At 46.2% G+C, this 60948-nt stretch overlaps 1 protein-coding gene and 1 long non-coding RNA gene across 3 annotated transcripts; one reads left to right on the plus strand and one right to left on the minus strand.

Annotated features, from left to right (window-relative positions):
• Positions 1-9697: 9697 nt before the first annotated feature.
• SPINK2 (serine peptidase inhibitor Kazal type 2) lies at positions 9698-15020 on the minus strand. The gene is made up of 4 exons (XM_075090904.1): positions 14902-15020; positions 14464-14501; positions 13807-13916; positions 9698-9877 (listed from the first exon to the last, which is right to left on the minus strand). Exons 1-4 carry the CDS (start codon positions 14948-14950, stop codon positions 9832-9834), a joined length of 243 nt encoding a protein of 80 aa, XP_074947005.1. The 5' UTR covers positions 14951-15020; the 3' UTR covers positions 9698-9831.
• Positions 15021-15076: 56 nt separating this feature from the next.
• Positions 15077-58837, plus strand: LOC142056317 (uncharacterized). 2 transcript variants are annotated; one of them, XR_012660289.1, is made up of 4 exons: positions 15077-15230; positions 55842-55934; positions 57262-57338; positions 58361-58837. It is a non-coding gene; the product is annotated as an uncharacterized LOC142056317 (long non-coding RNA). The 2 variants fall into 2 exon arrangements; XR_012660288.1 differs by having other exon boundaries at positions 57262-58837.
• Positions 58838-60948: the final 2111 nt, after the last annotated feature.

A 60948-nucleotide genomic window follows, 5' to 3' on the forward strand; every position in this document is an offset into this window, starting at 1 on the left:
GCAGCTGCCAGCAAGGCACTCCAGCATCCATGTGGCGCTGGAGTGCATCTGCTCGAGGGAGCAGCTGCTGGGGGATCCTTTGTGCTTTCTCCACCACGCTGATGACACGCTGCAGAGGGACCAGATCTCGTGCCTCCTACGCACCCTCTGCACGCGCTCCTGCTTAGATGTGGAGAAAATCGCCTGCTGGGTCCAAGCGTTGGTGAGATCAGCCTGGCTGCTTTTGCCTCAGTCGCACCACTGCCAGCTGATGGTGCTGCCCTCCTCCCAGTCCTGCAAGTTCCAGCTGACAAGCGCCTCCAAGATAAACATCTTCGCTGAGATGACTTTTGCAGTGCAGCAAGGCACCTCAGGCGCCTACCTGAGACTTAAGTAGGCGGAGGCCAGCTTGACCAGCAGCACACCGCGGCCCGTGAGCTGCGCTGTTGTCGAGATGCAGCTTTTCAGGCTCACGGTGAGGCACGCCCAGCAGGACAATTTCCACCTCAGTGGACTGCAGCTCGGCACCCATATCCTCGTGGTCACACACAGGCTTTTCCACCCATGCCTGTGACCCTGCGGACCTCTCCCTCTGGTGGGGCCCAGGTGACGATTTTGGACACTGAGACAGAGAATCTGCTCATCCCAGAGACTGCCTGGGGAGTTCTGTGCCGCAGAGCTGAGCAAACTAGGCACGGAGATGGCACCGCTCAAGAGGAGCGCAGCATAACCAGGGCCTGGGGAATCTCCCGCGGTCCAGCTGAAGATGGCATTGCAACTGGGGCTCCTGTTACCACCTGTAACAGCACGGGGCCGCCCATCCTGTTGGAAAGAGCCGATCCCCTCTGGGACCCTTACGTGACGCAAAGATGACAATAAATCAGCTTGTTTTAACCAACCCTCTGCCTGTGAGTATCTGTGCAACACTTTGGTGGGGAACGTGGGCAGGTAGCAGGTTGCTACCTGCTCGGCTGCGGAAGAAGCGGGGTGGCACTTTGAGTTAAGTAGTACCAAAACAGAATATTTCCCCTAATCCCTTTTTCCTTTTTTATAACAAACCTATAACAGTGATGAATATATAGCGATGTCTATTCAGGTGTCCATATACAGGTATCTGCAGCTTGCTGGCTATCCATAATATTTGAAGGGGACCGGCAGATTGGAAAAAGATTTTCCAGGAAACTCAGGCCTTTCCAGTCTAGCAGTTTCAAGTTTGCTGCAATATCCAATAGAACCTACATGAACACCAGACTATTATTACAGAAGTTCAGCATCTCAATTCCAGCCTTATTTTCTGCTCTAGGGAGCCTCACAGTAGCATTTTTCAGCCACTTTGCCACTATCACTGGGTAAGCTGGAACAGACTGTCTTACGTAGAATCAGTTCTGGGTCAATTCTAAATGCTTTTGCATCTAATGTCAGGAAGAAGGATTCAGATCTACTCAGAGTGTCAAATAAAACATATGTATCACAATCTTATATAATTTATCACCAGTTGACAAAAAAGGACTTGCAAAGGATTAATTTTTCCTCAGTGTAAAGATGAGACCCAATCACGAAGGAAAATTACTTTTTTTCTGAGCTTATCTAGCTAAGAATGCTCTGTCCAGAAACCTATGCTGCTTCTATAAATGTTTAGGGTTTAGAAAAATGAAGGAACTGCTATGTGACCAGCTAGAAAATTGTAAAGCTAAGACAGAACCAATGCAATCCCACACATGCAATGCATACCACAGGCTCATCTGTGAGGCACCTGCCCACAGAATAGATTTTCTACAAAATGGTGTTCCATAGTCTCTTTCAGCAAACATACTTGGACTCAGTGATCAGGAAGAAAGCAAGTTATCTTTGCTGAGTAAATGAGATTGACTGTGTATCAATGACACTAGTAATACAGCTTAAAAGAAACAGCTCCTAACAGAATGTTTATGCATACAAATGATAATTATTAATAAAAATTCTTTCCTACACCCCCACTGCGAACACAAAATAAAATGAGATTTAAAAGAAAACAAATGCTGCCGCCTAGGGAGCAAGATGGAAATCCACAAGTTCAAGCCCTTCATTCTGACTTGTCTCCCACAGAATTCAGACCATGGTTCCCCCACTTAGACCTCTCCCTTCTGCTTTTGCTCACGTTTCTGTGCCACCCAGGACACATGGAGCTGCTATATAATAATACAGGATAACGCTACGCTGGTACCTAAGGAAGAGAGAAGTCTCTCCTGGGTGACTGTTTATGGCCAGCACCTTTGGGTAGATGTTCTCCAACAGGCAAGGTTTTTTCCACAGCTGGCAATATTTTTTGAACCTTAAATGTTTCAGTGGAAGCATGGTGGGTTTGATACGTTTCTGTCAACCCACAAGAACTTCAGGATTCCCAGTCCTAAAAGACTGCCAGCACTTCAAGGAGAGATGCTTTCCTCCTTGCGCAAACAAAAGTGTGTTACTGCCTTTGGTCAAGAAAACCTGCAAACCCTCAAAAAAGTGCCTGAAGCAAAGGGGCTGAGCACTTCCAAACTACTCACGACTAAACTGGGAGCTGGAGCCCAGTTGTCCCAGAAAACACACCTGCAGTGTCTGCTGAGCAACAGTGCATGGAATCCAGGGAACATTTTGGTTATGTATGTTTCCTGGACAAAGGTGTTTTTTAATATTTCCACAGGAGGAAGAGTCAGGAATTTAATCAATTTAAAAAAGCTCTTCTTGTAGCTCAAGGAGGAACAAACCCGTTCAAATATACCTTTCATTAGCAAAAGCCAGTAAGATAGCTTTTGACCTTCATTTGGTCTAGATGGATGGTTGCACATTCTCCTCCCAGTCAGATCAAAGCTGTGCTGACCCTGGGAAGCTAGAAAATATAATAAAATCCTAATCAAAGAAAATATTATCCAACCATCTGAGCTCAGACAGAAAAGAGATCTTTTAGTGTCTTGTTTCACAATCATGCCATTCAGCTAGTATAATCCCTTGTTAGCCTCATGCAGACGTAATAAGCTCACAAGAATGGTTAGCACAAGGTTTGTTGATGTATAGAGGTTACAGTAACATCCTCTGTGTTACTGATATTAACTAGTTCATAAATGCCATGAGTAGATGCCAGTCAACACCCTGAGCAATCGAAGTGACATATAGATTTTAGTGCAGCTGGTAAATCAAACGTGGTGGTCACCAAACACACTGGTGAGTTGTCCTGTACTAGTCAATTTTTAATTTCAAGGAGGCTGTGATTTTATCAATTCCTGCCAGAGCCAGGCATGGCATGGCTCATTGCTATACACCAGTCTCTGTTAAAGAGAAATAGAACCTCTTTGCTCCAGCTGGAAATGTACATTTAAACAGTTTGAAGAACAGCAAGAAATATAAAGCACAATTTAAAACACAAGAGAGAGCTAAAGGAAAGTTGTGCAACGTAGCTACAGCAGTTCCAACAAACATTCAGAACTGTTCCATCCAAAAACCAGTTTGCCTGGAGGGTGAGTAACAGTAAGATACATGAAAAGAAATGTAAAATTAAAAGAACTTTACAAAAATAAGGAGATTTTGGGAAGCTCCTGCTTTCAATGGTTCTGTTTATTTATTACAATAAGAAGAGAAATGTAAAAAGTTTAAAAGAAAAATAATCTCAAGAGAAAAGAAATACTTCTGCCTTGGTTTAGTGGAAAAGTTAATGCCACCTGCTCCAAGGAGCTCTGGGTACCAAGAATGAGAGGGTTGCTAGACCCAGTGCAATGTGGCTATGGTCTCAGCACCTGGGTACTTCATCACTGACCAGTAAATGTTCATCAGGCATGAAGTATTCCATACATCTCTGCCTGCACTGCTGTTGCCCAGCAAAGCCTGATGAAGCCATTGTCTGGGGCCAGGGCAAGAGCAGGTGCCACTTGGCTTGGATCAAAAGGTAGAAGCCGCCCGTTTATTACCAATGCACCATAAGACAACCCAATTACAATTCAAGCAACATGCAGAAAACAGAGGTATTTAGCAGAACAGAAAGGAACAAACATAAGAAAGGCTATGTGCCCATGCGCATGATAAGTGGTTGAAGGAAAGGACCAAACCCCAGTGCTCACACACCCTCCCTGCAGGAAGGTCCGCCAGACCCACTCCAGAGTGCACCCTTTTATACGAGTCTTGAGTTTTCTGACTTTGCTTTGATGTTTGCCATGGGAAGCGGCTCTCGGGTGCCAGCTCAGGGCAGTGACACCAGTGCCCCAGGGAGCAGAGCCCAGAGGGCCAGGTGCCCAGGAGGCAGTGCATACCCCCTGCCCACACCTCCAGTGCTCTGAAACAGCCATTACTTGCGGCAGGAGCAGAGGATGCCCAGGTTGCCGCCCTCCACCTGCAGAACCTGCAGGTAGGGAGCCTGGGGCAGAGGCTTGGTACATGTCAGGCCACCACCACCAGTTTGGCAGCCGCCACATGAAACCCCTCTGGTGGCTCCCTGGGGGACGTTGGCACCTGCCAGATCCTCCCAGAAACAATGAGCAGCTGCCACTGCCAGCACTGCCACAGTAGAGGTGCCGGGGCCTCCTTGTTCCCCGGTGCTGCTGTGGAAATGGCATTGGGTACCTATTCATTTCCTTCTCCAAACAACTGACTTACTGGTATAGAGTCAGGACATCTCTTTCTTACCCTATGATCTGTCTTGCATGAGAAAATAAAGCAGAGTTCAGGTTATAAGTGTACTATGGCTATGCTTATGAACACTGGTTTTAAAACACGGGAAGCCACTGAGGCAAAGGGTTCTGGAGGGGTGGGTCATGTCGGAGGATCCTTCCCAAAGCAGCAAAACCGCAGCAAAAAAGCATGAAGGCAAAAGCAAAAGCGCAGGGAGAGCGAGGGTAGCTCAGCCCTCACCCCAGAGCGGGAAGGAGTGAGCTCGTGACGGAGGCAGCTCTGACTCAGCGTGTGCAGGGACAAGAGCGAAGGCAGCAAAACGCCCACACGTACAAAAGCTGCCCTCAGGGAGCGCGAGCAACCAGGAGCGCAGTGCGGTGGTTCGAGAGGGTAGGGCACAGTCCCCTGCCTGGCTCTAAAGGCTCTAATGAGTAACTCAGTGGTCATCGCTCCCCACAGGAGAGGCCCTAGCCATGGTCTCCACTCGCCTGAGAACCACTGCCGGAAGGGATGTGGCAACTCAGGCAGAGACCCCACACAAACACAAGCTGTCCAGGTCTCTGGCTGCAGGGAGTGCCTGAGCCTGGCACTTGCATCGGAGGGCAGCAGAGACAACAGCTGCTTGCAGTGTGACCAGGTAGATGATCTACTCTTCCTGGTGACAGAGCTGAAGGAGGAAGTGGAAAGGTTAAGGAGCATCAGGGAGTGTGAGAGGGAGATGGAGTGGTGGAGCTGCACCCTATCACCCCAGGGTCAAGTCAGCAGATGGAGGCTCCACAAGAAGCTCCACAAGGAGCAGAGGATCCCCTACCCTCTTGCCACCAAGCAGAAGGAGGGAACATAAGAGATGGGGGGAATGGAAACAGGTCCCCACTCAGGGTGGCAGGCAAATGCCCTCCCGGCCTCCCTCACCTTCCCAGCTGCCCTTACACAACAGATACAGGGGCTCTGGAACTTGAGGACCAGGCAGATGAGGATGTAGGCGAAGGTCTGTCCTGGGGGTTGCCAAGGGAGAGTTGGTCAGCCCCATGAATTATGACTGCCTCTGTTAAGAAGAAAAGGAAGGTAATTGTTGTAGGTGATTCCCTTCTGAGGGGGACAGAGACCCCAATATGCCGACCAGACCCATCTCACAGGGAAGTCTGCTGCCTCCCTGGGGCTTGGGTCAGAGATGTTACTAGGGAATTCCCTAGTCTGGTACCGCCCTCTGATTGCTACCCACTCTTGGGTGCGCAGGTGGGCAGTGATGAGGCTGTGGAGAGAAGCCCAAGAGCAATCAAAAGGGGCTTCGGGGCACTGGGGCGACTGGTTGAAGGATTGGGAGCACAGGTAGTGTTTTCCTCAGTCCCATCAGTGGCAGGGAAGAACAATGCTGAAAGGAACAGGAAACTAATCTGATGAACATGTGGCTCAGAGGCTAGTGCCATCAGTGGAATTTTGCTTTTTTTGATCATGGGGAAGTTTACATGGCACTGGGCCTGCTGGCGGCAGATGGAGTTCACCTGTCTCAAAAGGGGAAAAGCATTCTTGCAAATGAGTTGACAGAGCTTATCGAGAGGGCTTTAAACTAGGTTCAAAGGGGGAAGGGGGTGTAGCCAGGCCCACCAGAGAGGAGCCTAGGGGTGGCATGCATCACCATTGGGGGTGAAACCAATTGCCCAGCTCAAGTGCATCTACACCAATGCACGCAGCATGGGCAACAAACAGGAGGAGCTGGAAGCCATTGTGCAGTGGGATAGCTATGACTTAGTTGCCATCACAGAGACATGGTGGGACGACTCTTACGACTCTTATGACTGGAGTGCTGCAATGGATGGCTATAAGCTCTTTAGGAGGGTTAGGCAAGGAAGGAGAGGTGATGGGGTGGCTCTGTATGTTAGGGAGTGCTTTGATTGCATAGAGCTTAGCAACTTTGATGATAAGGTCAAGTGCTTATGGGTAAGGTTGAGGGGGAAGGCCAACAAGGCAGATATCCTGCTAAGAGTCTATTATAGACCACACAACCAGAATGAAGACGTAGATGAAGTGTTCTACAAGCAGCTGGAGGAAGTATCACAATCGGTTGCCCTTGTTCTATTTACCATATGTCTGCTGGAAATACAGCACAGCAGAGAAGAAACATTCTAGGAGGTTCCTGGAGTGTGTGGAAGATAACTTCCTGACACGGCTGGTGAGGGAGCTGACTAGGGGAGGTGCCTCGCTTGACCTCCTGTTCACAAACAGAGAAGGACTGGTGGGAGATGTGGTGGTTGGAGACCTGTCGTGGTTTAGCCCCAGTCAGCAACCAAGCACCATGCAGTCACTCGCTCACTCCCCCCTGGTGGGATGGGGGAGAGAATCGGAAGAGTAAAAGTGAGGAAACTCATGGGCTGAGATAAAGACAGTTTAATAGGTAAAGCAAAAGCTGCATGCGGAAGCAAAACAAAGCAAGGAATTCATTCACTGCTTCCCATGGGCAGGCAGGTGCTCAGCCATCTCCAGGGAAGCAGGGCTCCATCAAGCATAACGGTTACTTGGGAAGACAAACGCCATCACTCTGAATGTCCCCCCCCTTCCTCCTTCTTCCCCCAGCTTGATATACTGAGCATGACGTCATATGGTATGGAACATCCCGTTGGCCAGTTTGGGTCAGTTGTCCCGGCTGTGTCCCCTCCCAGCTTCTTGTACACCTGGCAGAGCATGGGGAGCTGAAAAAGTCCTTGACCAGTGTAAGCGCTGCTTAGCAACAACTAAAACATCTCCACATTATCACCACTGTTCCCAGCAAAAATCCAAAACACAGCCCCACACTAGCTACTATGAAGAAATTTAACTCTATCCCAGCCGAAACTGGGACAAGGCCGTCTTGGGCTTAGTGACCATGATATGATTGAGTTCTCGATTCTTGGCGAAGTAAGGTGGGGGTCAGCAGAACCACTACCATGGACTTCTGGAAGGCAGACTTTGGCCCATTCAGGGCACTGGTTGGGAGAGTCCCTTGGGAGGCAGTCTTGAAGGGCAAAGGAGTCCAGGAAAGCTGGTCTTTCTTCAAGAAGGAAGTCTTGCAGGTGCAGGAGCAGGATGTCCCCAAGTGCCACAAGAGGAACAGGCAGGGAACATGATCAGCCTGGCTAAACAGGGAGCTTCTGCTGACACTCAGGGAAAAAAAGGAGAGTCTACCACTTTTGGAAGAAGGGGCAGGTAACATAAGATGAATAAAGAGACCTCATTAGGTCTTGCAGGGAGAAAAACAGTCAAGCAAAAGCCCAGCTAGAACTCAACCCGGCCCCTGCTGTAAGGGATAACAAAAAATGTTTTTACAAATACATTAACAAAAAAAAGAGATCCAAAGAGAATTTCCATCCTCTATTGGATGTGGAGGGGAACATTGCAACTGAGGATGAGGAAATGTTGAGGCACAAAATGCCTTCTTTGCCTCAACCTTTAGCAGTCAGACCAGTTACCCCAGGGTATTCAGCCCCTGGAGCTGGAAGGCAGGGACGGGGAGCAGAAGGAAGCCCCCATAATCCAGGAGGAAGAAGTTTACGACCTGCTGCTCCACTTGGACACTCACAAGCCTATGGGGCTGGATGGGATCCACCCAAGGGGACCGAGGGAGCTGGTGGACGAGCTCACGAAGCCACTTTCCATCATTTACTAGCAGTCCTGGTTAACAGGGGAGGTCCCAGATGACTGGAGGCTTCCTGGTGTGACACCCATCTACAAGAAGGGTGGAGGGAGGATTGGAGGAACTACAGGCCTGTCAGCCCGACCTCACTGCCAGGGAAGGTTATGGAGCAGTTAATCCTGAGTGAGGTCACCAGGCATGTGCAGGACAGCCAGGGGATCAGGCCCAGTCAGCAAGGGGCCATGAACGGCAGGTCCTGCTTGACTAACGTGGCCTCCTTCTATGACAAGGTGACCCACTTAGGAGATGAGGGAAAGGCTGTGGATGTTGTCTAACTAGACTTTAGTAAAGCCTTTGATACTGTCTCCCACAGTATCCTCCTAGAGAAGCTCATGGCTCATGGCTTAGACGGGCGCACTCTTCACTGGGTAAAAAAATGGCTGGATGGCTGGGCCCAGAGATTTATGGTGAACGGAGCTAAATCCAGTTGGCGGCCGATCATAAGTGCTGCTCCCCAGGCTCAGTAGCGGGGCCAGTTCTGTTTAGTATCTTTATCAATGATCTGGGCGGTAGGATCGAGTGCACCCTCAGTAAGTTTGCAGGTGACACCAAGTTGGGTGGGAGTGTTGATCTGCTTGAGGGTAGGAAGGCTGTGCAGAGGGACCTGGACAGGCTGGATCGATGGGCTGAGCCCAGTTGTATGAGGTTCAACAAGGCTCAGTGTCGGGTCCCGCGCTTGGGTCGCAACAACGCCATGCAACGCTCCAGGCTTGGGGAAGGGTGGCTGGAAAGCTGCCTGGCGGAAAAGGGCCTGGGGGTGCCGGTTGACAGCCAGCTGAATATGAGCCAGCAGTGTGCCCAGGTGGCCAAGAAGGCCACCAGCGTCCTGGCTTGTATCAGAACGAGCGTGGCCAGCAGGAGTAGAGAAGTGATCGAGCCCCTGTACTCGGCACTGGTGAGGCCGCACCTGGAATACCGCAATGAGTTTTGGGCCCTCTACACTACAAGAAAGACATTGAGGTGCTGGAGTGTGTCCAGAGAAGGGCAATGAAGCCGGTGAAGGGTCTAGAGGACAAGTCTTCTGTGGGGCGGCTGAGGGAACTGGGGCTGTTTAACCTGGAGGAGTCTGAGGGGAGACCTTCTCGCTCTCTACAGCTACCTGAAAGGAGGTTGTAGTGAGGTGGGTGTTGGTCTCTTGTCACAGGTTATTGGACAAGAGGAGATGGCCTCAAGTTACATCGGGGGAGGTTTAGGTTGGATATGAGGAAAAAACCTAATTAGGAAAAATTTCTTTACTGAAAGAGTGGTCAGGCATTGGAGCAGGCTGCCCAGAGGGGTGGTAGAGTCACTATCTCTGGAGGTGTTCAAAAAACATATAGACATGGCATTTCAGGGCATGGTTTAGGAGGCATGGTAGTGTTGGGTTGATGGTTGGACTTGATCCTAGAGGTCTTTTCCAACCTTAATGATTCTATAATACAGTAACAGTACTTTTTTTCAACAGACAAGCTTATTTATTAAGACAGGCTACACAGAAGGTACATTCAAGGCATTGTTTCCATTTGGACTGTGGGACAGAGGGCCTGTGCCCCTCTCATTTTCTTGAAAAGTGGCCATCTGCCATATCAGCAGCTTCCCATCTTGAAAATTTGGACATCCTTTTTATTTTCTCTGCAAGCAGAAGAAAAATATTTTAGAAGAGAAGCACTACACTTGAATTTAGCAGAGACATTTTATAAAGTGGACTCTTCCGTGGCTTTCTGTGTTCAGTTATACGCATCACTATATTTAATTGCATTACTTATGGCAAACATTACTGAAAACTGTGATGCAAAGATTTAGGAATCGCACAGAGTGAGTAACTTACCAGAGACAGCCTCACTTCAGGCTTTGTTACCCATAAAAACCTGATAAAGCCATGTGTAAATCTGAGAAGTATCAAACCACATGAGAAATCCTGCCATGAGGACTAACGTGTCCATTACAAAGCACTAATGCAAGTCAGACTTCATGGTCCCTGAAACGGGAAACAGTTCTACTGCCTACAAAATTTCCTACTTTCATGTGGGAATTCAGTGGGAAGGGCGTGAATCCTGATGCATCTCTGTATCCGAGGCTTCACTAAAAGTTAAATGTGTGGTTCTCTGAACATTGGAATCTTCTTTAAGGAAATTTTAGCCAAGTTTACGTTAGTTTGGGAACATTAGATTTTTTTTATTTTTGCAAGTCCCATACATGGTACTTTGGGGTGCTCCATTTACAAATCTCAGTTTACCAAGCAAGTGCAGGTACAAAAAGAAAGTGGTAGAACGCAAACTGCCCTAGATCTTTGGTTTGCTTCCCTATCTTAATAGAATCAAGCTGGTTATCTCCTCATGAAATTCAAGACGCTTATGGTTACCCAAAACCAGGGATAATCTCTACTAATAGTTTTATCAGGGATCTTTTAACCAGAAGGTACTGGAGCAGATTAGGAATATGAAAGGAAAAATCAAGCCCAGAGGATGTAAAACACATGTAAAGATGTAAGGCAAAGTTCTGGCTGAAGGACAGCCCTTAGGCTAAACCTTGCAGACGCAGCTCAAGCTGCTGTGTCTGTTTCCAAAGTGTTTGTGGTGCTGCCAGACTAGGTTTAAATTAAGATCAGCTGTTGTCACTGCTACTGGACACTAAGTGTGGAAAAGACCTGAGATTTGCATTTGAAGACCCACTTAAAAATGGATTCAATCTAAGCTTTTTTTTTAAAAAAAAAAAAGTCAGGAGGAAGACAAGCTTTGGTCTTACAGTTAGCGGGCTGCGCTGCAGAACCAGGACGGGCAGGGTTAGTGCTGCACCTTTGCTCCAACTGGCTCATGTTATCATGAATCAGCCACGGCAACCTCTCCTGCAGTACTCTACATGCACATGGGGCTCTCCAGGTGACCACACAGTCTTGCATGGCTGAAATACCCCGTGGATGGTACTACCTTGGCCATCATGGAAGTAAAACTCTTCTTTTCTTTTTAAAAAGTCCTTAAGCACAGGCTGGAAGTGGCCTGCAAGTTGGCTGTTGAGAATCACCCAGTTAATTCAGTTAATTCAGAACTGACTGTTTTGTGATTCACTATGGGATATGCCCATATATCTGTTTCTACATCACCACGTTTATCTCAGCAGCTACTGGTCATGCAGCTTGTTAAGAAGGGCAGAAAGATCTCTTTGTTCTCCCCTCCTAAGGAGTGCGATGGACTGTGTGTGCCTTAGGCTCCTTGAAGTGAAATGACCTTTGCTTATAACAATGAACCATTTTTCAAAGGTGAAATTCTTCCAATAAGACAAAATTGTTTATCCTCGTTACATTCATACCTAGTCAAACACTTCAGAACAACTCCAGACTGAACTAGAAAGCCACAGAGTATGCCAACTACTGAATTATTAAAGAAAAAAAATCAGGATAGTATCTGATCACCCTGTGCCCCTTCAGACCAAAATGTGTGTTTCTGAGCATGTAAGATGCCAGCAAAAAAAAGGTGGTTAAGATAAAAATCTCTCTTGTGTGTCTAACTGGATTAAATCCCATGTTTCACACAAAACGTGCACATTATGTCTCATACTAATAAGACGTAAGCCCCATCATGAACTACTTAAGGAACTGAGTGAAAATAAACAGCAGGTTTGCCTGGAGCACTCTTTGTGCTATGTGCAATGATATATTCAGGAAGCTACCATGCACCCATCTCGAACTGAGGGATCATGCCTAAAAAATGAAACATCCTGGAAACGTAAGGCTGGATCTCAAAGCCCATCATTCTGCTCTGAGAAAGGATCAAATACACTCTTTAGGTGTTAGACACTCTCCTGTCTGTATCTCCACAACATGGACTTGCAGCCTCTATGTGTGATACCTAGCATGTCTCTTTCACTTTTATTGTACTGATTTCAGTCCATTTCTCCAGATTCCTGGGAATTTTGATATTGTCCTGCACAGATCATTGTATCTCACACCATTTTGCAAATTTTTATTGTCTTGTTTCTGATATCTAATTCATTACAAAAATAGTGAATTATATATTACACCTAAAGGAAATCCCAGTTTGACTGTAAAATGCTGTCTGTAAAATGCTTTTAAACCACAGCACTTCAAACTGATGTGAGTTCATCCTTTAACAATTTCAGCTGAATAACTATTAATCTGCTTATGTCAATGTCAAGTAGAGGTGTGTAAAATGCCTTACTAATGCCATGGAGCAACGCTTGTGTTTCTTGCTACTCTGCTAGGCCAGTTATCTTGCCAAAAACCTAAATCTCATGGATTTGATCGGATTACTTCTGACAAACCTGTATCTGCTTTGCTTACTCTCTTTCCTACATTTGGCTGTCTACAAGTCAATCACTTAATAACGTACTCCAACATCGTTCTAGGCAGCAAAGACGGGTAGGCTCCTAATATGTAACATGCCAGCACCTGTTTTCTCCTCTTTCACATATTGTACTGTATGTGCCCTTTGATTCCCTGGTTGGGTTTTTTCCAGATTGTAGGTTTACCAATTCTTTTTACAATTTGTTATTTGCTTGGGTGGTTTGTGATGTACTGTGGTGAAAATGTCACCAAATTCTGCAAATCTGCTTACCTTTAAACATACTTCAACACACTTTGGCACTTTCTTTAAAATATTATTTCCTTAAGTCTCCTTTGACACTTTTTTTATTCTGGCCTATGTTCCCTCTATCTTGGTCATTTGAACTTTATAAATTATCTGGTAACAAGTAATCTTCCCCCACCCCAAAGTCAAAAATATATTTCAGCCTTCCCTTTAGTGAGATCTATCTAATTGTAATTTTGTAAGTGCCCATCACTGCTGTTGTGCTCCTCTCACTTCTTCCCTCTGATGGAAACAGAAATTTTGTTATTTCATTTATATAAATTCCTTTCACCACCAAATTCAATTCATGAGGAGTTCCTCTCAGTTTGTACTGGGAGATGTTCTACAGAGGTTTCCAGTCAATCATAATGGGGAGGGGCGGAGAACAACAATCCTCATTAAGTACTGATTTTCCATGTTTTCAGTTTGTTGTTTAGTTTGGTTTTTTAAAAAATATTATTAAAGAATAAAGTGCCCTCTCTCAAATATTAGGAGAACTTTTTCTGAATTTTTATACAATCTCAATGGCAAAATAGTATTTTCACCTAACATTTGGCATTCTTACTCTTCTCTGTGAAAGGAAGTACAGGAGACTGGATCTTGAATGTAACATTCTGTAGTAAAAGCTATATTTCATGTTTTCTGATGGAGAGTTTGGAAGAGTCCAGCATTACATTTAATGTCAATGTGGCCCTGTATGAATGTGACAGGCAGCTGCACTCTGAGATGCTCCTCTTTAAGAATTACAAAAGCAAATATTCAGTAATCCCAGCTAACTGAATCCAATCTAAGCCGTTTACAGGTATCATGACAAAAGCCGTTGCAAGGGATTGACAGTTGAGCAGACACTGCTAGAACTGCAGTTTAACAGAGTGAACGATCCAAAGCCCATAGTCGATCAGTTAATTGGGATGTGAGGGTGACTATTTTGCTTGCATATAGGGAAAGGGACGATTAGGATATCAATTAAGTGAGTACCTGTTTGAAAGGCAGAGCACACACTCATTTGAGTAGGTCTCTCCGTCGGTCCCACACACTGGATCGTAGTTCCTTGGACATCCAGGCATACCGTACTTGTCGCAAGCAGGCTAGGGAAGGCAGGTATTTAAGAAGTCTAAGATAGACCATTTGAAACAGGTCTCTGCTTAGCTTCTGATCTGAGAGCTTCTGAAGAACATTGGCACGCTCATGCACTAAGGGAGTGCTCCGGAGGAGCTGGCACAGCGTTATAAAGCACCACGTTATCTTTCATGCTTCTATGGGAATTTATTGCTTGAGGCTGGGCTTCTATGGCCTGCCATGGCCGGAGCTGCGGTGTCAGGACAATATGTATGCTGCTAAACACTGCTCCTTCAGATGTCTTAGCTCAGCGGGACACACGGACGGCCGGTCCCCGTGAAGGGCAAGCCCAGACCAAGCTGGTGGGCGGTGGGCATCACCCAGGCGTGTGAGCGGCAGCCCTTAGCGGGCGGTGCCAGGCTCCCGGGGTCCCCCAGCTGTGGGGAGAGGCACTTGCAGGGGCTCCGGAGCCAGGGGCTGCGGGGAAGGGGCCGGCATGCCCGGGAGGCCTGGCTGGCGATACGGAGGGCAGGGGTGATCGCCCTACCCGGGGACGACGGGGCGGGCCGCACTCACCGGGACGCTGGCAGCGGCTCCGGGACACGAGAGGAGCCCTGTGGAGAGCGACCGGCGTTAACGGCGCCTGGTCCCGCCCCGACCCGGCAACGGCCCGCATTGCCCCCCTCCCCGACCTCCCCCCGGGCCCAGCCAGTGTCCGTTACCGGGTCGGTCCCCGACTGGCGGTGTCCTGTCCCTGCACGCCCCGAGCAGCCGGTGGCCGGCACCGTCCTGTGCCCGTTCTCCCCCCCTGCTCCCGAATGGCTGATGCCCGCTACCGGCTTAGATCCCGCGGCCGCCCCCCCCCCCCCCCCCGCAAACCGGCCGGTGCCCGGTAGCGGTTCAGCTTTCCCCTTCCCTGGGACGTGACCGGCGGGGGCACGGTACCGGCCCAGTTCCCCCTTCCCCGGAACCGGCTCATCGCCCCGTGTACCCCCGCCCCCGACGGCCCGGTACCGGAGAGGAGGGCGGGCAGCAACACCAGCACCGGCACCGGCACCGCCATGTCCGCGAATGGAGCTGGGGCGGGAGGGGCAAAACGGCCTCGGCGGCGCGCGGGCGGGCGGCGCGCGGGAGGGGCCGGGGCTGGGGCCGGGGCTGGAGGAGGTGGGGGGCACTTGGATGGCAGGGCGGGGGCCTGAGGACCCGTGGGGCACCCATCGGAGTGGGGAGGTCCCGGGACATACCGGAGAGATATGGAGTAAGGGTGCAGCGCGGGGAGCGGTGGCACCCGCGGGGCTGGAGGCGCCGAGAGCGGCGGGGACGGATGTGCTGTCGTCTCGCCAGTAGGCTTGGGGAGGGGGCAGGCACGTCCAGAGGCATCTCCGGGGTTCGAGAAGGGATGGGGACCCTCCCTCGGGGTGCTGGGGGGATGTGTGTTTCAGGTGCCTGAACGCTGTCCTTGGCAAGCAAGGCTGTGCCTGCCCTACCAGTAGGTCCTCGTGGTATCACTTATCCCTGCCATTTCCACGGGGAGCCCCCAAAATATCCAGCAGTGAGCAGCTAATCAAGCTCTGCTTCTGCAATGCATAGAGCAGCACAGAAACCTTACTGGGACCACGCTCACAGAATGAAAAGCTTTAACGTCAGGGCTGTGCAGGGAGGGGAGCAGAGTTAACGGTAGGCACCCGGCTGTAATTTCAACATTCCCTGGGCTTCCCTGCTTGACTTCACCTCGTTAGCATTGTGCTTTGATTGTAGAGTGTCTTGGGCAAAAACTGTGAAGTCGGAAATACGCGTGCAGTGCCATGTGGCTGTTAAGGTCGTAGCCCGTCTCGCCATAAAGTGACATGAGGTGGCTTGGGCTGAGCTATGAACGCATTCCTGCCAAGACGAAGGAAAAATTAATACAGCCCCAGCAGTAAAGCCAACATCCTGCATTCAAAGTCATGGGAATCCAGGCCAGCGGGGGCTGGAAAGGCTTGGCACACTGTCCTGCCAGCACGACTGGGTGTTCCAGCAGCATGGCTCTCCAAAGGGTATCTATCTCATCTGTTAGCCGCTGATCAGAGTGGTTAGCTTTGCAAAGCCCAGGAGTTAGCTCTACACGGAGTCTGGCTCTGGAGTTGTTTTTATGCAGTTTCCTAGAATCTAGGGTATGGGCTTCTTGCAAAATGGCCTGGGCTTGCATATATGAGCTGCGGTTTAGACCTGTCAAGTGTTTTGATATGTCCCATATAGATACATATGCAGGCATCACACCCATCCTTCTTGTCTCTGTTTCAGCCTCTGGGTCCTTCCAAGCATGGCTTTTCTTCTCCTATGGGCTTCTGACAGTATGCCCTTCCCACATGGCATCATAGTGAGGTTATTTTATTATCTGCTGAATATATTCTTATTCCTCCAGGTAACCTCTGCAAACTGATCGCAGTGTTAGATTCCCATTCAGAGCACACCTTTGAAATGAATACCCAACCCTAGGGACGTTTCATGCAAAAGCCTCTGGCTTGGATATTTTAAGCAAGATGGCTAATCAGAACGTTTCATGGGTGGTGGAGCGTGTAGAGGGGTATTTCCTTCTGCTGGATCTCCTTCCCTAGATTTGTGCAAGTTTTTGCCCCAGCTTTGCCTGCTAAGCCATTTCAGAAGAGGGCATTTTTCTGTTACATTGTTATTGGTGGGGTGGTTGCTGAGTTTGCCATCTTTGGGGAACCTTTAGGTTCCAGAGAGTTTTCCTTCAGAGAAAGAGCATCAGGGCGCTAAATACTGGGAAGTTAGGCCAGGGTGGGTTTCCTTGCTTCTTGAAGGTGTGATTTTTCAGAGGAAAAGGTGCCAGCTGAAGGTGAAGAAAGCAGAACCGAGAGTAGGAGTTATGTCTTAAGTTGTTAATTTCTTAAGTTCATGTCACTAAACAGTTAAGTGCAAAGCTCTTGCACAGAGCTGTGTTTGCACAGGAAAAAAACCAAACACAGTAAACCAAGGAATAGCTCAATGCCCCAGCTGCTGGTAGCCCAGACAAGCTTTCTCCTGAACAACTCCAGCACAGCAAGCACAAGATGGATGTCTCCTGTCATCTTGTCACCTAGGAGAATAGCTGCCCCCCAAAAAACATTCTCCATACTAATGCATTTTCCAAGGAGTTAATTATATGCTCATCAATTTTTTGCACTTGATCCCAGATAAACGGGGTGAATGGGACAATTTTGATTTAACATTGCTTCAATTACCTCTCTGTGACAATAACATGAACTCATTCAAAGCCCAGTGTTATGTCCCAGGTGTTTTCCCTTGATGTTGCAGAGAAAATATGGAAAAGTAATCTGTAGGTGCTTTATTAACTCTCAACACAACACTCATATTTTAACTTGGTGCCAGTCCAGCCTCCTCAGTGCTGAAAGCATTTCCTTTCACTTGTTGAGAGTATTTAACTTTACCTTATTTGAATAAAATTTTAGAGACAGGTCTTTAGAGATGGGAAAATGGAAGAAATGAGATTTAAAACAGAAGAAAAGATAACGTTTCTTCTGGCAAGATGGAGTATCTCTTAGAAAAAAACCATTTTCTTCCATAAATTATGAAGAACTGGAGGCAAGAAAGATGATAATTATGCAGAGGGCTTCTTAATAGCCTTTGTATCCTGTTAACACATTTCTGATATAAAAGCTGAGTCACTGGGAAAGAAAATTGCAGGATTATTTGCATATCTCCTAGAAGGTATCTTTTTGTTAACATCAGGTAAGTGATTAATAAACATGGAAGATAATAATGATCCTAGCATATAGGCTGTAGGGAGCAATACATAATTAGAAGTTACATCCCTACAGAGAATGTCTGTTTCTGCTTTATGCTTAGTGGAATAATCCTCTGTGCTTGGAAGCTGGAATTTATCTGAACTTCAGTCACTTTTATAAGTAAATGTATATAACTCCCTGAAGAAAAAGGTTCCTTTGGTGAGTTTATATGCACCTCATATTCTTCTGCTGCCAGTGGTTAGGTACTAACAAGGTTGTGACCCAGCACATAGAGATTTTGTGACTGAAAGGTATTAAGAGCAGCCGAATTGACTAAGGGCAAGTTTCACACCAGAAGTATGTGTCTGTGTCCTTCTCTTGGAGTAAAGAAGGGTTACATGTGAGAGTCTGTGTCTGGCCTGGAGAACACAGGGCATAGTTCAGAGCCTTAGGTTCACCTAAGAAGAAAGTGATTGTATAGGAAGGAGTGACTGAGTATTTACCACTGCTTGCATCGGGGCTGGCCTGTAGTCTGGCTGCTTCTTGGAAGAAACAAAATAAAACAAGCTGCTGAGCAAAACCTTTGTGGTTGAAACCCTTCTGGTGCTCCTTGGACTTGCTGCTCCTACGGTGAGTGCTAACCAGGTGCTTCTGAGATGTACCTGCTGCAAAGATTGGCCATTGATCATGACCACCCTAGTGATGGCAACAGGAAGGGTTTCAGCCTCAAAGACTGAAAAGAAAGTTTTATGGCTCCAACTGTGTAGTTTATCCTCAGCCACTCATGACTGCCCTGCTTGCTGGAGATGCTCGACTGCTTGCGCCTGCCTGTGGGAGTGTTTTATCTCTTAAATCTGTGCAAATTAACTAGGTGAGCAAAGACCTACTGCTAAAAATCCCCAAGCAGGCCAGCGACATTGGTCTGAAGTAGCAACTTCTGGCACAAGGTCATGGCATGGGTGGCCCCACCTTATTCCAGGATGAGCAAGTTCCCTATCTCCCAAAACTGGACTAAGCAAAACAGAAATAGTTTTTATATAGTCAGTAATGAGTAGGTCTTAAATGAAATAGCTTGTGATTAAGGGGATATCAACAAATGCAGCAAAAGAGTTTGGTTGAATGTGGAATGGATTCAACATCAAGGAAAACTTTTAGACAAAGAATGACAAATGCCATTATCTGGTGTTCCTTTTAATATAATTGAGTCCCCTTGTGAAAACCTGAACTTGCCCCACTCTTGGTGTTGCTTGGAACGAAAGCATGTCAAAGACCTGTGGACTCTGACATCTTCATCCTTGGGGATTTCCAAGACCCAGCTAGACAAGGCTACACCCTCACTGACCTACTGTTGCCAAGTCCTGTTCTGAGTGGCAGGGTGGGTGAGAGACCCCAGCTGCCATGACTCTATATCCCTGTGCCTGAAATCCATTCAGAGCTTTCTTTTGCTGATTCATACTGCATTTACTTATGTCGCTTATCCTCCTGAAATCAATAGGCACCAGGCACTGGAAGGATGGAGACTTCCAGTGAAAGACAGGCCAAAACTCATCCCTGTGCTAGGGCTTTCATCAGTACAATTTTGCAACATTTCAATACCAACAAGACTCTGGATATGCAGCTTAACACAGGTATCAGAAATGTATTTGGTGGTGCCATTCACTCCTGTTATTTGAAATGGTATCACCTTTGTTGGGAAAGAGGGATTGGCTAGCATACCTGTGCCAGGATGGGTGTGCCAAAGCTGAAGGGACAACAGGTTGTTATTTGTCAGGTCCTCAGGAGTATATCAGTGAGACACAGACAATTTCTGGGAGTGCAGAAGTGCCTGCATTGCAGTAGAAAAGGCTTCAATATCATAGAATCATAGAATCATTAAGGTTGGAAAAGACCTCTAAGATCATCAAGTCCAACCACCACCAGGCCTCCTAAACCATGTCCTGAAATGCCACATCTATATGGTTTTTGAACACCTCCAGGGACAGTGACTCTACGACCTCTCTGGGCAGCCTGCTCCAATGCCTGACCACTGTATCAGTAAAGAAATTTTTCCTAATTTCCTAATTAGGATTTTTCCTAATATCCAATCTAAACCTCTGCTGATGCAACTTGAGGTCATTTCTTCTCATCCTATATTATTTACTCTTCCACCACCTGAAAAAATTGCATGGGGGTCTGGGTTATAAACCTTAGCAGCATTCTCTGTTATTCTCTGATTCATGGAAAGCATTTGAATTACTGGATTAACATCTGCTTTGGGCCTCTCCCATTGCCTCAGAGAGTAAGGCCACTGAGCTTAGTAAAAAACTGCATTATTTAATGAAGATGGGACAAGAGGAGAGCTGTTTTGCACGATTTAGTGAAATGAAGTCTCTTTGCAAATGGAGTCAGGCTGCTTATAACTTTGCTCAACCACAAGATTAGCATGGGTTTAGGTAGCAGGGCAAGTTGGGAACAAGCTAGGAGACACCAGTTCTCAGTATAAAATTAGTTCACAGTCTCCAAAGAAAGCTGATCTATCACCTCATCTTCTTAAAACAGATACAGGGAGAGGTCCAGGTGCCAGGAGGACTGGGTCTAAGGCACTGGATTGCCTGCTACCTTAAACTGGAAGATTCAGCTGTGTGGTGTGGACTATCCTCTTTGCCACAGGTTGTGGTGGATCCTAAAAGTTTAAAAACGGAAGAAAAAAAACAGGGCTGCAGAGCAAGAAACTATAGGTGGCCTTAATATAATGAAAATTCCCACTTGAACAGGTTTCTGCAGGCTGCTGCAGGCAAGAGGGTGACACAGGAGAAGCCTGGCTATGCATTTGCTCCAGTTTTCTCTTGACTAACACTGCTGGCCTCTCTTGGAGAGAGGAGGCTGGTGAGAAGGATGCTACAGTCACACATAACCTGCAGTTAATGTCCTCGTGCAGCCCCCAGTCATATGGGGGAGGATGTTTACATCCACTGAAGCAGCAGGATGGTGCAGCTGGCTTGCCTGCGCTGCTTCAGGCAGTCTGGCCGGGCACAGTGCTTGGGCACATCCCAGCTGTACTTGTGCTGTGCATGTGAGTCTCTTGCTGTAAGTATGGGAGCGTGTCTTTCTACCTGAGTAACTACTGGAGTAAAAGCAAGCAACACGCTTGAAGTAACATAGCATGGGACAATCAAAGTTGCTTCTGAGCTGCTTTTCAGCACATCAGCCTGGCATGGCACTGCTGAAAGCCTCTTTCCTGAGGCACTGGAGGGTCCCTGCTTCTGGTGAGACTGGGAATGCCCTAGAACCAGCTTGAACCCTGTGCCAACTTGAACCTGGCACAGCAGCAGGGCAGAGGAGGACAGAGGGGAAAAAGCTGATTTTCCTGAACATTTTTGTCTCCCTGACAATGATTCCTGTAGTGACAAAGTCAGCAGCACCGAGCAGACTAATAAGTTTTTGGAGTAAGTCAGGGTTTGTTGTGCAGGGGAGATTGGTTCCGCTTGACAAGCTGCCTCCCTGTCTGGGTCCAGAGTGCTGAGCTGTGGCATTACCTCTAATTTTGGCAGACTCCTCCAGGCTGTTTTTGTAAAGGCTGGGTTCAAAGGTTCACAGAAAGATGTGGAGGAAGTTCCTGTCTCATTACATTCCCACACGATCGTGTCAGTGGCATTCCCACCCCCACACCAATAAGAGATTGCTCTGGGGGTCCTATCTGTCACACACAGCCCATGAGTCATTCACTTCAGCTGCGCTCCTACACTTGCAGTCCCACGTAGCCCAAAAGACAGGATCCAGGCCTCAGGGATTCAATTATGTACATGCTGCTCAGTCTCTCCTTCCTTGATCCCACTGTGCCCATTCATTTTGCTCCATCCTGCACTGTTCTCTGCTGTATCAGTCACAGATGGGCAATTTATCCTCTCCTGTTTCCCACATGAACCCCATCCATCATTTGCCTGCCTTTGAAATTAATTTACTGGCTGGCCCACTGCCCACTTTGTGTCCCTGACTCCCTCCCATGTGTGTGTAACATGGGGGGTGCTCCTTGGAGGGGGGTGAGCATCTCATGGTGGCTGCAAGTACTGCAGCATACTATGGCCCTAAGGAGTGTTGCTGACCTGGGGGTAGTGCTGCTGGATGGCACCGCTGCCCATGCTGTGGGATGGTGGGGAACAGGCTGCTGTGAGTTACCCACATGCTCCTGGAGGATCTGCTCATACTGTCAGTCACCATCGCAGCACAAAGCAGCAGCCTTCTGCCCGCCAGAGAAATGTGTGTGGATTGCTGTGATAGTCTTGAAGAAGGGGTTTAGTAGCCCCTGGAGCCTCCAGAAAGCTCCTGAAGGGGTGTCCTGGTAGGCAGAAAACATTATAGTTTTCCTTTTCTCTCTCCTCCAGAAGTTTTTTTCTGCTGTTGTTTTCAACTGAACTAATGACATCTATCTACTTGATCTGTCGTGGACAGATTTACAGGCGCTGGCTTTGACTTCTGCTGTCTGTGTGCTAGTTCAAATGATGCATAGCAGAGCAGGGCCACACATCCTGCTAGAGGGGAAATGCACTTTGTCTAAGTGATTTGCCCTGGGATCATTACCACTTTGGAGTGAGGTGGCTGGTCCCAGTGGCAGTTCTTATGTCAGAAGTTTTCTCAAAGAGCAGAAACTTTGAAGACAGGCTGTTAGAGCTTCTTGTAAGTGATGAAGCTGTTAAAAGAGACAGGGTTAGGGAACTTTCCTGGAAGACTGCTTGCCTTTTTCTGGGTGCTTATGCTAAACCCCATAGATGACCTGCAGCTATAGAGCAACAGCCAAGCCGGTGGGTCAACAGAAACTGTTTTCAGCTGTGAAAGGGCAGAGATTGTCCATGGGGGTAGAAGCAAAGCTGCTACTGAGTCAGCACAGTGCTTGAAAGTAAATTGATCTGGCAATGCTTGTCTTATTTCCATATGGGAAGAAACTTTGAAAAGTCAAAGGCATCTTCTTTAATGGCCACCTATTTCTCACAAAGTGGGTGGTTTCAGCCAGGGCAGTGTCCATCTGAAAGCTGTTTTCAGAGACAGTCTCACACCCTCTTCTGTCTCTTCAGCCTGCAGGAACAGGCTCTGTGAATGGCGTGGTCACCTGAGAAATGCCTAATCTAAGCAAAGCCTCTGTTCCCCATCTCTGTCCCAGCAGAGTTTCTGTCCAGCTTCTAGTGCCCTTGGGCTGGGTTTGTGGGACAAGGGCGCTGTATCTGCTCCGTGCCAGGGGGAAAGGCAGTAGGGTGAGCATCTCCATTTTCCCTGAGCCCTGTTTATGCAGTGCTGTGCCCTGAGCACATTTCATGGCAACATATGCTCTCTGATCCCATAAATGAAGGTATTCTTTCCCTGGGAAAACACATCCAATGTGTTTTATGGTCTCTAGGAGTGAGGATGAACCGCAGATAAGAATTCCAGAGTTGGCTGGTATATCACAGTCAAGGTCTTTGGTGCCTGTCTGCCAGATGGATTGTCTGGTAAATGGAGGATAAAAAGACCTTATTCACCAAGGAAGTTAAGTGATGGCTTGGAGATGGAGATGAGTTTGCTGCAAAGGTGGCAGGGACCATACTGTGAAGGCTCAATGCTGCTGAAGGCTGTGCCTTCCACAAGAAGGCCAGTGCCAGATGTACCACCTCACGATGGGTGTGTGTGCACCTTACTGCCTGCACCACTGCCAGCCACAGCTGCAGGTTCTGTATTTTCTGTAAAAACCTGCCATCAGTCAAGGGAGGAGAACAGCAAAAGGAGGAGGAGTTGACAAAGCCTGGGGCTTGTTGGAGGCACCATTTCTGAGGGGCACTGCTGGATGGAAGATCTAGAAAAGACAGGAGTTCCCAAAACACGGCGTGGGCTTGAGGATGATGGAGGAAGGTAAATCTCAGCTTTGTTTTCCCCTCAGCCTTTTATGGCTTGACCTGACCTGTACTCCTCCATCACAAAGCTGCGGTTTGTCCTGCTCTTCTTGCTTCTGCATTTAGGGCAGTATCTAGGGTGTGTATTTGTAGGCCTGCATTCTAGAGAAAGCTTTTTTTAAAAATGGTGTTCAAAATGTTTTTTATCCACGTGACCTTTTTTCCACAATAAAGGCAATTCTCTTGTGTAATGGAAAAAAATATCAGTTTTCCTCTAGATTTTCAACTCTTCTCTCCCCCACATTTCTGGGGAATATTTTGAGGGGGCTGAAAGGGAGGAAGAAAAAAATATTTTCTGTCTTCTGCAGATGATTCTGTTATTACAGAGCAGAATCACAGTTACCTGAACTGCTCTGTAGTTCAACACAAGAGGGCAAGACTCCCCAGTGATTATTGGTAGTGTCATGGTTTTGGATTAATTCCACGCCCACAAGCAATGCGAGTTTAGGAATTGCAGGAGCTTGGTATATTTTTGCATATCAGTGCTCCCAGGCTCTGCTGAGTCCGGACTTTTCTGATCTTTGGGGCACTCTTGAACTGGTTCACTTGATTCAAATCTTCCATAGTGAAAACAGCCAGATCTCATCTGTGTCTCAGGCATCCCTATTTTGCAAGACTCTGGTGGTTTCCTTGCAAGAGATTTTAATCACTCAGAGGAGAGAGAAGGGTGCAACAGCAACAGCTCCTGACCAAATTAATTGATCAGGCTGAGACATTAGGGTTTGGCCAGAGCTGTTTAATGAGGCCAGGGCTGCTTGGAGGTGTGAGGATGGTTTTCCCCACTCCTACTCTGGCTGAAGGGGTCTGCAGGCTTGTCCTTGTTCCACGTGGTGGCAGCCTTGCTCACAGTACGCGCTCTCTGTTGCCTGCTCGCATGACTGGTTTCGTTTGCATCATTTTTTTAGGGTGAAGCACTCAATGGATCATATATGCTGTCAGAAGGATAATATTTTACTGTAATGTAGTGTGTTCATCACCACAGCATCAGCAATGCACACTGCTTCCTTTCCTTGCCACGCTGGAGGCACCTATTAATCAGTGTGAAAGAGCACATTCTGCTGGGCTGGGTGCACCAACATATATTGTCAGGGCCACATGAGTGACAGGACTGTGCCGATGAGGACGTGAGGATGTTTGGGGCATGTGAGACCTCACCCAGCCTTTCAGATCTCTGCTTGGCAATCCCAGAGGCGCCCGGGAGCTGTGAGCAGGCACTGGTAGCAGGTAGCCAGAGCCATTCCTAGCTGAGTCCCTTCCCCTTTCTCCTGTTAATTCATACAGGATTTGTCTGCTCGATACTGTGTCTCACTCTAAGCCCCATTTTGGAGGGCTCTTCTGCTCACAGGTTTGCCTGTGCTGGTTCTTGAGGGGAGGAAGGAGACAGGTGGTATTTATTTTGATTGAGCTGGCAGTGTTGTGTTTGGCGGGGCTTTCCAGCAGCAATGGCTTAGCAGGTTGTGGGCATACTTGGGAGTGAGTCACCAAGCAGTAATGACAGTAGGAAGAGGAGAAGAGAAATGCTTCAAGAGTTGTTCAGCTTTTCCTGATGGGAACCAGACACAGGGGCAAGGTTTACTTGGACAGCAGAAAACATCTAAACTGAAAGGTCACCTGAGGTAATCTGGGGACATAGCTCAGCTGTGGCCTCTGTCTTGAATCCTCATGTGTCCCTGTCACCAGCTATGTGGAGACTTCCTGGCAGGTGCATATGATGTTGACGGGACAACTTTCTACCTGTCAGCTTCTCTAGCCACCAAGAATCTCGCCAGGCTGATGCGGCTGCCCTAAGGCACATTTGTTTCAGGGCAAGCTGACTTTACTAGAAATCATCCAAACACCTCATATTTAAATAGAGAAGCATTTACTGCTGTAATAAAAGCGTCTGCATGGAGATTCCAGTGTGCTGCAACAGGTTTACACTTGAAAAGATGTGTGTGGTTTGCAATATTGGTTTTTTTTCCCCTTAATTCTGGCATTCACTGCTGTTTCTGATCAGAAATGCGTGTATGGGTTAGCAATTAGTTAGGAAATATTTCTTAGGCTGCCTTTTGGCAAATGCAAGACCATGGCCCGTGTTTTCACTCTGCAATATATGCTAATCAGGTGGCCTGAATGGGCGAGCACTGTTCCATCCACCTTTGTTGTGCTTGTTATGTGTGCCACACTGAGAACGGTACCCTGAGGGAACATTGCCAGTACCGTGGGATCCTGCAAATCCCAGTTTTCCTACTTTTAGAGGCTCTGTTGCTTGCAGGCACTAACCCAATGATAACAACCATAGTATGACAACCTAGAGAGAAGATGGGGCAGGGGGAGAGGGAAGTAGATAGAAGGTGATCTCACAGAATTTTTCTTAAACATGCATTTAAATTATTTGGAGAACTGAGTCTGGGCTGGTGGGTTTCCTTTTTGGTTTATTGCACAGAGGGGACTTTTTGGGCTCTACTTAGTACAGGTGGCTTTGGGTGTCAAGTGGAGGGCTTGGAGCTATGAGGTGAATTTGTTGTAAGAACCAAGTGTAGTGCAGTAACTAATGACAGGATAATATCAGTACGGAGCTCAGGAATGAACAACAGTTGCCGATGGCCATGTCTCCATGTGCAAAGGACGAAGAAATTGTGGCTTCTTACTCATGTATTTGTTATTATTTTAGCATGGAGCCTTTTCCACTGGCAAGTGGCTCTGTGCAAGCTCCTTACCCTGTTGGATTGGTCCAGTAGGAGACGGTCCCTGTTTTACTGTTATTCCCAATAGTTCCTTGCATATTACTCGGTTTATCTACCAGACTCTCGAAGTAAACTGATGGCTAATGCTGAGGTCACCCCTGAGGACTGTGGCTATACTGCCTGCAGGAGAGGCAAGGAGGGACCTGGCCTGTGGAGCAGCACACTTGGGTGCACCCAGCATGTGGGAAGCCTTTCTGTGAGTGGGTGATTGGAGAAATGCTGAGCTGAAGCCAAGGGCCCTAGACCACACCCTTCCACTGATATAATGCTCTGTCCTTTTAAAAATGCCTTCAACTTTGGGTCAGACCTGCTGTGTTTGGGGTGGTCAGGTTTACTGACATTCCCCTGAATTTGTGTTAGAAGGCTTTGGGGTGGTGGATCCTCTCTATTTTGGGAATGATGGTGTTAGAGAAACATGGCTTAGGGGTACCTCTAAAAGTGGCAAAGGAAAGGCATCAGGGATATATCCTAACCACTCAACTCTGACTGTCTTCAGTTTCTCCCAGCTCTGAGTCTGAGCAGGTGGTGACCAGTGGCTGCAAAGTCTCATATGCCATATGAAGGGAGCTAAGAAGGGCTGGAGGGAAGCTCCAAGCTCTGCTATCCTTCCAGGACTGTTTGGGGAAGAAAGGCCTGTTTTCTGTGCATCTCAGAGTGATCTTTGTGGGTGAACTGGATGTGCAGCAGTCCTCAAAGGTAAGCTGATGCTCAGTGCACCTCAGTTGTCTCTTTAGTCCTTTCTTCTTCTGTGTTCTGCATGCCTATTCCCATGGTGACTACACCTGACATGGACACTTCTGCAGTTTCTAGGAGATATCAGCAAGCCTCTTCCACAGGCAGCTGGGGACCAGACATGGAGCACGAAGTGAAGTGGGGATTTGGGCCTGGGACCATTGTTCAGAGCACCTTAGGAACTGGTTTGAGTCCCCCAGAACTCAGTGAAGGCTAGAAGGGGAATGCCTATGCTCTGTGCTTATTTAGTGCCAAATCTGGAGCATGCACCCAAACAAGAGCATTGCTGAGAATTAGATCTTTGCCCAGAAGTTTTGGAGAAATTAAAAATTTTGCTCTAAAGTGCAGCCTCAGCCTTGTGGCTAGTTGAGCTTCTAGTCGCTGCCGTCGGGACAGAGGGGATAGGCTGAGCCTGCAAACTACCTGTGGGCATCCTCCAAAGCCTATCAACAGCAGAAGAGAAGCTGAAATTGCAGGGAGGTCCTGGCAGGCTAACTGGAATCGAAGTGTAGATACCCTCCTGATGGTGGCATCAGGCAGAGCACAGCAATCATGGGGATTCTTATCCCAAGCCAAATGTTGGAAAGGGCCATCTAGGGTGCTAGGCAGCTTTTCAGTTGCAGGCCTGCCCATCCTGGGGAGCCTGTAAAGGGGCAGAGTTCATATGAAAGTACTTTCTCCCCAGGAAAAGAGCGACGTGAGTCAACTGCGCCTCTTCCTTGGTTATGTTATCCTCTTAGAAAGATGAGTGAGCAAAGCAGGTACAGTTGCAGCGTCGAAGGAAAGGGATTCTGCATGGAGTGGGAAAGGAGATGGACTGGAAGACCAAGCAGCAGATAATTTGCCTAAGGGACAAAGAGAATGAAGCAGCTTAATTTTTTTTTCTTTTTTTTTACACTTGCCACAGGGTAATTAAGGAATCGATGTAGTGCTGGAAACCTCTGAATGCTTAATGGAAAAGCAGCTAATTAATTAACATTACAAATCATAATCATTAAGAAATTAATCTTTCATGAACTTAATTAGGAATGGTGAGTGAATGGGTACATGGGAGGATGACTTTTGGAATATGAATTATGGTTGTTTCTTTCCGAATCATTGCTAGTTAATGAAGACAGAGCAATATTACTGAGCAAACAATGCAGAAGGGAACAAGGCTGTGTAACGATCCCAGTGAGGAGTGGTAATTGATTCGTTTGTTGGGAAGGCTCACAAATTGAAAATGGTATTTGGCATGATCGTTCTGTTGCTAGAGATGACCATTTTCTTATGGTAATAAAGGGCTAAATTGTCCTTGACTGTCTGCCTGGAAGGCAAAACTCCTGACTGTGGCTGAGCCTTTGCGTCCAGTTCCCAGGGTTGGTTGTGGTCTCTGCCCAGGGACCTCAGGAGTCCTCTCATCAGAAGGTAATCTGATGCAGATGAGAAATGCAGCTTTCAAAAGATGAAAAACAGCTGTAGTGCTGTGTGAGGGATGAATAGAAAGAGATTGGAAGGCCTGAGAGGACTGCAGTAGTTTGAACCATGAGATGTCCCTACCTGTCATTTTCCTAAGGCGTGTGTGCTGGCTCAATCCGGATTTAAAAAACCCAAGTGATGGTTCCCAGGGTGTGTGGGTCCACCTGTGGATTTCCAGACTGTTATAAATGTGTCTCTCATTTCGTGTCTGCATGAGGGATCAACTTCCCACTGTCTGACCCCCTTCTATTCCCTTCTGCTAAGCAGAGGTCCTTTCTGCACCAGGGTGGCGTGAATGTGTTGGGCCTGCTCCCAGTGGTGCCAGGCAGAGCTCTCGGCGAGCAGAAAACCCTGGCTGTGGGTTAGAGAGCTTTCTGCCTTAGTTAATCAGCTCTTTCCTGTTCAGTCCTCGTTTGGGGATCATTATGCTAATAATTTTTCTTAAACTTGGCAGTCAGACAGACAGAGAATTGAGTGAGGCTAAGGGCTCATTTGGGGTGGGGGGAGAGGCAGATCTTGCTGGGATTTACCCTGGGGGGCACATGCTAGTGGAGTTACACTAATAGAAAAAGGAGGGAACATTGGTCCTCTATTTTTATTTCTGGCATGGGTGTCTGACATAAGGTTCCTCCAGGGACTAGAAAACTACAAACTGGAACAAAAGCTAATGAACACCCTCCCTTCTTGAAATATGACTTAAACTACATGGTTAGATACCCATTGATATTATAAGACAGCTCTTCTGGCAGCAATTGATAGATCTCTCTGTCATTAAAGAAGCTCTTTAAGACCATTATTCTCCTTTTTTTTTTTTTTTTTAAATGGATTTACGTTGTTTGTTCTGGACACATAAAACAACCTATGTCAGAGGCTAACAGAGTCAAAGAATAAAGGATGCATATGAATGCTACCCTTCACTGAACATTTCTTTCTGATGCTGTGCACCTGGAGCTGGGCTGCACGTCTGCACAGGCATCTGTTTGCATTCTCCCTTTCCTGTGGTATAGGTAGTGTGTTTTTCAGGTGGAAGTGGTAGGAAGCACAGGATGTTTTCAGGGCTTTGCTGTTCCAGGCTCTCTTTGAAGGTTCCAGTCCCTTCTGTGAGTACTCAATGGTCCTAGCCAGTCCCCAGTCTTTGGCATACAGAGACTTGCATGTAGTACTTGTGCAATGCCATAAGGAAGATATCTGGAAAGGGGTAGTCGGACCTACATTTTGGGTGATGAGTGGTGAAATGGAAAGAGGACAAGCTAGTCATGGACCTTGCTTATCAGACATCATTTTGATTTGGTGCAGAAAGTCCAGCGTGGACAAAAGAATGGGCTCTTACAGATTGGGGATTAGAGACCTTTCTGACTGAGCATTTTACTTTTCTCTGATAATGAGTGCATCTATAAAGTTCAGACTTGCTTCTGGCAGGAGTGCTTGGACTGTTCCCCCACAGAACTTGCACCTTTCCTAGACCAGCATGCAAGAGTACTTGGTATTACTTTGTGCCTGTATCACAGAATCACACAGAATCACAGAATCACAGGTATGTATGATGACTGGCAACCAGCCAAATGCCCACACAACTAACCTACAAACAGGAGTCCTGTGCAGAATGAAGCAGCACTAATTTTTTTCATTCTGGGCTTGCTGGACCTTCAGCGAGGGAAGGCTTCCTACTTTGCAAAAGACATAGATTCATTTAAAGAAATAAGAAAATAAATAAATAAATGACAGCAAGTTCTATTAACATGGGTTTTAGGCTCCTAAGTGGCTTTGTGAATTTGGGCTTTAGATGTTAGGCAGAATCAAATGTTCATGGCCCATATCATGACTTGAAGGGGCAGACCAGCCCCATGTACTCTTTATGGATTTTGCTAAAAGAAAAAAGTGAGCAAGTATGTGCTTATCAAGCACATTATTACGCTAATTTACTACAGTTTCATGAAACTAATTAAAGAGGAACAAGACAAGGATGAAAATAAGGTCACAATTAAGACTGAATCAATAAATCACTGGATTCAGCAATTTAATACAGCAAGTAATTGAACTGAATTATGAGTTTGGCATCAGAAAAAATTACTTTTTGTGTAAATTCTGTTCAGGGGAAGATAAAGGAGACTCTATTTGGACCAAAGTGTACAATTCATTTCCTCATGGATTAGTGCATTGACTTCGCTTGGGAGAACTTGATCCGTCATGGGCAGATGTCTCAGTAGGATCTAGGTACCAGGTCTCCTCTTAGCCCCTCACCAGGTGGTGTTACTTAGTGCAGACTGCTCTCTGCCCAATAAACCTCCCACAAGGAAGGAAGCAACATGGCTGTCCAGAGCAGTTCCGTTTTAACATGCTGTCCTTGCATATCTCTGTGCTTACATGGTTTTATCTTAAACCCTATTTCACTCTTCCAAATCTATGCAAATATAAAAGGGCCTTTTCACACCCTTCATACAATGACAATCACCAAATCAAGTCAAACAGCAGTTTTAAGCAACGGTTGTTTAAAAGCACCTATATTTACTGACAAACTGGAGATGCACATACTCAAGAATAAGAATTGGACCTGCCAGGGTCCTTTTTTTAAATCAAAGGTGAAGATATAGTGAAGGATTCCTTGATGGCTTCAAGTGTTGCAGAAACTGAGGAATCATTTTGAATGTGAAGCTTTTTCTGGAAGACTGTTAGGAAATGTTGCTTGCTTCACAATTAGTAGCAGACTTTTAAAGAAACCTGTGTACTCTATGATGAAATTAAGTGTATTGAATGCATATAGATTTACTATTCCTTTAAATACTCAACAGTGTATACCAAAATTGCCAAACTGACCAAAAAATTTGACTAATGCAAAATCCCTCCATAAAAAAATTAACAGCTAAAAAAAAAAAAATTTCTGTTGAACACCCTTCTATGCCGAATTCCTGAAATTTAGGTAGTTCCAGAAGAAGACTGGACTTCACCTGAATGCCCAGCTCCTGAACTCAGAGATTTTCAGATTTTTTTTCACTTCATCATGTGATCCACTACCCTATACATCTACTAAAAATTAACAAATCTTCCAGAACTGATATCTAATCTCTTAATATCTTCACTGTGGCCTAGTTTCTACTAGGCTGTTTTGAAATGTTAACTCTCAAAGTAAGGGACATTGCCTATGAGACTTCAACTATTTTAAAAATAGGTTAATTTTGTCTTTAGCTATTTATTTTATTGTGGCATTGCCTCTATCAGCTGTCCCTGTCCAGGACAACGCTGGCGTGATTGGTGGAGTTTGCTGCCCCTTCTGATGTTTCTGGGCTTGCTGCTGCTTGTGCCACTTTCTCTCCTCTCATTGTGTCAATTAAACTTTATGTGGGAAAGATAATATGTTAACAGCAATAAAGTCCTGATGAACTGGCCAATTCCTCTAGTAGCCAAGTATTAATTTTAAGTGCTTCTGTTCATTAATAGGTCATCAAGAATTGCAATGCTGGAGATTATTGTTCCAGAACATTTGAGATTATGCCCTTGTAGCAAATTTCACACTGAAATGAATGACAATGGAGTACTTGTATGAACTGGCAACTTCTAATATCTATGTCCCACTCCTAGTGACCACCCACTGTTCTTGCTTCATCATTCCCAGACTAACACCATGGTGGAAGGTTGTCATTGCCCTGGCTGTTGGCAATGGGATTGAGAGCCTACAAGCGTGTGTTTGTGGTGCTGACAGCTGTGAAACATGGGAAGAGTGTAAAAACAAACCAAGTTTGCACAGTAGCCATGCTGTACCAAAGAGAACTGGAAACGCAGTTTTGTTTCTAGGCCAGCATTCTTCATCAATGGGGCCTGTTTGCAGCTGACTCACCTTAAAATGTGATTTTTGTCACAGCAGAAAACCAGCTATTTCCTGAATTTTTCAGCTGAGATATCTAAATGCTGTCACAGAAGAAGCCCCGACCTCCTCCAGAGTTGTTTCTGCCTATGTTACGCAGTTCCTCCCCTTGTGCTTGCAGCATCAGTACAACTGATGCTCGCACTACTATCTCCATTTGAGACCATCCCTACAGCTCACCGGGAGGCTGGGTTTGCCTTCTCCCATTTAATTCCTCTGGATTCTACCCCCAGAATAACGTTCACTCGTTGGTGGTATAGACATACTACTACAACTCCTCTAACAAGCAGGCACCAACATATTGTTCAGGGCAGCTCTTGCCATCCCTGAACGCCTCTTGCCGTCTTGTGGATGAGAAGCCCTTTACTTCTGGTCTCCAGAGTATCTTCCTGGACATGAAGGAGGTGAATATGGGCAGCGGAACTCTGAGAGAGCCGGGGTACAGCAAGGCCTTTTCAAGGTCATGCTGCTATAGCAGGAAAACCACAATTTTTTGAGTGAAACAAGCCACAAGAAATTAATGAGTTTTAACCCTATGTGTCCCATTTTGTCAGTGTAGTAAGGTTACCAAAACCGATGCTTCAAATCAGTGCCAGTGCCTGATTTTTAATGAAGCCTTGGCCTCTCTCACAAAGAAGGGATTTAAAGTAAATTCATTTACAAAGCAGTCTCTGAGGAGAGACAGAGTGGCTTTGGGTGTTTTTGGACCCAGTGTATTGAAAAAGTTTGAAGCATGATCATGAGCCTTGTTAACTTACCAGGCTGTCCAATATATCTGATATTGATGCCACTGCTTCTAAAACTATTGCTCACAAAGGGTCAGCAGAGGTGATTTACTGGCTCGCAGCAACTCGGAGAGTTAATCCGGCATTGCTAAATCCCAAACCTCAGCAGACCTTCAGAGAGGTGAAATCACCTGGGAAAATGTGAAACTTTCTAAAATAATTTGCTGTGAATTGCCTCTTAATGTTTGAATGTCTCAGACAAAAGAAGACAAATTAAGGTTCCAAGGTGTTGTATTTTAAAAGAATAATGGCACTCTTGAGTGAAATTGCAAGTGTCTGCAAAACTGTTGAGGGGTGGAGGAATCTGTAACTGGTATTGCATTAGGTGGATGCTGATCTCAGCACGAGCCCTTAAATTATAAGTAGCTCCTTTGATTTCAGCAGAGTTACTGAAGATTATTCTAGTTATAAATGAGATCATAGACATGGAGGAGCTGTAATGTTTGTCACTTACATATCTTATTAGTATGAGGCAGATACCTGAAATAACATGGCCCAGAAGAAGAAATATCTAATCAATTGTTTGTTCCCATTTATTCTTCTTCCGCCGGCAAAAGTATTAATAAGAGAGAAATAAATGTAGTGAATGAACTAGAGGCAAGTGCCATGTTAATGCATCAGATCAGAGGACTTGCTCATATGTCTAGGTTTTCAGAGAACAAAAGTAGCTGCAAACCTATCCATCACTCAAACTCACTTTAATTAGGTTCTGTGTGCAAGCGGGGGTCTTTCCCTTTAAGCAGAAGGATGACAGTCCCTTATTCTTATAAATCATGCTTCTCAGGATCTCATGAAGGAGGATGGCATCATGGTGCTGTTTTACAAACGGAGGTGTGGAGGCAGAGGGAGAAGTGAAGGGATTTAGCCAAGTACAGATACTGATGCAATGTAAAGGAGCATGTGGCTTTATTCCAGTGGTCCTCTTAATCAACAGACTGGAAAAATGCTGTTAGGTTTTTGCCCAGTTGTTGAGCCTGCCCACATGGGCTCAGCTGTTACCTGTTAAGGGGGCCTAGGCATTGCTTTAGGTTAAAAAGGAGATTAAAACACTGTGATTAAGAGAAATACACTGAATTTTTCAGGAGGCTCACACAAATTGCAGTTGGTCTTAAAGCCCCAGTTCTTGTAGGCCTGTGATTATGCCAGGCTCCCCGCTTGCACTGAAAGGAAAAGGGTGTATTTGGTTTTTGAAATTGCAGAGGAAAAACTGAACACAGAGAGGTGTAAGAAATCATCTTTCAGGATGTCAGTAAACACAGTTTGTATGTTGCCTGGTGGGAAGTTCTTTGCAAAACTGAGAAGTAAGTGACAAAGAGCATAAGATCAGGAATATTGTCAGAGAATTTCCAAATATGCATGCATTTAAAATTTTGTGGTTCTTCAAGTGGGTAAGAGCTGGCGTGATTTTTTTAACAACTCCTCTTGCTCTCCTGGCCACTCATCTAATGTAGGCTAGGACACGGTTTGCCCTATTGCAACGAAGGTGCACTGCCAGCTCCTTCAGCTTTGTGTCCAGCATCACCCCCAGGGCCTTCCCACCCAGGACTGCCTGTGGTCTGAGGGCTCACAGCTTCCAAGTGGTAAAACTAGTTCTCTCTTACCCTTCTGCTGGGCACAGCTGCCTCTGACTTGTAGCCAGCAGCTATCCAAGGAGCCCTCTGCCTGTTGGCATGGGTCTCAGCTCACCAGCTCATCAGCAGTAAGTACCATCCATGGCCAAACCCCTGCCCTGTGGGAATCACTGTGGAAGTCAGAGAGATGAGGGAGAGTGCACCAACAAAAGCTCCTGTGAGGAAACAAAGCTTGTGCTTGATGTGCAAGCAAGGTGCTGGGACTCCTCTGATAAATGTGTGTGCTGACAGATGGTCGGACTTGAAATACTCTCTCCAAATTCCATTAAGCTGTAGGAAGGTAGCAGGCAGCTAGCAGCCACAAGGAAGTAAGTGGTTTCTTATTAACCAGCCCCCACACTTCCCAACCTCTGCTAACAGCAGCTGGTGGAGTGTCTTTTCCGGATGTCAGTTATCTGTCCATCTGGCAGGTACTTTCAAGCCTGCCAAGATGAGTATAAATAGAAGGGCTTTTAGGGGAAAAAATGGCAGACCTCTCTTGCAGACCCTGTATGTGCTGGATTATGAGGGGTCCTGGTGGCTCTCGCTTCAAAGCAGTGCTTTGCCACGGATGTTTTAGTGCTTGCATGGATGATGAAGTTTTGTTTTTCTGAAAAAAAATTCCTTTTTCTGAGCGAAATTTTTGAAGCTGCTGTCTTGCCTCATTTTTAAATGCTGTAAAGAATGCTCCTGAGTGCTAGGCAAAAGGTTTCTCCTGATTTTTTTCACCAGAAAAATAAAGACTGATTCTGTGCGCCAGATTAGGATCAGAGTGACTGAGTTGTTTGCATTTAGAGCCCCAAAATGAAGTTTAAAGGAAACTGAATTTCGGTTTTATGGGATTTGAGCAATGTTGCAACCAGACTTTTATATAAACACCATCAGTGTGCAATGTTAACAGGAGAGAGGCACTCTGCCCCACCTTTCAGGACATTGTCTAGAGGAGCAGCTTGTTTTCAGATGTGTATCTGGTCTTGAACTGCCTAGTGCTCAGATTTGGCAGTAGTGGGCCAGTCAGGCTGAGTGTTTGCAGGGGAATTAAATGTCAGTGGGGTGAGAATGATACTGGCTAGAGATCTTTGACTGCTAAGTGAGGATTGAGGCACTTAATTTCTACCTAAGCTTTGCAATGCGTGCCTAAAGCCATTGTTCAGTTTAATTGTTAGTATCTTCGCTATGATTCATCTGTCCAGACTGAGATACCTCCAGTACCATGCTCTGTCCTTGTGCTAGTGGTCTGTATTCCTTCCTACAGACTGTGGAGACATGAGCCCTTTGTCTCATTCTAAGATAGGCACCTAAAGTCAGGTGAGAAGACTCCCATCTCAAATCTAGTCCCTGGCTCACAGGGGGTCATGAGTTACTAAAGGTGTTACAGTAATGGAGGCTCATGTCCTTATGGTGGAAAGACAGCCTGAACTTCCTTGTGAGCACTGGTGCTTGTAGGTGGCTTATAAAGTGGATATTCCTTATAATAATGCAATCTGGGAGCTAATTAGTACCGATTTCTATGGATGGCAAAGTGCAGGGAAACAGCCAAGTTTTGCCCTTTGGGAAAATGAGTATGTTGGCTTTTCCTGGTTCAAGTGGGCACATACTGATGTGAAAAGGTGGAAAAACCATAAGGAATAGCAGCAGGGAGTTGGAAGATGACAACTCAGCAAGATGAAGGCCTAGTCCATTCCAAGAAGCAGAAAGACTAATCCTTTTCCACCTGACCAAGCCTACTGCCCAGGCAGTCAATGCTGGAACCCCTTAGCTGGGATGCAGGTTAGGCCCAACGATTTTGTGGAAGTGCATTAGCCAACAGATAACTGCTGTGTAGTCATAAGTTGTATATAATCTGTCTTTCAAAATTCTGTTCATTTTTAAGAAAACATTGTTCTTGGATGCTGAAACACATCTATAAGTGTCCGTAAGAGGTAAAGGTTCCAGCAAGTGTGGTGTTCTTGTGGGACTCATGGCACTGCTGTCCCCAGCTGGCCTGACCAGGGAAAATAAAAGCAATTGCTCGGAGAATAGTTCTTATTTTCCTCTTAACAGGCCTCACAGGTGCCTTGATGAGGCTAATTCTTCTCACTGTTTCAGCTACAGCCCAAACAAGAAGACGCCACATCCCACTAGCTAACAGAGGAAGGTAGCCGTATGCTGCTGAAATCAGGGATGTTGTACATTCCTATACCCTGTCAGCACCAGCTTATCCAAAATACAGTGCCTGCCCCTGCTTACAATGCTGCTGAAATTGGAGCTTCAAAAACAAGCTCTTTGGGAAGTGTTTGATGGTGTCAGAAAGCAGGGCTGGTGTTCCTCAGCAGCTGGTGCAAGATGTACCAAAAGACCCTGGGACTCAGGTTTATGTGGTGAATTTTTGCTTGGTTCTGAATATATTGTGTTGACCTGAATAGGAACTCTCTGTAGTATGGAAAATAATCTGTCTCCATCTATCCAGCCAGTATTTGTGCTTTCTGCCTAGCTCTTTGGCAAAGGAGAGGAGCTGGAAGATGGCTTCCCCCCCATGATCTGGATCTTAAGCTATGATGTAAATGTGTTTTTTTCAGAGTACAGATGGGATGTAATACCCCAGAAGGCAGTCATGATCCAGACTACACCTCTTTTTCTCTACTGCTGTGCTCCTGAAGTACCAGACAATAGAAGATTAACCAATATGATCTCAGCCTGGGTGGTATCTTGGTGTTTCACATCAGTGCACAAACTGTTTCCTGATGGGTATACTTAACCATGCTCCTATAGTGCTCATGTGGTGAGTAGGAATGAGGACCCTGTATCAGAATAGGTCCCTCCGGAGGTAGAGGTCCATCATGTTTCCATCCAGACTCACTGATTTGATAAACGCTGTCCTTCAGGAGGAGACCTGAGTGCTTCTAGATGGAAAATATCCTTGGAGAAACATGTGAAACTAGTAGAGGGGCTTATTTCTTTCTTTTGATTATAAAGGGAGTCTGGACGATGAGTTCAGATGTAGGGGTGCTTGTTTAAAGGCTAGGAAAATAAATCCCACCACTTCTGGCCCTGATCTCTGATCTTCAGGATGGTCAGTATGGTGTACAGTGAATTCTCTATAATGTATGGTTATTCTTACTGTGGTAGCAAAGCTAATCCTGTGGGCTGAGGTTTAGGTGAATGGCGTCCATATCATTGTGATTTCTCTCAGTTGGTGTGAAAATATTTGGCAGGCTAATTTCTGTTTTCTAAGTAGGCAAAATGGGCTTGTTGGCAGCAAGTGCTAAAAAAAGGTATGTCCTGCAGCGCATGAGTTTGTACACTTCCACGTCTTTCAATCAAATATGACTGTAAGATGTTCTAGCCTAGTGATCAGTGTAAATCATGTCCAGCTCCTACAGAGCTTAAGGAGCTCTGTGCAGGCTGGTGGGGTGATGTGTTTTCAGCACTTGCAGTATCATGAGGCATCTTCTCATCCTGTGAGAACAGGTAAATTAGCTGACCTGATGCTTACCTTTAGTAGCATTTTTTGCTTTACATATCTCATCTATGGTATTTTATTTATCCTCCTTCCATGTGGAATGGCTATCATCTTCTTAGAGTGCCTGGTACACATGCACCCTTGAGACATCATTGTGTTTATCATGAGCTTTTTTTTCCACTTGGGATGCCCATGCAGCTGTTATGCTGCTGTCTGCTGGTGTGAAAAGATAAATCCTCCAGCCAGAGAAGGCAAATCACCTGCTCATTTGCTCATTTTCTCTATCATCTCTGGAGGTGGAAGGCATAGCAGGGAGGAAGAGAGCTAGGTCTGCAGATTACTTGTGAATGCTGCCTGTGTGGGTGGCACGAGGCCAGCTGGGTTGCCCTTTGGCAGTGTGGGACTGTAAGATAGATTGGACGGCATGTGGTTTCCGTGCTCGAGTGCCCGGGGAGCTGGCTCGGAGGAGTAATGGAGCACGCTCCCAGGCACACGCTCTCCTTCCAATCATTCAGCAAGCTGTTCTCTCCCGTCTGTCAGAGCTCACAGGCTTTGCCAGGCTGCCCGTGCAGCCCCTGCCAGGAGAGGATGAATGAAACTCTGGTAATTACTACAGCATGACTTCACTAGAACCATATTGGTAGGGTTCATTAATTAAATAGTTGCCATGGTGATGGTTTCCCTGGTAGCATGAAATCCTTTCTCCTCCTTTGCCCCTCCTCCTTTCCACTTCTCAGTGTTTCTCATTCATATTCTTGTGTTTTACATGAATGAAGCCAGAGGGGATCACGGGGCTAGGCAAAGAGGTACTTGAGGAAAAATGATGCCTGTTCCCTTGCGGGCCTGAATGATCACTCAACCCTGTCCCTATGTTTTGCTTTCCTTGGGTACACAAAGTCTGCCTCATATCCATCCTATTTGTTTTCTTTGGTTGCTTACAGCTCAAATCCTGGTTATCCTGAGCACCTCTGTTTTTCTGGGGTCCTTGGACTAGCTCCTCTGATTGCCAATGGTGCAAATGAAAGACTGGGTGTTTCATTTGCAGCCCAACTGCAGAGACTTGGCAGTCTTCCAGAGCTGAGCCTTTGCCTGTGTGGGTTTTCTGTGCTTGATTGAATCACAATATTTCCTCTGGCTCTAAAGCCAGAAAGGACCATTAACTCTTCTAGGCTGGCCACCTGCATAGTGCAGATCAGTAACTCCCACCCAATGCCTTCTGCTTCGTGCCTGAAAGCTTCTGGCTGAGCTGTGATTTCCTTGTCAGAAGATGTCTCATCTTGGTATAAATATTGATAGTGATGGAGAACTCTGCCCTGCAGCAATCTGTCCAGGTGTTCAAATACCCCTTGCTGCTAAGAATCTGCCTCCCCAGCATGCATGGTGAGCCTTGTTTGGCATAATTTCTCCCTTTCATGGTCTTGATTGCCTGTGGGTGCTTTCTCACAGCATCTAGCAGCTCCCTTCTTCACACAGAGTGGGGATCCTTTGTAGTCCCCATGGATGGAGATGGATGGTTGATGATTTTCTCTGAGCTCACCATTCTGCCCATGTCTTGCAGTAGATATTTAGAGAAGAAGTACACCCTCAGTGGATAGTAACACACGCCTGTATTAATTTTGTAAGGGTGTTTTTTCCAGTTCAAAGTATTCAAAGTAATGACAGGGATGTGTTTCAGCATCCAAGAACAATGTTTTCATAGCACAAAATTGAGAGTGTGTGGTACGTAGGACTGCAAAGAAGTACAGTCTACTGGGACAGTGTCACCTGCCTCCCTGGTATCTCACAGCTGCCACAGGTGACTCTGCGTCGGTGTTGCTGTAAAGCTTATTGAACACAAATAAAGGACAAGCAGAGCCAGACCAAATCCCTGCTCTCTTCTGTTGCCAAAATACTTTGAGCCCATCTGAAGGTAAAAGAAGAAGGACCCCAGTTGTCTCACTGCCTCTAAATTACTTTGTGAAAGACTAGGAAATGCTTGGCTCTGTGTGGAAAAGCTTCCTGTACTAGCGATGGGAAACCTGACACGGTTTTGGCCTGCCCCTTTGTGGGTTGTTCCTCGGTTTTTCACTGTGGTTTTCCTTCCCCTTGAGTTTTCTGCACTTAATCCTGTAATAACAGTTAGCGCTGGGTTTCATAACACAGACATACAACATGCAATTAGAAATTGTTTTGTGTGAAATAAAGTAGCTGTGAGTCATATCCAGACAAGTGAATTATCTGTGATTATTCAGCCAAGAAGGGAGAAAGTGGTGAGCAGAAGAATGTGCACAGCAAGGGCTACACATCATTATTAGCATTTCGATACTATTTGGAAGCATAAGAAGCAAAGCAAAGCTGTATACCATGAGAGGGTTGAGCTTATTAGGATGTCTGTGTATAAAGATCCATGTGATCAAGTCCTCATGGGGAGGAATAGGAGATCCTCCTCTGGTCCTACCACTTGTCCGTCCAAAGGATGGGGCAGTAACCTTGCTACATCTCTTTCTGTTTCTAAAACAAAGCAGGGGATATGTGGCAGATACAAGTAGAGTTCTTTAGAATTAGAGTTCCTTAGAGTTGTAAAGTTATGTGAAGCAAATCTTAGCCTAAAGAGGAACTAAGGCTTCTTCAAAGGAAGATAGAAAAAAATAGATTTTCAGCACTGCTCCTGTTTGATGGTCCTAGAGGATCTGCTCCTTTTTGTCCTCTGGAAATGAAAAGTCACATTAGGAAGGGGCCCTTGGCTGTGCAGAAACAGCTGGGAAACCTTTGGGGGTGAAAAGTTGCTATCTCTGTGAAACAAAGTGGTTTCTGCAGTGGCCTCCCAGTGCGTTTGCCATTTATTGCCAGATAGGCAACTTACAGGCTGTGCCTGCAGTCAGGGGAGCATGGACTGGAAGGCAATTTGCATTTCCTGAGTGGCAGTTAATCAGCCAGTGAGAGACACAGTGACAGTGTAGGGATAATGTGGGCAGGGAGTGTGCTGGATGCCTGCTTTGCACAGTTGCACACTTGTCATGGGAAGGGTGATTTTTTTTTTTTGAAGGCGTATGATGAAACTAGAGGTTCCTCTGCAAGGTGAGAGTTCTGTACAGGGAGGCAGCTGACAGCACTTGCTAAAGAACACCTTCACAGCCCTCAGTGCATCACTTTACCTGGCCAGAGAAGTTCATTTTCCATCCATTGCGGAGAATCAGTTGACCCTTCCTCAGCCAGTCACAAATGCCTCCATCTGTAAAATGACAGTGAGAAATGCTTAATCTTCCAAGATGAATCTAACAGATGCTTCTCCCAGGAAATGAACTAAAGGTTGCAGCTTTGCCTGAGCGATTGTGAGTCAGGTATGAGTCATTTCTCCCTTGAAGGGCATCTGGATGTGCTTTGCTGATAAACACAGAAAGAGCACAAAGCCTGGGGTGAAAGGTTATAACAGGAAAGAGAAACTAAAAAAAAAAACCACAACCCCTCACAAAAAGCCTCTGAGATATACCAGTGTACCCTGAACCCTCTTCTGTGGCTTGCAGGATGCATTAGCTGGGGGCTTTAAAGACATTGTGTCTCAGCTTCCACTGTGTGCTAACTTGTAAAAAGCAGACAGGAGCCTTCTGTTTTAATGGAATTTGGATATTTCTATCATATCTATTGTTTCTGCTGCTCCTGATTGCTGCAGGTGCCTTGAGCCCAGGGAACTGGAAGCTGTGGATAAAGTATGACTTCAGCTGGTTTTCCACAATAAAGCAAGGTGGTCTGGATATAGATTAAAGTCAGAGCCACTGAGTGTGATAGCACAGAGTATTTGACACCGCAGTAATTGATCTGTGTGAAAAATCAAGTCATTTTCAGGGAATAACGTGATACTGGATGGCTTTCCCAAGCGATCATAAATGAATGAAGTCAGTGCAGAAATTGCTGGCCAAAATTACCTGGTCTTGAGCTATGCAGATCAGAATAAGAGATCACAGTAATTCTTTTTGGCTTTTAAAAAAAAAATCACAGAAGGAGGCACTGGACTATAAAGATTTGGGTGTAAACCTTGTTTCCAGGAGTAGTCCACAACTGTTTCAGAAGATCCTGTTAGCTCAGTGGTAATCCCTGCTCCCATAGGACATCAGAGGTAGGAAAGCTGCCTGCAGCAGCAGCAAATTAGCATTAATTGTGCTTCATCTGATGGAGCTAATCCTAGCCAAGTGCAGCCAGACACTGATTTTCATATATTGCTGTTCTGACCATTTTACTATCAAGCTGTTTCTTAGTGATGTACATTTATTCATGGCAAAGGGCCTACAAAAAGCAGCCTAGCATCCTGCCTTAGGAAGCCAGTGGAGCGTGGTCTGTAGGAAGAACTCATATCTTTTACCAGAATGACAGAAGTATCAGGGAGGGGGCAGACATGCTTGCCAGCACACAAGTCCATTCTCAGGTTAGGAAGGGAAGCTGCTTCTTCCAAGTAGAGGCAGGTCAGGAGCAATTACTCTGGGTTCAACTTAATTATGCTAATCAATCAAGCAATTAGAGGGATAAGGGTGGCTGACTTGCAGGGGTGAAGAAGTAGCTAGCCTTTCTGGGAAAAGAGAGACTAGTAATTAGCTCAGTGGGAGAGGAAGAGGTGGTGGGGAAGATTGAAGTAAAAACCTCTGGTTGTGTCTGTAGCTTTAGGTGTCTGGAAGGGAGTTTTGATTTTTAGATTTTGGGCTCATCAAGAGCTTACACTTTGCCATGTGGTAGGATATTCTGTGGAGATGCTGTTTCTCCTGGCTGCTGCCTGCCATAAGCTGATGCTGGCAGATGCATGGAGTACCAATGTTCCTTGCTTCTATGTATTTGTATTATGGAAGACCCCCTCCCTGTCCCCAGGGTGAGAAAGAAAACTAGTTCATGGGGCCAGAATTTTGGGACCAGCTAGGCTATGTTTTGGGGTTGGGTTTGGTTTTATTTTGTTTGTTTGTTTTGTTTGGTGTGGCTTTTTGTTTGTTTTGTTTTAAGGGTGTGTAAAACAGAGCTCAATTTTCACATTTGTCATTATGACAAGCCGAGGAAAGTGAGGTCTGGGCTATCTCATAGCCAAACTGTTGTGCTTACCCCGGCCTGTGCAAATGTGATACTTTCTGCCCCAGCTATTCACAAGCTGCCTTTCACCCATGGCTTTGTGCCTGGCACAGCCATGAGTTCAAAAATCTCCAGAGAATGACAGTCAGGCCAGAATGTGACCACAGCTGGGAGGTTAGCCCTTGTGGCCCTGTGCCATGGTGGAGATGAGAGATGCCAGCCCTTTGGTGGTATCACATCTGCACAGCGGAGAGCCTGTTCTGGCTCAAGCATCTCTTCCAGAGATGTTCTCAATTTGAATGAGTCTTAAATTGAAGAACTGGACAATTTACTGTGTCCCTTGAAAGTCATTTTACTACATCAATCACCTTGATGAGAAAAACTCCAGGTAAGGGAGAGCATATCCTTCTTAGAGCAATAGCTATTGATTGATAAAAGGCACGGTTTTGGTCCTTCCTCAGGTCTGAAATAAAAGTAGCAGACTTTAAGGTAAATCCAAGCTGCTCAGTATTTGATTAGGTGTGTACCAGTGAGGTCACCTCTGAAAGAAAAGGTATTTGATACCTGTAAAATAGAGGAGGGAAGAAGGAAGTGGAAGGGGATGTCTCTGAAGGGAGAGAGATTTCAGTGTGTCCTTCTGATGAAGAGGGCTTTAGAAGCTGCAGTTTTCCCTGCCTGGAAGGAAAAAGCATCTGTAGGCCAGGCCTGCAGGGATAATGTGTTGGCCTTCTCTGTTTTGTCCTCCAGACCTTGCTGTCGCTGACCAGCTTTGACAAAAGAGCAACAAGGCAGGCTGGAAAACTTTCTCAAAAATAGAAAAGTCAAGAAGTATTCTACTCAAAAAACAGCTTCCCAAGGCTGGTGACATACTTCAAGATGGTGAATAATCGACCTCAACAGCAGAAGGGAAAGAAAACAACAAAACTATCTGCTCTTCCCTCTGGCAGGATCCAGCGCCTTGGGAGATGGCTTTGCTGACTCACTCATAATGCAGTTTTCAAAACATAACTCCTTCACTTGGATCCAGACAGCTCCTTTCCCTGGGAATGGCAGCCTACCTGCCCCAGTCACTGAAGGCAGGGTGGGAAACCTGACCTCCTCCTGCTGTATGACTCTTGCCTGGCAGCCAGCTCGGGTGTCTTGGCACAGACACCCCTTGCTCCTTAGTCTATGTTGAATTCTCAAAAGCCAGATTGCAAAAGAAGCTGGGGTCTGATTTTTGGAAGTCACTCCAATGTGGTGTTCATCTCCTGTGCTGTATGGTAGTGGGCCGTGTAAAATAGTAAATAGATACGAAAGTACCAGAAACATGAAAAAGAAAAGATTGCTGGTTCAGTTCTTTCCCATTAAGTATTTGGTTTCCAATATATGAAGCTTGGAGCATGGTGCAAAGTAAATACAACTCCCCGCTTTAAATGTACAAATTCTGTCCCAGGATGGCCCTAAGGTACCTGGCAAGATATGCCAGGGAAGAGGTGGCTCTGTGCTTGTCCCATGGCAGGCTCTGCATACGCAGATGCTCTCCTGACTGCTGTGGGAGGCGGGGTGCTGGCAGCATGACATGTTGGATGGCCCTTTTTGTGCAAGTGTATTAGGAGTCCTTTACCTAGTTCCTAGCTAGAGGACTGTGTCTGTCTTGCTAGTTTTTTGCTTGGGCAGGGAAAGCTACCAGGGCGATCAGAGTAGTGAGAGGGCTGTGTTGGAGGAAGCCAGAAAAGGGCCACATTTCCTCCGAGAGTGTACTTTCATACCAGGATTCTTTCCACAGAGGACTTTTAGTGCTGGCACCATTGTAACCTTCCCCCCAGCTGTGGTCATGGTGGTGGGGAAATGCCTGGGTGGGAAAAGGACAATTTTATTCACATAGCTCTTGGCAGTGCTCACTCTACGCTGAAGCAGAGACCTGTCCTGGAGAGACGATCTAACTCCTCAAGGTTTTCCCCGCAAATTGCCATCACTTTGGCATGGCTGGAGTCAAGCTAGCATCAGTAGCATCCTTCTGTGAGGAACCTCTTGGTGGCAGTGAAAGTGAGAGGAAAGAGGAGAGCTCCCTGTGGGACCTGCTGGGTGAGAATCTGGGTGGAAGGGGGGGACATGGCAGTTGTTCCTCTTCTGATCTGGAGTGGCACAAGCAGGCTTTCGGACCTCAGTTCTGAGTGTGAGGGATTGCGGGAAGCATTTTATCCCCTGCGTGCGTCCCAGAAAGTCAGTTGTTCTTCCTCCTGTTGCAGGGGGCAAGTAGCACATGCATTTCTGCAGACAAACGGGGTGGGGAGCAAAGAGGAGCTGGGGCCTGGGCATCTGTTTCACAGGAGATTGGGTCAGATCTGCAAGGCTGGGGCTGGCTCATCTGCCTTCCTGGCTGATGACAGCTGACAGCTGTGGAAGACAGAGGGAGAGGGGGAGACAGGCTTGATGTGAAAAGAAAGGGAGCTGGGATTGCAAAAGCACACTGATGATGGTTTTGCTAGTAGAATTCTAATTCCAAATCTACATGTGATGAATTAAATCTTGAAATGGTGTTTAGCAAACGCTGCTTGCCAGGCCAAATTAGCAGATTCATTTGTTGCTAGTGGCAGCTCTTTAAAACACTTAAAGAGGGGCTCCTTTTAAAATGTGGCATAAATAGGATGTTTTCTCAACAGTAGCATTTCCTCGCTTGAGCGTTGCAGTAATTTTTGTACCCTTTGGTCTCCCACAGCTGGTATACTAAAAGAAAATGACAGCACAAAACCCAGCCAAGCTCCTTGGAAATGTAAATAGACCGGAACCACTGATGTCCTCTTAACACAGCATCAATCACTGCTGGGTGCTGGAAGTGGCAACACGTTCATTACGGTCCAGGCAACCATCGCAGGCAGCAGATGGAGAAGGTTTAAGACTTAGTAGCAGTGTTTTGGAGGTATGCATGATTCTCTGCAGAAAATGGAGCACAGATGGGGTCTGCTTTGACCTGCTCACTCAGTAACTCCAAAGTCCTTGTGTTTTTGGACTAGCTCTGTATTTATCACTAGGCTCTGTGGCATGGTTTGGAAAACCCACGTGTATTCCCCATTCATGCTGGTCTCTGTTGGCTCTTAGCTGAACTTCCTGTGGATTTGCAGTGAAGTAGTAGACAGTAAACCAAGGCAGGTCCTTAGCTTCTGGTGGGCTCTTCTTAAGAAAAATTAACGTGTTTACTTTCTCCAAGCAGACTGTGTTTCCAAAAACAGTAGTCTTTGGAGACTGTTGCTGCAGGTGAACCGTTGCAGCTGGTGCTCAGCACCACATCCACCAGCCACAAGAACCGAATCTGATCTGTCCTGTCTTGTCCAAGCCTAGTGATCTTCCTGTGTCTTCAGCTATAACTATGTGAGGACAAAATGAGTTGCTCCTTTCATTTCCCCTTGTGCACTCAGAGGCTTCAGAGAGGTCTCTGATGGATCTGTAGCTGAAAAATGTGTTCAATGGAAGCTATTAACCTGGTTGACACATTAATTCACACATCAGTAAATTTCAGTTCTTTTCAGTATCATATTACCAGCCTACATAGACCTTGGGGCAGAACATCTTTCTTCCTTGTGGCTGTTGTTTGAGTCCTGATTGTGCTGTCCATGTGGACAGCCTTGGTAAGTAATTCCCAGGAGACAATGAGATCTGTAATTTTTTTATTTCTCTTGGCCAGGTCTACATGACACATACCTGATGGCATTGCTCTGTTGATCAGTGGGTAGGCAATATGTGATTCTGATGGACCAGAGGAAGACTGTTTTGAAGGTTATGCTGCAGCTGTAGTTATATCAGCAACACTGCTTTCAGAGCTTGTTTTATTTGTGTAGCTCTAGGGATGAATTTTGGGTTGTGCTTAGAAGGATAACACGTCTTTACATTATCCTGAGTGCCTCATATAGGAGCATGCCAATTCTTGGATGTCCTTGTGGGATGTTTGTTTCTCAGCCAATTTCTGTTTCAAAGCTTGCTTTTTCCAAGAACACCAGGTGGTTATGCGAGTCACTGCTTTTCAGGTTACTGTCTCTTTCATGCCATGGAGCAGCAAGAGGCATGTGATGCAGATGCCCAGAGGAACTGCTGAGGATTTGTAGTCACTGAAGGCTGGTACATACTAGAGGTGATTAATAGCTGTGCTGATGGTAATACAACTGAAGGTTCAATCTAATCTGTGTGGAACCACAGCTTAGAGCAGTGAAAGATTTCTTGCCAGTGTAGGAGGGTATTTGTACCACCTCTGCCTTTTAAGATGCTTATCATATGTTGCCTCCAGGGAGGGTGGTTGGGAGCCAGAGCCCAGCTTGGGAGCTGTTATACATCCTTTTCTCCTCCTTTAACTACAGGTGGAGCTGAGGGGCCACTTTCTAACTTAGGGAATAGTTTGACAAGTCTTGCCACCTGAAGTGTCGTAGATTTCCTTTTCCCCTGAGTATGTCCTCCTGCTTCTCTCCATCTCCCTGAATCAAACCATTTTATGGGGAGCTGATTCCCTGTAAAACAAAACATTTTTTTCTCTTTCCCTCCCCCCGCTCAGCAACAACACTTCCTTGATCCTGGTCCCTGCCTGATCCCACAAACTTCAGGGTTGATGCAATGAAAATGGTAGGCAGGACTAGATGTCTCAGGGCAGTGGCCACCATTGTCAAAAGAAGCCACGAGCTGGGCCAGGCCTTAAATCGCAGAGTGTTACAAGATTAGACAGGTTGGGATGGATGGAGGGGAAGACCCTGCCTCAACCCTTGCCCTGAAAATGAGGAAATATCATAGAGAAAAAGAGGAGCATGCTTGCAGGGTCCTCAACCCAGTGCTTAGCCAAGGATAGCAATTGCTCTACACCAGCATGTGGCATCACATTAAAAGCTGGCTGTTGTGAGCTCTGCGAGGTTCTGGCAAATCTTGTGCAGCTTTACAACCTCCCTACTGTCAACAGCATGAGCACAATGGGTGAATGTTTCTTCTGCAAGAATGAATAAGCTCCGTTTTAACTAAGAAACAATCTCAGTTGAAATTCAGAGGACCTGAGTGCATTCCCCACTCCATGTTCTGCAAGACGGTCCCCAGGGAGGCATGCCTTCCATGTCCTTCCTATGGCTCCTGTGTGTGGGAATCTGGCCCCAGTGGCAGGCATCCAGCAATACTGGAGAGGCCGTTTGTTTCCATCTGGCCTACTTTCATGCAAAATCCAGTCACAATTTAGAAAAAATAAGGCATGTTCCTTATGATAGATAATTTGATTTCAAGAGCAGAGCAGAGAAGTTACAGCTGTGTTCGGAACTCCATCCCCGCCATTCAGTTAGCAGGACAGAGGGTGACAACACCAACAACCAAGGAAACAAACACGCATTTCATCACCTGAACACTCTGGGCAGGTTGAATGTGCCGTCAGGTCAGGGCACTCTAACCACTGGTTTCTGTGAGTCCATCTTTTTTCCAGGCATGGCAACTAGCGTTGCCATCAGCCTCACATTAAGCCAGCTGAATCGGGCCCCCATGGTGTCAGGGTGTTTCACAGCCTGTTGGCTGGGGTAGCAGAGGGGTGTCCTGACCGAGAGCTGCCTGGTATGCAGAAAGGCTACCTGATGCCCTTCAGGGGTTAACAACCCATGGTGGAGCCTGAGCTGGATCTGACAGAGATGGACCCTCTGTCTCTGTTTTCTTCAATATTTCTATGCCAAACAAGGGTGGCTGCTGCAGCTGGGCAACTACTGGCCCACAGGGCAGGTGCCCCCCAGAGCTCCTCTCTTGGAGGCCAGTACAGCTCTCCCAGACACAGTGTAGGAGCCAGGCAGGAGGCAGAGCTTGGATGTAGATACAATTGGTTGTGAAGGATGTAAAACAAGGAGCACTGTTTACTTTCTGCCCAGGGTGGACAATACACCCTCTAACCTTCACCTTCCCACGCAGTGCTGCAGTCAGGGCTATTGTATTTATTATTATTATTTTCCTGCCGGTTGTTAGAAGACATGATTTCATTGTTGTTATTTTTAATCTGCTAGCTACGGAGCATTAGGATGCTACCTGCCAACCCTCTGTTTCAATTCAAATCATACCTTTTTCCTGGCTCATTTCTATCACAGCGACAAGCCCGCTCCTGAAAACAACAATGGTGCATTATGCAGACTTTGACTTCTCAGCTGATGGGAGATAAAATTATAAAGAGGGGTAGGTGAATCATCAGCTCTGAAGCAATGATGAATACACACCAGGCTTTCTGATCGCGGCTCTGTGTGGTACGACGAGTGAGTGGGGAGAGGGGAACAATAAGCGATTCAGACAAATCCAGGAAAGCTAAATGACTGTACGTGCTGGTAGGAGAGTGTCTTTTTCCACTCTTACCATGGACTTTCTCTCTCTCTTTTTTTTTTTAATCTTGTATTGTGGTGGATTCAGTGAGAAAAGGGGGTTGGTGTGGCATGAAGATAGGGGCCCTTGTCTTGCCGGGTGGTCACTGTTACTCAAGCCATGCTCACTGCACCACAGAGTGGGTGAATACATGGAGAGTCAAGGATGGCTCAAGAGAGGACTTAGAGAAGTAGTTCCTGAGTACACTGAGGCATGTACAGCTTGGGGGAGGGATGAAAATAAGACCTTCATGTTAATTTTTAAAAAATCCATAAAATTTTTCTTCCTTAAATGTTAAGGACATAGTTTTTCTCTACCAACTCTTTCCTTTGCTTCTCTCACCTCAAAAATCAGGGAAATGTGTTTGCTTGGAGATCTTTTCTTATGTCTGAAAAACTGAGAGGATGGAAAGCTCTCCTGTTCTTTATTTTGCTTCACTTGGAAGACCTGGAAAAGACAAAAGAAGGTATTGCTTTGAATGTTTGGTTTTGTCCTGTTACTGTCCTTCAAGATATGTCCTTCAAGCTTGTGAAGAAGTTTTTTGAATTTTTACGGAGGAAACAGAGCATTCAGAAAACAAATCTACACTTTTCTGAGTGCCAGATAATATCTCTGAGGCAAGAATCCTGGATAATATCAGGAACTTGGCATTAAAACGGTGCCAAATCTGCCCAATTAAGTGAGGAGTCCAGGAGGTGACCTGAACATGGTGTCTGCCTGTGTTGTCAGTTACTGTCCTTCAATTCATAGGGTCAGGCCCAATTGAAAAAATGGACGTGGAGGAATAGCTATGGCAAATAAACTTTGAGTACTATTTAACAGGGTGGGTGGTGAACCACTGGCATGAGAAGAGAGGGAAACATCTTTCTGGTATAAATCAGCTTACCTAAGCGTCCCAAAATTTCTGTTATACAGTATGAAGCAGGTTATTTTTAGGGAGAGAAGGAACAATGATTGACTTTGTGTTGACATCAGATTTCACTCCATCATGGCTGGAGCACTTGCTGTGGAAGAAAGGTCTGCAAACCAATGTGGAAACTAAACTGCTCATTCATATGTATATAAGTAAAGCATTGTGAAGGAACTGGATGCACCAGAAGATTTTCTGTCATTTGCAGCCATGTAAAGTCAATGGACATGAGTGGTCTTCCTCCAGATGTAAAAGATGCCTGAAAAGGCATGAAGGTGTTCCCCTCCTCATTGAAATCATCCCCAGGGCAACTGAGCTAGTTTCCTTCGGAGTGGTTGTGCTCTGCCCATGCTGTATGGTGAGCCGTATTTCTGGTGGGTCACAGAGGGTCATAGTACCCTTCTCTGTAGCACTGTCTCTCCATAGTAATTTAATAACTCACATTTGTTGCAAAACTGTTATTCGTATCCCATTAGATGGGGTGGAGGTGGGGGGGGGGTGTTTCACAGCAGTAAGCAATGTACATCGCCATGGTTCACAAAGCTCTTGTGACATTTGACAAGCAAGAGGAAATTGCCTTTTTCCCCCACTCTAAAGCAGCTATAGAGATGGAAGGTATGAAATTAGTCAGCCTTAACATGCATTAATCAAGGAATGGAACTTGAAGATGCCCTTGGAGAAAGACAGACTGAGAGACTGGGCCTAGAGCCTGTTTTCTTGATGGTGGCACATGCTAAAGAGACAGCTCTTTTCAATGGCAGCAGAGGAGCTGGGTGTGAGCAGTGGGCAAGAGACAGTTCAGTAGCTGGTCTGGAGAGACCATGCTGTCACAAAAGCAGCTAAGACCAAGAGGCTGATGAGGATTTCAGCACTGGGAGTAGGAGGAAGGGGAAAATTGGAAACAGCAGACCTAAGGGAGGCTTTCCTGAGCCACCTGGGATTTCAGAGTCTTTGGGTTGTTCCCAGTGGGAGAGATACCTTGTGAAGCCTGGAAGGGATACAGCTGGCTCTGCACCTTCTCTGCTCTGACACTGTCCCTGCAGGTAGGGCAGGTGACCAGCCTGTCCCCTGTCAGTGTGGATCTGCAGGTGCCAGACTGCTGACAAACCTCCTTTGCCCAGGACAATGCTTCATCCTCATCCCTTGCAAGCACTGTTGTGCTTTCTCCTGGGGTAGCTGTGACACTGAGACACAGAGACATTCTGCATATGTCACTGGGCTGGAGGAAGAAGTTACAGGAGAGAGAAGCTTGTGTCTGCTTCTTCTGGGAAACTGGCTGGAAAATCCCAGGCTGGCCTGAGGTTTAGTGCCTCTGGAGTGCTAGTAATAGTGTTGGAAGCACAGGAAGACAGGGCAACCACCAGCCAGCACAGAGACAGCCATAAGCACTGTCCTCCATGCACAGCCAGAAAGCTGCTCTTCCCTGTAACTCTGTCTGCAGAATCACTGAGACCTAACAAAAAAGCCAGCTTCATCCTTGCAGCTTTTTTATTCAGTGTGTCATTCACCCCACAACCCCACCCTGGCTTATGGCTGTCCTTGTTTTGTCTGGTTCAAAGGCTATGTGTTTGAGATCTCTGGGTGGAAGATGACTGGTTTTGGTGCTGAATACAACCTTTTGGGGTTGATGCAAGACTGATTCCATTCATGAAACTCGAGGTGACTTCTTAGCTCTAGCAATATGAAGTGGGAGTACAGCTCACCTTGCAGATGGTTGACTAAAATATTAAACAGTGATTCACCATTACTCACTGTCTCTTTGGCTCATAAATTTAAAATAACTCACTTTTCTATCTTTTTATATTTAAGGAAAAACAAAAGAAGTAAAGCTGTACTGTGCATTACTATGCTAAACTGATCCTCCAGAGAGGTCTGCTAATAAACTTTTTACTGGCTTCTGACTTTTTACATTAGTTGAAAACTGAAGCAATGGGAGGGGAAAGAAATCTTGCATTTCTATGTTTATAGGGAAAATAGAAACGGTGATATCTCTGGCAAAATATGGGAGTAGAAATGTGAATGCAATTGTCCATCATACTACTTAGGAGGATGAAAACAACAGCTGGACACTGTGATCCCAGGCAACAGAAATAAGAAGGTGCTGTCATGTTGTTTTAGGGGTCCCTATTAGCTATCATTAGTCATTGCCAAGGAAACAATTTGTATCCACTGAAATCCTCATTAAAAATTCTCATGGATTTCTGCCTGTAAACCAAGCAGGTTCTTCTTTCCTACAGCAAGCCTCTGTCCTCTAGGCTGGGCACCCACTGCCTCTCTGTGCATTAGGGGAACTTCAGCCCATATGTACCAGCCCTGCTTCTTTTCTTTCCCTTTGAAGTGTCAGTGTGGTAATTTGCTTGCAAACCCCTGTTTCCATAGTGGGGAAAGCAGAGGTGACACAGGATAAACAGTCTCTGGGACTGAGGGGACAGCGATGGGCTGGTCCTTTCTTTCTTTTATTGATGTAACTAGCTCTGAAGGCTGGTTCTCCTCAGGGAAATGGTGAAATAAATCCAAAAGCTCTAGAGAGACAAAGCCAAAGACTTGGGTTTTCCTAATTGTTTTTAGTCTACAGTAAGTTCTAGTGGCTTGGTGTTCAGAGTGCTAGGGGTTGTAAATACGCAGAGTGGGAAGCAGTCCCTGCCCAGATCATGTGGCCAGAGAAGAGACTGCGAGAAGAGACCAAGACTGCCAGGGTGAATAGAAAAGCTAGAAATTTAAACTCCTGGTTCCCAAGCCGGGAATAGACCAGGCTGCTTAATTTAACTTCCCTTGAAAGGGGGTTAAGACCAGCCCCACACTGATTTTAGCTGCTCTGGGATCCAGCTGAGAGCATGGGATACTAAAAGCCACTGAGAGCTGTAATAGTTTAGTTAGCCCCAGATATGAGCCACCTCCCCACCACCATGACCAGCCATGGCAGGTCAGAAAGCCTGTCACTTACCAGTGTTTGTGCCTGCTGGGACCCATCTAGTGGTCTCCCATGGTTGGATCAGTGCGTGCAGCACTTTGGGTGCCTGCTGGAGAGAGAAAAGTTGCTGAGGGGCATTTGCACCATCTCTGCTGACTAATACCAAAATTCAGCAAGTTTGCTGTCTTGTGTCATCTCTCACCACTCAGACTCTAGTGGTTTTAGTACTTGCTTTTTAACATCAAGTAAAATTCAAGTCCCATTTTTAAGGACTATTCTGCTGCTGTGAGTGAAAGCTGGTGGGGCCATAAGCATCTCTGGGCTGCCAGAGATGTTGTTTGCTCTCTTCTTCAGCCAAATACAAGGAGACTCAGCCTAAGAAAGCAGTGTAGCATGAGCCCTTTTAGAGATCATCAAACACTTCTGGAAAAGAAAGAGTGATGGCAGAAAGAACACTGTCACTGATAGCTTTGAATAGTGGCAGTGAGATGAACAGACTGAAATCAGAACTCCTCCCTTTTGTGGTAAGGGAGAGCGAGCCCCCAGCTTGCACCCACTCTAGGGTCTTCCTGATGCTGGTTCAGGAAGCCAGAATGCATCCAGAGGAGATACTCTTATCCACCAGGCTTCTCACAAGTTATGAAATTATGCCATGAGGCAGTTGTCTTCACCACGTTATGTCTCAATTGTTGTCTTGTAATGAGTCTTAACCATAAATCAAGGCTTGTGATAAGAGTCCCAATGTTGTCTGTTATGTCAGTAAGCTCTGCGCTCATTCTTCACCATGGGGTAGGCATGCCTGGTGCCTTTGCAAAGGATGGATGGGACCGGTCCTCTGGCAGCTCTGGGAGGTAGGATTTGACTCACACTGCAGAGCCCTCTTTGTACAGCCTGGGCCTCGCAGTAGGCATGATGCGTGGGCATTGGAGAGGGAGGAAAAACACCACAGGCCTGAGACTTAGGCTCTCCAGGGCCTCTTGCCTAGCTTTGCAGCTGAAGATGTCCTTTAATATCACTATTGTCTCTGCCCCCAGCTCCTCTTTGCAAACCATACTGTGCTGGCCCTGGGGCTTGTTTGGATGAGGAAGCATTGCCACAGGCTCCCAGAGAAGTTGCTATACTTTTGTGCTCACATCAGTTGCATGTCTCCTGGTGGTGCCTTTCCCTGGTTGAGGTGCTGGTCACACGCAAGCTGCCCGGGAGCATCATGGTCATGCAACCAGGGAGTTTAGGTGCTGAACAGCAGGGGCAGAAGGCAGCAGGGTTAGAAGGCAGCAGGTGGTGGCAGTGCAAGGTTGCCCACTTCTGCCTTGCACCAAAATTCATACTACCCATATTATGTCATGGGTAGGACTTTGAGAGCCATTGTAGGTATTTCCTGAAGGAAAACTGCTTGGAGAGTGGTTTTTTTTTTGCCACTTGGATGCTGAAAATGACAGGAAAAGCACATGGTCCTTCCTCTCCTTCTGCTTTCACCTCTGCCCTCAGACACTGTGGCAGCCTGGGAACAGCCTGGCTTTATTTTGGTGTCATAGCCTCTGTTGTCCTGATGAAAGGTGAGTCCTGTTCGACCTTGCTGTCCCTTCAGGGTTCCTGTGAAGATTTCCTGCTTTCTCATTTAAAGAGGGCCAAAAATGCTTAAGGAAATGGCAGTTTCCCCAGGCAACCACAATCAACAATTTCATCAATTAATCAGGAGGAAACTAAGGAAGAGAATGGGAAGCAGATGCTCTGAACAGGACAAGGCTATGAATGATTGATTCTATCTAAGAGACAGGCAGAATTTACGCCAGGAGAGACCCCAGCCTGGGGCTGAGGTGATTTCCTATGCGAGATCTTATTACTGCAAAATGACGGCAGGGAGCCAGGAATGGCTTCCTAGGTGAATGTCCAGTCCAGTATTTAGAAAATTATGACACTGGAAAAATATAGCCAGGTTGGCTCAGAAAGGCACAGAAAGACTCAGGGAGACATTGAGCAGGAGTTATATGCTAGTTTTCCCTACCACGTATGACAGTTCTTTTACTGAGCTTAATAAAAATGGATTTTTGATGCTCCCCAGACAAAGATATGGGTAGGTGTGATCTCTTCAAGATGTTAATTTCCTGCTGCATTTGTGGTCACAACACGTTAGCTAACCTGTCTGTATGTTGTAATCCGTGCAGACACATCTAACAACCAGTAGTGCCTTAAAGTGCTGCCTGCATATGCAAGGCAGCTGAGGGAGAGACTGGATTTTTTCTGGTGGTCCATGGTAGGATTAAAAGCTGTAGATGTCTTAACAAAATGTGTCAGTGCTCTTGTTCAAGCCTTGATGAGAATGGCAATGGCAAGGGGAAAAAAATCAGGCGAAGATTGCCCAGGTTTTGGTGTTTTCTTGCAACTTGATCAGAAAGAAAATAAAAAGGTCTTGAAGAATCTCCCAAGACAACAAAGTGAAAAATGTCTTGATGTGATAGAAGTTTGTTACAGTAACTTTGAATCTATTCTTTATTTCTTTGCTTTTAAAACATCTTTTATACTTACTTTTTTTCTTAATAGGATTTTATTCCTTCCATTTCCCTCCATATTTAACAACCCATCTTTTGCCTCTGGTGGAAGCAACTAACTGGACCAAAATATGAAGGCAGCATTGTGAGTATCCCGTCTTCTATATGATGCACAGCTTTTCTCTGTATGAATTCATATGACAGTGTATTCTTCCCTTAACACTTTCATTTAAATAAGTGCTGGAATAGAGCTTTTGCATAAATCAGCAAGAAAAAAACAAACCATCTCTTTCTGTAGCTATTGGTTCCTTTTCCCTAGGTAATAAATCCTTCCTGGGAATGAGAAGCTGATGTAATTTATCAATTGGTCATTGTAATGCACATTATGGTACTGCATATCATGTGTTTGGAGTGCATCTTTTGATTAGAGCAGACCTCAGCTTTCTGTTTGTAAAAGCAAATGAAAAGATGCTCTTGATGGCAATGTTGAAGCAAGTATTAATTGCATTAAAAACCAGTAAGTAAAAGAGAAAGATTCAAACAATCAAAGTGTTCCTAAGGAGAAAAGCTAATCAGAAATCTTAGAACCAGATTAAATCTGTTGTCTTTATTAGGACGGATTTCCTGCCTTTAATGGTACCAGCCCTATGGCTTTTCCTTTTCTGATACAGTCGAAAACCATTAAATCCACTTTCCAACCTGCATTATGGGTGCCTGAGATATAAGAAGTTTCAGCCTTCAATTCCTTTTAGATAATTTATTTTAGGCCTTTCCTTTGGTAAGGAGTGGGAAATGTTATTTCACACCAAACAAACTGGACTAACCAGCTTTTCCAAAGCAAGTAAGACCTTTTGGTCCTTCCAGGTGCAATTTTCTATCAGGTGTCTGGGATAAGCAGGGGCATACATCTTTCTGCATGTGTCATGTCAGGCTGGTGGTCCATGATGGTCCAACATTGCATGTATATCAAGTCCCATGCCAGGAAGAGAGACAAAATGTCAGGGCCTCAGCCAGGACAATTTTCAAGAGCAATGCCAGCCGGCAACCTTGCACTCCCCACCTGCCTCCCTTTGCCACAGCCTCCCTCCTGCCCTGGGGTGTCTTTTCCAGGGGATGGCTTAAGCTGCAGAAGCCTCAGCTAGAAAGAGATGGTGTGAGGAGCAAATAAATAGGTCTTAGGGATGTTTGTCAGACATGAAAGGTTGGGAAGTTGCTTTCCTGAGCTATGGGCATGTCCCCTGTTACTGTGGGAGCTGAGCACTTTAATGTCCTTCCCCTGCCTCTCCTTACAGTGTCTCCCACATGGCAAGGTCATAAAGAGGGAAGTTGGACACAGGGAATGTGAACTCCCTGGGCACCAAAAAATGCCATAAAGCAGATCTTCAACCATCCTGCTCAGCTGCTGCCTAAACCTTGGGAGAGACATAAACTAGCCAATGTGTTCACCTGGAGTCTGTTCCCTTGCTTTCTAGGTCAGGCTTGAGCGATGTTTAGTGCCAAGAATGATGTGAAGAAGATGTGCTTTCCTGGGTAAAATGACTGTCCTGAAGTAAGTCCTACACCAGAATGTGAGAGGCAACTACAGAGGGTCTCCAACCCACAATCCCATGCTGTCTTGGGTGACAGCCCTTGCTGTTTTGTCTCCTGGACACCTAGCAAATAAGTCTTTATTTCTTTCCACCTCCCTCTCCCTTTCTGCAAAGGTGCCAAATGCATCTCTTTTGTGTTGGTCTGCTGAAATCCGAAATGGCATGGGATAAGTGGCATTTAACATCAGGCAGAGTGAAGGAAGAACAGTTAGTTGGATGGTCCTCTCTGTTCTTTGCTCTCTCCTGGCCAAAATGTGAGGGGAATAGTAGGAAGGTAGGAAGGCTGCAGATCTGCACTGAGAAGGGAAAAAGTACTCATCAAGGGGCACAGTTTGTCCATCCCAAAGCAAACGCAAGCCACACTCCCCCAGGGGTGAGAGGCACCAAGCACCTTCTCAGTGCACTGCTGCAGGGCTGCTGAACGTTGTGCTGCCTGGAGCAGAGTGCCAGCTGAAACTGAAGCTCCGACCAAGAGATTCCCAGGGGTAACCTGCCAGACCACGATGCAAGTTTACACAAAATGTGTTTGCTCCTGCCTATAAATACCTTCTGGAAGCGTGATTGTGATCTGACACTGCTTTATTGGTTGGGCTGTGCTAATTATAAGCCACCCTAGTGGGAGAGTAAGGAGAAGGAGCGATGTGCTTTCTCCAGCACCGAAAGCCTTATGACTGGCTTAGCAACAAACCTTTGTGACAGAGTTTCAGACCACAGAAGCTGAAGTTCCTTTGTGCACAGGGAAAAATGTTAAGGGTCAGCTGTGATTAACCCACAGATGGCAATAACAAAAGCAATTATATGTCCATCTCAGCGAACTGCAGAGTCAATTGCATGTTCATAATGAGGGCTATGCTCATGCCGAAAACTGGGGTGTCATGAGAAGGGACGACAGATGCACACCACAGAAAGTTGATGTGCTTTGTTTTGCTCTGTGCTGCTCATGTGACGATAAGGTTCTCAGAGGAAACTCTTGTATTCTCAGCATAAGTTTGAAGCACCTCCTGGTCAGCAATGGACTCAGTTGGATTAACCCTGGTGCAATCAAGGTCAGAAACAGATCAGAGGAATACACCTGAGCATACACATACCTACCACCTGTATGACCAGGAATACTGCCAGAAGGCTCCAAATTGCTGAATTCAATAAAGTTCAAGAATCTCTCTGGTTTCTTGGGAGAAGTGATGTGCCTCTATTTCAAGTATTTTTTGTTTTGCTGTTACTCAGTTGGACCTTAAAAATACGGACCCATTTGTTGTGATCAGACACTAAATGGCTTTCTAAAATAAAGAACAGTGGTATTGGTCAGTTTTTTTAACATCAGAGAACCTGGTCCTTGAGATATGTTAGATGCTGCTTGCCTCTGAGGAGCCAGGAAAAGCAAGCATGAGAGAGCAGTGACAGTGGCTGCACATTGCCTGCATGGATGTGGACTGTCAGCTAGGAAAGCCTTTTGCTGTGGTTCTGCACAGCACTAATGAGCTGGGCAGCAGTGACAGTGGCTTCCTTCCCTGAAAGACCTGTGCTGGTCCAGGTGCAGAAAGGTGCATAGAGATTTCCTTGATGCTTTCATTTAAAAGATGGGGTTGATCTCTAGGCAAAACGTTATTCACTCAGGCAAAAATGACCTTGGTGCCTGCCTGGCCCAGGCTTGACCTTTTTGGAAAGTTGCAGCTCACCTGAGCTGTCTGTTTCCCAGAAGGAGAAGAGGCAAAATGATGCATTAAAAAAAATTCTGACATCTTCGTGACCCTTCCTGCTTTGAAGCAGAATGTGATATTTTGTAGAAGGAAGCCAGCTCAGGTCAGGCTTTCCTAGCTCTAGCTAGAGGTTGCATTAATCAAAGCTATAATTTTTTTGAGTCAAAACCTACTATAAAAAGTCAAGCACTGGGGTAAAGTCCTAAAGCAGGTAATTCCTCTACTCATCTCAGGTCACAGACATCCTTGTTTTTTGGGGACACAAAGAGCATCTTGGTTTTGAATGTTCTGGGGAGAGCAGTTCAGTAGTGGAAGGGGCTGAAGGGCTGTAGGTGGTCATGGACACAAAAATGGTCTCAGAACTGCTTTAATTAGTTCAAAGGAGCATTTTTCTCCTGACTTCTGCTGCAGGGAAGTGATGGCTGGGACATACTTCCTCAATCTTGGTCCCCAAGTTGCAAAAAGAAGGACATTTAAATAGATGAGATGAGTATCCAGGAGCCAGAGGACTGCTCAGCTCCTTCAGTGCCACCCCTGGACTGATCTCTGCTGATCTTTCACAACCAGCCTCAGGAACTAACACTCCTGTGGACTGGGCTTCAGAAGGTGAGGAAAGCATGGGAAGCTGCATGTGTTCCTCTAAGAGGTGAGGATGTGTTTGCATCCTCTGCAGGCCTGCTTTCCCTCCTGCAGGTAAGCCTGCTCTAGGCTGGTGGACTGAGTCCCTGCTGATTTGTTGAGCAGGCTGGGAAGGGATCATGCTGCTCCTGATGACGTGGAAGGGATGGGGAATAAGATCATTCTCTGGGATTGTCCTGCTCTATGTTTTGCCATACTTTGCCCTATTTTATCCAGTCATCTAATAGATGCTTCTAGACCCAGAGAGTCCATGCGATATTATGTCTGAGCTGTATCGCCAGACAAAGGAGGAAACGCACAGAATATGAGAAAAACAGGAAGGGAGAGAAAAGGGAAATCTCTTAGGCTCTGGTAGTGAAACTCTGCTCTCTCCTTCGAGGTAAATGTGTCTGCCTATCTTTTTGCAAATTATCTCTTCTTTCCCATGGAAAAGTCTCCCATTCAGCTGTGCCTTCAGCAAGCGGAGCAGTGGAGTGATGTTGTCTGCGGACAAGGTGCTTGTCAGCTGGGCAGTTGGTGCTAACAAGAGTGGGACCAGCTTAGGAAAGCAGTTAAACATGACTGCTCTTTATCTTGGCTTTCCTAATTAGATCTGGGTTGTGAGCTCAGTTGTGAGACCATCCACATCTCTGTTGTGACTGTGACTGTCCCAGCTTGCAGCAGTGCCTGGCCATGCTTCAGATGAAACAACAGAACAGGGAGTGCTCCCAAAATGTATAGACAGAGAAGAGAGTTTAGTTGTACGGATGTGAGTTCTGCTGTGCTGCTTGCCCTCTAGGCCAGACAGTGAGCCTTAGCCTATGTTATTTACCAGCGCATATAAAGCTACTGGTACTTCAGCCCATGGTTGAGACCTATTGGAGAAGTGATGCCTTTGAGTCACACTGCACTGTTGGCACAGCATCACCTCTGCTACTGAGAGAGAAGAAGCAACACTTCCAGCATGCTGCAGGTTTTGGGGAGGTAACATTTGCAGCTGAGACATGGAGAGTTGTGAGTGCTGGTGCAAAGAGTCCCATGTGCCATCCTCTGGAGGCCCACCTTGGTATTTGAGTCAGAATGACTCTTCTTCTCTGTCCCTTTCTGAGTCACTGCCACATTCTATTTCTGGCCTATGCTTCAGGAAGAGTGGGTTGACGAGAATGTGCTAAAGAGGTCATTGCTGGTACCAAAGAGTACACACTAAGACGTTTTCTGTAACTAGATTAGTCCAGTTGGGCTATAAATGGTGACA

The sequence above is a fragment of the Phalacrocorax aristotelis genome, chromosome 4, assembly GCF_949628215.1.
Source record: "Phalacrocorax aristotelis chromosome 4, bGulAri2.1, whole genome shotgun sequence".
Taxonomy (NCBI): domain Eukaryota; kingdom Metazoa; phylum Chordata; class Aves; order Suliformes; family Phalacrocoracidae; genus Phalacrocorax; species Phalacrocorax aristotelis.

What these genes read in the sequence shown, in the direction of transcription:
- SPINK2 (XM_075090904.1), bottom strand. Translation starts at nt 14,950, where the DNA reads ATGGCGGTGCCGGTGCCGGTGCTGGTGTTGCTGCCCGCCCTCCTCTCC. An exon ending in GCTGCCCGCCCTCCTCTCCG is followed by an intron (nt 14,502 to 14,901) that starts GTACCGGGCCGT and finishes CGCTCTCCACAG; the next exon opens with GGCTCCTCTCGTGTCCCGGA. An exon ending in GAGCCGCTGCCAGCGTCCCG is followed by an intron (nt 13,917 to 14,463) that starts GTGAGTGCGGCC and finishes TGCCTTCCCTAG; the next exon opens with CCTGCTTGCGACAAGTACGG.